At 38.1% G+C, this 72,089-nt stretch overlaps 2 protein-coding genes across 2 annotated transcripts; both read left to right on the plus strand.

Moving 5' to 3' along the window:
* The first annotated feature begins 26,058 nt into the window (after nucleotides 1-26,058).
* LOC104239152 (basic leucine zipper 43-like) lies at nucleotides 26,059-27,388 on the plus strand. Its single transcript, XM_009793700.2, has one exon. It carries the CDS (start codon nucleotides 26,635-26,637, stop codon nucleotides 27,175-27,177), a length of 543 nt encoding a protein of 180 aa, XP_009792002.1. The 5' UTR covers nucleotides 26,059-26,634; the 3' UTR covers nucleotides 27,178-27,388.
* A 13,884-nt stretch (nucleotides 27,389-41,272) lies between these two features.
* On the plus strand, nucleotides 41,273-44,794 carry LOC104239153 (probable galacturonosyltransferase 9). Its single transcript, XM_009793701.2, has 3 exons — nucleotides 41,273-41,708; nucleotides 42,597-43,823; nucleotides 44,001-44,794. Exons 1-3 carry the CDS (start codon nucleotides 41,568-41,570, stop codon nucleotides 44,274-44,276), a joined length of 1,644 nt encoding a protein of 547 aa, XP_009792003.2. The 5' UTR covers nucleotides 41,273-41,567; the 3' UTR covers nucleotides 44,277-44,794.
* The last annotated feature ends 27,295 nt before the right edge of the window (nucleotides 44,795-72,089 follow it).

Genomic DNA, 72,089 nt, shown 5'->3' on the forward strand with positions numbered 1-72,089 from the left:
TATTGAAGTATTTTTTTTCTGATATTAGTATTTTTTACAGTCTCTCTACCCCAGGGTAGGGGTAAGGTCTGCGTACACACTACCCTCCCCAGACCCCACTAAGTGAGATTATATTGGGTATTGTTGTTGTTGTTGTTGGTATCATCTTCCACTGAATCGACACCGAGAAACGTTTTACTTTTACCTGGGAACTTAGTAATCAACGTCTCATTTAGTTGATCAATGTATTCATTTTTGCAAGCTAAGATAGCTCTTTCTGTCATGTATGTTGCATAACTTTCATTTTATTTAATGAGGAAAATATTTTTCTTATTAAGAGATCTTTACCACTACTATTACCATTGGCCTTGATAACTAATTGTTTAGAAGAAGGACCAAATTATCTTTTATTGTATGTCCTTCTCTACTTTCGACATGAAGCAATAAATCACTGGATCCTGGATTTTTTATTGCTCTCGTATTTCTTATTAGCTAATTTTTTATTATTATTTAGCTATAAGTATGATTTTTCCAAGCTGGCATTAATAGTTGCTACTCTCGTCGATTTTGGAGCTATTTGTTGAACTTGACAAAAATCACCTCCAAAAATTATTACTTTTCTACCAAACCATCGTCATCCATTATATCTCTGAAGCTCCTATGAACTGTTTTGACCGTCTAATACTTTGTCATTAGCGTTTCATCCTAAATTATCAATTTTTCCTTCTTTATCAGTTTAGCATCATTGGTCTGCTTTGACATATTTATAATTAGGGGTGTACAAAGAAAACCGACAAACCGCACCAACCCGATAATCCGAATCAAACCGAGAAAAAAAAATCCGACTATAGTTTGGTTTGATTTGGTTTGGTGTTAGAGAAAAAAACCCGATCATAATTGGTTTGGTTTGGTTTTAACTAAAGAAAGTCAAACCGAAACCAAACCAACCTGACATTACATATATAGAAATGTTAGATATATTTAATATATAAATATGATTATTGTGATGTAATTTATAAATATTTCTTTAAAAAATTTCATAATTTTGTCTTTTAAGGTATTATTTCAAGGTTGGACTTAGAACTTTTGAATGTTCCAATAAGTTTTATAGCCATTAATATTAGTAAATTAAATAATGCTAACAAAAGCCCAAACCAAAATTAAATAAATACTAATGCTAACAAAAGACTTTCAATTCAATATTACGAGCGGGAATGTATTAAATATTTATTTTCTGTTTTGCAATAATTTAGAAAAAAATCCATAACCTATTTTTATTTTTTCTTTAGCATTTAGTCATGTAATTAATACTCCTTTATTAGTCTACTTATTCTAGCATGATTTAGTATTTTTATATTATATTTATTTTTATTACGGCTTTTTAATTAGCAATATTTATATTACATAATTTTATTGTCTTTATTGTTGAATATTTTAGGATAATGTCATGCCACATCTCATACTTTGTATTATTTTCTTGGAAAATACTTTATATAGTTGTATCTTACTAGGATTAAAGAAATATTTTGAGCACAAGTTATATGTTTTGTTCTACGAAGATTTTACCGGAAAACCCCGAAAAACCAGAAAACCCAAGAAAAACCGAGATTGAAAAACCCGAGTTTTATTGGTTTGGTTTGGTCTTTAGATTTAATAACCCGACACAATTGGTTTGGTTTGATAATTGTAAAATTCGAACCAACCTGACATATGTACAGTTGTACACCCTAGAGTAAGATGTGCGTACACTTTATCCTTCCCAAACCCCACTTGTAGGATTTTACTGAGTTTTTTATTATTGTTGTTGTTGTTCTTGTTATATTGTGTTTACACTTAGTATAATAGCCCGTTTGGCCAAGCTTCTAAAATCAACTTATTTTGAGAAGTGCTTTTCTCAAAAGTACTTTTAAAAAAAGTGTTTTTGGTGAGAAGTAGTTTGTGTTTGGTTAATTAATTAGAAAAACACTTTTGAGTAGTAATTAGTGTTTGGCCAAGCTTTTGAAAACTGCTTCTAAGTGTATTTTTCTCAAAAGTGCTTCGCAGAAAAGTGAGTTTGGAGAGGAGCTATTTTTTTCTGCTTCTCTAAAACTTCTCCTCAAAAGCACTTTTTTTCCTTTCAAAAGTTTGGCCAAACACCTCAATTTTTGGCCCAAAAAAACACTTTTGGCCCCAAAAAAAGCTTGGCCAAACGTGCTATAAGTCCTACATGTATCTTATTGCACTTTGATTGTTCATATTCATAACCTTTTAGATAATATCCAATCATCTTGAGTTCTTGACCTCGATAAGGAAATTATTATATTCAAGTCTTTTTGTTTTAATAATATTAATATTATTTACATCATATTCGACAAGACTTGGCATACACGTGTAACGCACGTGTCGAGAATCTAGTTAATTAAAAATATTTTTGCCTTTAAATTTCAGAAAATGTTTTTTTTAGCAACTTTCTTTTTAAATTCAAAAAGTTGACTATTGGTTTTAAAAGATGTCTGTTATGAAGAGATGAGGTTGTTAATTCCAACAGGCTCCTAGATGTATTATAAATACTCATAGTGGTATTATTTTCTATACCTCACAAATAGATCTATTCTTGTGGGAAAATCGAGTTAATTGCTGAAACTCGAATTTCAGAGGCTTTGTAAAATCCTAGAGAAATTCTGCTATCATCCCTGCAGCAATTAGTGGGAAGCTTAAGTTTCTTAAGAACAGTGATTACACTGCCGAAGCCAGATTATTTTATCCCATTATTTTTGTAACATTTAATTATATGAGTTCGACATTGCCAAAAGGAAAAAAAAAAGATAAGAAAAAAGAAAAAGATATGTTTAATGAATTAAAAGTTTATAAAAAGGGAAGAAAAAAAGAGTTGAGAAAGCAATATGTTTTTCAAACATACTGTATACTTCTGCTTTAGTGAAGAAAGACACTTTCTAGTATGTGGTTACTTTAATTTGCTTTAAACATTTTTTCTTCACGTCTATATCTTCTTTAATCCGGTCACCATTATCAAAACTGAAAAAGCGAACTTATTTTTGGACTTCTAATTTTAATGCTTTTGATTGAGAAGGACATGGTTTGCCTTCGGCAGTTGACGAACATGTTTGCTGGAGTTTATTTCTTCTCAGATACGACTGTTTCTATATACTATTGAGATTATGCGGGAATTTGCGTAACTTTTTTTTTTTCCTTTTCTTTTTTTTTGGGGATCATAGAGATGTCATATGAGCGGGTTGGGTCAATCAAGTTTCGACATATCAGGAGAAAAACTTATCTGTATTTAGTGTTTGCACCAAGTAATATAAACACAGTTAAATAATAGTATGTTACGTCACTTTAATTTATGACTTCTCAAGTTAAATGGCTTAGTGTGGTGTAACCAGGGGCTGCCCAAGGGTCAAGCCACTAAAGCAAAGCCCTCAAATTTTGAAGGCCCCAAATTTTTCTTTTTATTTTTTACTCGTATTTATATTGAGTCTCCGACTAATTTAGATTCGTATCGCATAAGGCCTAGTAAAAGAGAGAATCTGTTTTAACAGAATTTATTTCAATTACATAACTCGAACCCAATATAAGGTAAGTTGGATCATATACATCTCATAACAATCTTTAGAGGTAAGGTCTAAATATATTGGGTATGTTAAAATTAAAAAAAATAAATTATTTTATAAAAAGTAAATATAACTTTTAATTGAGTATTGATGTAACCATTTAAGCAAAAATTGGAGAAAGAGAATCACTCCCCCTAAACCGTCGTCGCGAATATAAAACTTTTCATTATTTAAATTTGACGATTGACATCAGTAGTGAGGTACCTATATTATTATTCTCCTTTTACATTTCTCACTAAAAACGTGCAATTCAATAGTCCAAGTCTTACTTTTTATCTTTCTCATTAGAAAACGGGTACTACATTCTTATATTCTCTTCTGGATTTCTACAAAAAAGCTTAAGTTCTCGATAAGTTATATTGTTTTCTGTAAAAAAAAAAGAGTTTTATTTTTCTATAAAAAACAAGAGTTGAAGAGTACTGTTGAATAAAATTATATTGCGCATTCTTTTTTCCTTTTTCCCCCCTCAGGTTTCAAGCATTTCAACAAGTATATTAGAACATCAAAGATTATTTTGATATCAAGTTATAAACTTCTTGAATCTAATTCAATTATATATCTAAGATCAATAATATCTTAGGAGAGATTAAATTATTTATAAAAGAAACTATTAACAACTTTACATCTTAAAAAAATAAAAAAAATAGAAAATTAGACTTCCATTAAAAATATAAATAAATTTTTTTTCTTCTGATAGGCCCGAGATTAAAAATTGGCTTTAGGCCACCAATCTTCTCGAGCCTAACACCGTGCAGTTAAAAATTTTCCTGATTAACCCATATTTTTTGTCATTTAACTATCAATATTCCAAGGATGCAACTGCGATCCTTAAAAAACTTTAATTAGCAATCCAACTCAAATTTTTTCTCTGCCAAGCCAACAGAAATTATTGGTTTGCAAGTTCGTTATTGTAAATCTTTTTACATAAAAGAAAGAGATACCTTCAGCAAATTAGAAAAAAAAAAAAAAAAGAGAGAGAGAGGTACGGGGTATACAGTTAAACCACATTGGGTATATTAATATTATTGGCTATACCGTTGCTGCTCCATACTTTTTTCAGCCATGAAGACAACTGAAGACGGAGGTTCACTGAACAAAAGTAATATGTTAAAGGAATTAGTTTAATGGCTGTTTGGTTAATAAAGTAATTTCTTTTTTATGTCAAGATATTTTCGTTGTTTTCTCGTTAAATAAGTTAGTACTATTGTTTTTGCTGTTAGTACTGTATTTATAGTCACGTACCACTTTCTTCAATAAATTTTAGAATAGAAAAGATAAGAAAGAAAAAGTAGCAGTAGAAATGGGGAGAAATTCAAAAATAGTCAGATTTACAACTGGTCGTTCAAAAATAGTTCAGTTTCAAAAGTAATCAAAATTTAACCACTTTTCATGTAAAGATAAATCTGAGCGAAAATACTATTCAAAACCCGAAAAATACGTCAGTATATTATACTGAAATTCCAGGATAAGTATGTTGGAACTCCAGCATAATATGATAGAGTTCCAGCATAAGAACACTAGAACTCCAGCATAATATACTAGAGTTCCAGCAAGTATAATTGTCCAGTATAATATACTGGAGTTTGGAGCACCAGTGCTTCAGTCTCTAGTATATTATATTGGAGTCAGCAAAGTATATCGGTCCAGCATAATATGCTAGAATTCATACACAGATGCACCGAACTCCAGTATATTATGTTGGACCGATCTCTGTTGCAGCAAAATAGTGGCTATTTTTCATTGACTTCGTAAACGCTGGCTATTTTTGAATGACCAATCCGAAAACTGACTATACCGTACTATTTTTACGTAGAAATTATCCCAAGCTGTCATTTTAAATATTAGGGAGGTAAAGTCTGGCTCTTCATATACTCCCAGAGGCAAAACAAACAAAGTAAAACCCTTTGCAAGTGGCCTCTGGCTCAACATTCTACACCCCTATTTTGGCACCGAAGAGTGGGGCACTGAAAATTATGTTTCCAATCACTGTGGGATTGAACATCCCAATGAGTGGGCAGTCAGTAAATGTTAAATCTAACAAAATAAATCACAGTGGGGGGAGAAACCATTACAGAATACAGTCAATCCAGACCCCTTAGCAAAGAATTTATTAGACTAAAAAAATGATCCATTTTGGTGCCTAATATATCTAGAAGATGAAACAAGTAGCTCAGAACACCACTGCATGAATTTGGCATTTTAGTCCTTGTATTCGAGGTATTGTAAATGAGTCCCTAAGTTCACTAAACATGTTCAACTATTAATCAGGGAGCAGCTCGATGACTCTAGTCAGTGGCCAAAGATGTCCCATCGTCTTGAGCTACATATAAGTTGTTATAACTACCTTAAAAGTTATGAATAATAATTGCAAAAGAGAGTGACATATCAGGATCGTTCAAGTGGTGGATCAACAGTAGGTGCAATGGGTTCAATAGAAAATCCTCTACGTCTAGCTCGGACTCTATCTCTGTCTGTGTGAAAAGATTGCACATATATTAAGAACAGAACACACTAATCTAAATCCTTAAATACGCCATTGCTGCGAGTAGAGGCTGACCATGACTCACTCCGAAAACAAAATATATTGGGAGGGATAAGTCTTGTAAAAATAGAAGCCAGCAAATTCAGGAGGAAAAAAAAGATTAAGAAGTGCGTTCAAAAGCAAGAGGTGAGAATTAGCTGCAGATTTCAGGATGGAAAGGATCATAGATGTTAGGCCTCAGCTAAACATAAAAAAGAGAGTGTAGTTTTATTCCTGCACGTCTCTTAGGGTAGTTTAAGAACTGTCCAAAATGAAGATTCATTCGAAGATATGAAAAATTGCAGAATTATTACAAAGATACTTTCATCATTGTCATGTTGAGTATATGATTCTATTCTACTCTTGCCAAAGAAACATCAATAAAGACACCCTAAAATAACCAATCGAGTAGAGTAAGCGGCACAAAAAAACAAGCTACAACCTACACAAGAAGCAGCCACAATATCAACAATGTCTGTGGAATTGGGTGCACATCAATTCCAACTTTGAAGCTACTGCAACTAAATGTTCAGTAGACCACAAATCAGAGGTAATATAATTCTAAGATTTTTCATCAGAATCCTTTTTGGATAAACATGTCAGATATTGATGGAGTTGTTTGTCACTAGACAACTTGACAAATTGGCAATGTATTGACACAAAAATCAATCCTATTTTTGTTGACGTATTTGAAGTGTTCTTTTAACTTCTTTTCTTTATTGCTTTTCATCTCCACCTTAGGGATTAAGTTTTGCTTTCCGTTACCTTAAGGAATAGTAGAGTTTAATATGAGAGTATCATGAAAACAGGGTTACGAAGACCAATAATTGGCACTGATAACTTCATTAATACTAAGACACATAGCAAAGAACAAAGTTATTAGAACAGTTTAAGATGATGAGCTTTACGACAGCAGCAACAGTAATCCAAACCGTAAGGATAATGAATAATTAAAAAGAACATCCATTGCTTTTAATAACAAAACACCTTTATTCTCCACATTCTTAGTGGATCTAGACCTTGTAACTAGTACGTAAGCAGACTTCAATGATATGCCCAAAACTCCAAGTAAATAGTAATGAAATGTAGCACCATCACACAACGTATCAAACTTTATGCTTTGCACCTTGAGGTGTCGATGTTATAAAAAATGTTAAGCAACAAAAGACACAAGCATACAACATCAGGAATAGTTTAATAGTCACTTTAAGCTGAAAAAAGAAAACAAAAGCAAGGAGATGAAGCTGATGAAAAAGGGGTAAGCATATGAGGAACTTATCCTGTCCTGACCAATCTATTTATTGTCAACGACCTCATTAATGATACATCTAACCAAGTATCTATCTGGATCAACATTTTATGGTGTTAAATACAAAAGCTAGAACAGTCAACAATAATGAAATTCTTAGCTTGGTAAACTTTCTTAAGAATTAGATAGATTGATAATGCAGAGAGTAAAATAAAGCCATAACAAAAAGGATAATAACAATTCTTATTAAACAATTCATGAATAGTACAGAGCAGTCTATATAACCAGCAATCATTTGGCATCCATGTAAACCAGAAACAACATTGTTTTAATACTATTAGCAATAAAGAAATTATCTTGTCTTTGTCTCATATTTCAAAGTGGCTCTATATTTAAAGCTAAAAAATTATCAATTGGGTCCATGATAGATAGTAGCTAACAGATGTACTAAGGTAGTCTCATGCGTGACGAAATTAATGGATCATAAAGTTACTTTGCTCTCTACTTTTGTTCAACATAAACCCATTCTTATCCATTCCTTGAATTTTATAACTTGATTTGCATCATTAAAAAGGCCGAAAGGACACAGTTACACTAAACAACCACAACTTTTAAGTTGAGTATATTACAAAAATATCAAGAATTGTCCCTTTCTAAAGTCTCTCTGCTCTTTAGAAGATCTCAGAACTTCCGTCCGGTTTGGATCTTTAGAGCTTGAAGCGTGCCATCATATCTTACCAAAATGTGTTTTGGCACTCACAATCAAAAGAAAGGACAAGGTCAGGGTCCGATCAAACTCCTTCATTTATAAGTGAAAGATATGATTCCCAGAGAATCACCTTGACTAAGAACTCAAATGGAGTAACCGTTTGCAGATTGCCTTATGAGGATCATTGATCAATAATCAAATAACTTATAAAGCTAATACTTGATTAAAAGATTAACCAATTATTGAGGCTGAAGGATGAAGAAAAATGAGCGAAAGGGAAGTAAAACTAGGCCACAATTCCCAGCTAGTCGGGACAAAAACTTGATTGAGTTGAGCACATGATTGTTGTGTAGAAATTAATTATGTGCTCTTCTCACTACCTTCTAAAACAAAAGAAAGAAGAAAGGAAGGGGAAGTTGAATAGGCTACGTAAGTGGGAGAAATTTTATTTTGTGTTTCATACAATTTACACTAGTTGTATGAGGCTCATTTTTGTCTCACAAATTTGTAGACCACAATCTTACACTTCTGGATCCACATAAATCTGGGTCTACAAAACTGAGAGACAAAAAAGTTGCTTCATACAACTAGTGTCAACTGTACGAGACCCAAATTAAAATTTTCTGCGTCAGTGGGGTGCAATAATGGGCATATATCAGGTACAAGTGACAGTACCACAAATTGAGTTCCCCATCATGATGACCACGGCACCTGAAACTTTCAATAAACAATGGCTTTATGTTTGAGAGGTCTTGTGCTTGAGTTGATTGGTAGCCAATTGGCCCTAGGATTGCACACGAAAGCCACGTACATCTGTTAGCAGAATCCCACTCCAGAAACCTACCGTGCATTTGTGTTTTCTTTGTCTTCCATCTTTTGTACTTTCTTACCTTATTTAACAGGCATTTTGTTTTTTGGTATCAAAAGGGGCAGATGTTATATCAAGTATCCCTCCGTGCCAAGACATGGGCCGTTAGTTTAGGGCAGTGTCCCAATTGGGAATTTTTGTATTCCCAAAAACCCTAGATTTCTATGATTTTTTATGCGTAAGATTTGCTATTTGAAGGGCATAAGGGGTAAATATGGGGAGATATGGCCATAATTGCGGAAAGATAGGTAAGATATGCTGACATGCACGGGCTTCTTAAGTGGACAATATCTTTCAGTAGAATCAGTTGTACTATTCATACAGTTCATTCAAATTTCACTATTGCAAGGAATTTCCAACCTACCAAGCTTTTTCTTTTCTAAAGACGACAAGAACACATAAAGTACACTTTTTTCAGGTAGTCTTCTTTTCCATCGTATTTGTTAGAAAGATAGGCAATTCAAAAGTGTACCAAATGAGAGTACATCAAACACATTTTCAATCAACATCTGAGCCATAAATTTTCTACAAGGACATAATTGACGATATGAAGGTATAAGCATTGTATCCCCACCTTGTTTGGATATCAATCCAATATAATATAATACGATGAGTAACAACCATCCAAACAACCTTGTTTGGATCCCCCACCTTATAGCTTGTTTGGATGGTTGTTACTCATTGTATTGTATTGTTATCCCAAAATAATGTTTGTTTTGATTGTTATATTAAAATTGGTTGTATTGTATTGTTAAATTCATTGTTCCGAAATAATGAAAAGTCTCATTTTTTAAAATAATAGATTTGGTGTGGTGGGATTGTTTCCTATTTTCTTTTCAATTATGCTCTAACTTATCTCCATAATTCTATTTTACCCTTTACCTTTTTCTTATTTATTTTAACTCCAAATCTCTACCTATAACCTACTTTGTCTTCGTCCCTTTTTTTTCAGAACCGACTTCCAACTCCAACGTAAAATTGCTAATTTTGTTCAACTAATTTTATTTGAATTTGCATGAATTTAATTGTTTGATCTATTTATAAGACATATTTGGTGATAAATTAGTAGAAAGGGGTTTTCTCAAATTATTTTATACGTAATTCTTGATAAATTTAATATTAAACAATTGGGGGTATTTTAGTAAACTTATCTGTTACAGTACAGTAAGATATAGCCAAACCAAACAGCAAAATATTATTTAACAACAACAAACAATACAATATATCCAAACATTTTATTTATAAAACGATACAATACAATACATTATAAAACGATGGCTAACAACCATTCAAACAAGCTGTTAGTTATATCCAAGGAAGTAGAGAAATTATTGTTGTCCTTGAATATTGGAAAATTTAACCCATTTATTAGAGTGCTATTTTAGTACTATATGACAATGAAAGGAGAGGGGAAACAAGAGTACCAGAGAGTTAAGGGGGGAACTACTAGAACTTGATGGCTAAATAAACAAGTACAAGGTCCGGGTTCAAGCAGAGTTCTAAATACACGGGGAATTCAAATATACCCGTATCAATACAATTACGCTCAACAATGATTTTTATATTGGTCTATATCAATCACTTGAACATAGAAGTGGTCATAGGGAAAAAGGCCTTCGTTTCAAAGCTAAAGTATAAAGTGCAGAGCGCAAAGAAATGCAACAAAGGCAAAACAATTTGAAGACAGGAAAAGAAATAGGAGTCAATATTTGGGTAATTATATTGTTGACCATTGAGTCCACTCAAACAGACCCACCTGAAGGGGGGAGAGCACTATCCCTAAGGACTGAGGAGGTTCTGGTTTTGGATGCATTACAAATCCATTTTTCATAGTGGAAGACTGGATGTCAAAGCCAATCCATATCTTACCACCTCTTCCTTCCACCACCAACCGAAAAGTATGACTTTAACCGCACAAGTAAATCTAAATTGTGGTTACCATGAGACCTAATTTTGGTATATTACACTACAATGTATTCAGCTGGGCAAAAATTTTACCTCTAAGAAACAGAAGCCAGAGGAAAATGCAGTTACCAATTGCTGCAAAATTAGAAAGGCAAGTTCTTGTTGAGATCATAAATAACTCTACAAGAAATTTGGAGCAAAGCATTAGATCACCCTCGAATTTAATAAGCTTTAGTTATGCTTATTTATCTCTTCCGTGAAACTTATTAATCGTACTTTTACTGGTCATTAGATAACTTTTGTCTTGCAAACCTGGGAAGCTCACTCAATGTGTTTCTTCATTCGTCGATCGTGTGATATGGTGTCTATCTCATTCAAATGATTTGGTAGCCAATTTTGTTGACTTGCTTTGGTTTGGTAGTCAACCTTGTTAAATTAGTATAATTTGGTGCCCAACCTTGTTGAAATTATGAAAAGGGTATGTAAATTGTCAAATATTGTAGGCTTTAGAAAGTGAGATTTTTGCTATAAAAAGAGAGCATTAACTCTCATTTCTACACACCAACAAAGAGTGAAAGATAGAGAGCAAGGTATTTCATAAACTATAAGAAAATAGTTTGTGAAGAAAAATAGAGTGTGAGAGATATTGTAGTAAGGTGAAAAAGCAAAAGAGTATTTTTTCTTTTGAGGGTGTAGTGGTCTTAGGAGTATTCGTACTCGTTACTACACAGTATAAAATCCTCGCTATAGTGATATCAGTTGCTCTTCTTGGCCGTGGTTTTTTTCCCCTTATTCAGAAAGGTTTCCACGTAAAATTTTGGTGTCATTATTGTTGCATTTCTATTCTTGTTAATTTAACCATAACTTAGTGTTCCGCGTTTATCACTAATACCGTGAATATTATTTTTACGGAGTTTATTCCCAACAAGTGGTATCAGAGCCAAGGTTTTGTCTGAGTATGCTCTGTGGTTGCAGCACAATCTGAACTTCCACATCAGAAAAGAATTACTTTGGTCTCCTAATAAATAGTATTTGTATTTGTGATAAACGGTGGAAGCCAACATTAATAGAATGGTTACTTTAAATGGCACAAATTATGTCATTTGGAAGGGCAAAATGAAAGATTTGCTCTATGTCAAGAATTTCCATCAACCTGTCTTCACCACTATAAAGCCTGATAATAAATCAGATAAAGAGTGAAATTTATTACATAGGCAGGTTTGCGGCTTTATTAGACAGTGAGTTGACGATAATATTTTGAACCATATTTTTGGGGAGACATATGCTCGGACCCTATGGGAGCACCTTGAAAGTCTGTATGCTCAGAAAACTGGAAACAACAAGATGTTTCTGATAAAGCAGATGTTGGGTTTAAAATACCACGATGGTTTCGCGATGACAAATCATCTGAATAATTTGCAGGGGATCATGAACCAGTTATCTGCTATGGGCATTAAATTTGATGAAGAAATTCAAGGTTTGTTTCTATTTGGTTCCCTACCAGATTCTTGGGAAATTCTTAGAACTTCATTATCAAATTCTGCTTAGGATGGTGTGATCTCTATGGATCTTGCCAAGAGAAGCCTTCTAAATGAAGAGATAAAAAGAAAATCTCAGGGTTCCTCCTCCTCAAATGTCTTGGTGACTAACTCTAGGGGGAGAAGCAAGAATCGGGGTTCTCAAAATAGAGAAGATAATAGAAGCAAATTCAGAAGCAGACTTAAAGATATTGAGTGATATCATTGCGGGAAAAAAGGGCACACAAAGAAGTTCTGCCGAATTTTGAAAAAGGAGAATAGAGACAAGGAAGAAAAGAAAGAAGATGGCAATCGTGTGGCCATCGTCACTACAGAAGATTTTGTTACAGTCCTTGATGTGGATCTGATAAATATTGCTTGTGATAAGTCAAGCTGGGTTATGACAGTGGTGTCGCATCTCGTGTGACATCAAAGAAGGAATTTTTCTCATCTTATACTTAAGGTGACTTTGGAACTTTGAGTATGGGTAATGAGACTGTATCTAAGGTGGATAGTGTGATAATAGGCGAAATCTAAGTGATTTAGCTATTGTTTATGCTTCCGCTTGATTATATTCTGATGTCATATTATGGTCAATTGATGAAAAATAGGCTTTAATTGTGATATGTATACATTGCAGAATGAGGAGCCTAAATGATGCTTTCAAGAGGAGATTGGAATGATTTATGAGCAATAACAACCCCTAGGAGTCGAGTGTGCGCAAGGACGAGACGGAAAAATGGACAAAATCGAGCTACTGAAGCGCGCGAACTACTGCGCTAACTTCCAAACTTCGCGCAATAGTTCGCGAGTTTTTCTGCCTGGAAGCCAAGAGAAGCGCGCGAGCTATCGCGCGAACTCCATACTTCGCGCAATAGTTCGCGCGTGTCCTATCCGGAGAAACTTTATTTAGGGGTAAAATTGGAATTCCTTCTTAATCCCACTCAATTTACATAAAGCAAAAGCTCCATTATTAGGGAGATTAGATTTTAGAGGAAGAAATAATTTTAGAGAGAGAAAGTGAAGAAAAGAAAGGGATTACAATCTTGAAGCAAGAACTTAAAGAGTTTTTCTAAACTTTCTTCTTGTATTTACTTATATTATGTTTAAGACTTTTATTGTTGATATTTGTATAATTATGAGTAGCTAAAAACCCAAGTATTCTGGGGTTATGGGTGTTACATGATTATGTTGTTTGAAGTTTAAATTGATGATCTTGAATTTATCATTATGGGTCGTTTATTTGATTCTGCTGTTAATTATTTTACTGCGTAGCTAACAGTAAAATACTATTTACGAATCTTGAATTAAACTTGAAAAAGGAAATTCTTGATTGCATATAGAATCAAATAGAGCAAGATCCGGATCCTGGGCATCGGGTGAAAGATTCGCAATTAAGATAGAACTATACTTAATTGCCTTGCTTGGTTGAGAAATAGGATTTGTAAATGCATTTGAGTTAATATTAATAGAAATATAGGTATTAATTTAACTTGAATAGGCGCATAAGAAATTGACAGATTCTTATGAGTATTATTAACCCTATAATCAATAACCTAGATAATTCAATAAATTATCGTTAAGCTAAAAGCGTAGCATGATCTCTAGCAAGCCCATGACCCCGGAATATCTCTCTTATTAATTGTTAAAAGAAAATTGTATAAGTGGTGTAGTAATTTTGTGTAGTGTTATTGTTAAATTACCAGTTAAGTTTTAAGTTGGTTATTTATGTATTTTGTAATGAATTAGCTTAAATCGATAATTGTTTGAGTTTGCATCAGTTGATAAGTTAATCACAAGTCATTGTGGGAACGATACTTTATTTGTTACTATATTACTTGTCGATCGCGTACACTTGTGTGAGTGTTTTGCTCGCAACAAGTTTTTGGCGCCGTTGCCGGGGACTTGGAAATTAGCTACTTGACGGAGTTAAGCTTTTATCAGCTATTGGTTTAAGCATTAATTTTCAGTTCACTTTGTTTGTGTCACGCAGGCTCTTCTCTTGAATGCGGAGGAGTAGAAGCACAAGCAATCTCTTCCCTCTTGATCCTGAAATTGAAAGGACACTTCATAAGGCAAGGAAAGAGTTGGAAGCTAAATACAAAACAGAAAGAGCGTTGGACATCTTAGTTCAACCACAGCCAACAGTGATGACAGGTAATGGAGGGCGTCCGGTGATAGAAGCTGCAAGGCCAAATCTTGCTAATATGACTCAGGCTATTGTGAAGCTTGATATCACTGGTCACTTTGAGCTTAAACAGTACATGGTACAGCTGATTCAGTCCACCGGGCAATATGTAGGTCTATCTCATGAAGACCCGCAAAGGCACATTCAGAATTATTTGGAAATCACTGATACTTACAACTATCCAAATATTTCCAAGGACTATGTGAGGCTGACCTTGTTTCCTTTTTCATTGCTGGGGGAAGCTAAAGAATGGTTGCAGAAGGAGCCTGCTAATTCAATCCATACTTGGGATGATTTAGCAAAGAAATTCTTAATCAAGTTTTTCCCCACTAAAAAGACAAAGTCTTTGCGGAGTCAGATTCTTGGGTTTCAACAACGGGATGGTGAAACTCTTCGCCAAGCTTGAGAAAGATACAAGAAATTACTTCGAGACTGCCCACATCATTGTCAAACTGATGAGGTATTGGGCCATACTTTTGTTGATGGATTAGATGAGACTTCAAAAATGAATCTTGATTTAGCTTGTAGAGGTAGTTGCATGGCGAGGACATATAGTGAAATACAACTTTTGCTAAACAACTTCACTGCCAATGATCATAATTGGCAAGGTGAGGGAGAACCAAGGAAAGCAATGAAACAAAAAGCAGCAGGGGTACTTGAACTTGATGACTTTTCCGCCATGAGAGCAGATATAGCAAAATTAGCGAATCAAATGAATAGAATGACAATGAACCAAACATAACAAATGCAATATGTTCAACAAATATCGATTTGTTGTGAAATGTGTGGTGATAATCACACAAGTGACATGTGCCCAACGAATACTGAATTTATTTATTATGTGGGGCAACAAAGCAGAGGTCCGATGAGCCAACAGGCACAATATGGGAACACTTACAATGTAAATTGGAGGAATCATTCTAATTTTTCTTGGGGTGGAAATCAATGAAATCAGAATCAATATAGACCCCAAGGAAATTTTAATCAACCACAAAGGCCACCCCAGCAGGTAGAAGAAAATACAAATGATTTGTTGAAGAAATTGTTGCAAGACAACCAACAACTCAGAACTGATTTTAGAAATCTTGAAAGACATTTGGGACAACTAGCTGCAAATCAAAATACTAGGCCTGCAGGTGCTCTTCCAAGTGATATAGAGAAAAATCCGCAAGTTAGTGCAATTACACTTAGAACTGGAAGGGAATTAGAAGAAGTTCCAAAGAAGAGAAAAGACAAGCCTGTACTTGAGGGTGAATTGATTCCCAAAGCAACACAAGAAGTAAAGAAAGATGATACAATTTCAGCACCTGTGAATGTTCCAAGGCCACCACCACCTTTTCCACAAAGATTGCAGAAAAAGAATGACGATCGCATGTTCAACAAATTTCTCTCTATGTTGAGTCAGATTCAATTGAATATTCCGTTGGTAGATGCGATTCGTGATATTCCAAAATATGCCAAATACATAAAAGACATTGTGGCTAACAAGAGGAGACTGACTGAATTTGAAACAGTAGCACTTACTGAGGAGTGCACTTCAAGGGTCCAAAATAAGCTTCCTCAAAAGCTTAAGGACCCTGGCAGCTTTACTATCCCTGTGAGAATAGGTAATGTTGATGTAAGCTATGCACTTTGTGATTTGGGAGCAAGCATAAATTTGATGTCATTGTCTTTGTACAAACAATTGGGTTTGGGGGCTCCAAAACACACCACGGTGATGTTGCAACTAGCAGACAGGTCCATAGCTTACCCTGAAGGGGTGATTGAAGATGTGCTACTGAAAATTGAGAAATCTATTTTCCCGGCTGATTTCAGTATCTTGGATTTTCAGGCCGATGAAAAAGTTCCTATTATATTGGGAAGACCTTTCTTGGCTATAGGTGATGCTATAATTAAAGTAAGAAAAGGAAAAATGATCATGAGAGTTGACAACGAGGAAGCTGTTTTTAATGTATATAAAGCAATTCAACTTCCTCGCCATTATGAAGAATTGTCTATGATATCTGTCATGGAAATTGATGAACAACTTATTACACCAAGTGTATATTTGAAGGATTCTTTAGAAAAAGCAATTGTGTTGTTTGAGAGTTTGGAGATTAATGATGAGGTTGAGGAGATGAAACATACTTTGAATGCAACATGTGAATATATAAAAGGTTTAAACCCCTTTGAACCTTTGAACATGCCAGATGGTCCTCCTCTGAAGCCCTCAGTTGAAGAAGCTCCCAAATTGGAATTAAAGCCTTTACCTTCTCACCTTCATTATGCTTATTTGGGTAGTTCTGAAACGTTACCTGTTATTATTTCTGCTGACTTGTCTGAATTGCAGGAAGAGAAATTGTTAAGAGTACTACGTGAGCATAAAAGAGCAATTGGGTGGACAATGTCTGACATAAGAGGTATTAGTGCAACTTTTTGCATGCATAAAATTCTCATGGAGGAAGGGCACAAGCCAAGCATAGAACAACAACGCCACCTAAATCCGAACATGAAAGAGGTGGTAAGAAAAGAAGTGATTAAATGGCTTGATGCAGGTATTGTATTTCCAATATCTGATAGCAAATGGGTAAGTCCAGTCCAATGTGTTCCAAAGAAAGGAGGAATGACCGTAGTGACAAATGAAAATAATGATTTGATTCCCATTAGAACTGTTACTGGGTGGAGGATTTGCATAGATTATAGAAAATTGAATAATGCCACCCGAAAAGACCATTTTCCCCTTCCCTTTATTGACCAAATGCTTGATAGATTAGCCGGGCAGGAATACTACTATTTTTTGGATGGCTACTCGGGATATAATCAAATTGTTATAGCCCTAGAAGACCAAGAAAAGACCACATTTACATGTCTGTATGGGACATATGCATTTAAAAGAATGTCATTTGGTCTTTGCAATGCACTTGCGACTTTTCAAAGGTGTTTGATAGTTATTTTCACTGATATGGTTGAAAGATTTGTTGAAGTATTTATGGATGATTTTTCTGTATTTGGATGTTCTTTTGATGAATGTTTAATGAATCTTGATAGAGTCCTTGCTAGGTGTGAAGAAACAAATTTGGTACTAAATTGGGAAAAATGCCATTTCATGGTACGAAAAGGCATAGTCCTAGGGCATAAAGTGTCCAAGAATGGATTGCAGGTGGATAAAGCAAAGGTGGAAGCAATTGAAAAATTACCTCCACCGACATCAGTTAGAGGCATTCGCAGTTTCTTAGGCCATGCGGGTTTTTACCGTCGTTTCATTAAGAATTTTTCAAAAATCTCATCTCCTTTGTGCAGGCTTCTTGAGAAAGATACATCTTTCAAGTTTGATGATGCTTGCCTGAAAGCATTTGATGAGCTGAAACGAAGATTAGTTACTGCACCGATTATCATTGCTCCAGATTGGAAACTTCCATTTGAATTGATGTGTGATGCAAGTGATATAGCCATTGGAGTTGTTTTGGGGCAGCGGAAAGAGAAAATATTTTGTTCCATTCACTATGCAAGTAGAACTCTTAATCCATCTCAAATGAATTACACTATTACTGAAAAAGAATTGCTCGCAGTAGTATGGGCATTTGATAAGTTTAGGTCCTATCTAGTGGGGACCAAAGTCATAGTTTACACAGATCACTCAGCTATAAGGTATTTATTTGCAAAGAAAGATGCCAAGCCAAGGTTAATTCGATGGGTTCTTCTTTTGCAGGAATTTGATTTGGAGATTCGAGATCGAAAGGGAACAGAGAATCAGGTTGCAGATCATTTATCCAGGCTGGAAAATAGAGGCCATGTCACTGAAGGAGAATCAATCAAAGAAACATTCCCTGACGAACATTTGCTAGCCATCACTTCGGATGAAACCCCGTGGTATGCTGATTATGTGAATTTCATTGCAAGTGGGGTGACTCCACCAGAATTCACAGCTGACCATAGAAGAAGGTTCTTACATGATGTGAGATTCTACATGTGGGACGAGCCTTTTCTATACAAGCAATGCGCAGATCAATTGGTAAGAAGGTGTGTCCCTGAGGAGGAGATGAATGCAATATTGCATGACTGTCATTCTTCTCTTTATGGAGGTCATCATGGTGGAGACAGAACTGCACAAAAGGTTTTGCAATCAGGTTTTTACTGGCCAAAATTATTTAAAGATGCACATGCTTTTGTTAAAAATTGTGACAGGTGCCAAAGAACCGGAACGATCACGAAGAAGCACGAGATGCCTTTACAAAATATTTTGGCAGTAGAGCTCTTTGATGTCTGGGGAATAGATTTCATGGGACCATTTCTGTATTCTAATGGGCACAGATATATTTTGGTTGCAGTGGATTATGTGTCTAAGTGGGTTGAGGCCATTGCTCTTCCTACTAATGATGCGAAGGTAGTGGTAAGTTTTGTGAAGAAGCACATTTTCACACGCTTTGGAACTCCAAGGGTGTTGATAAGTGATGGAGGAACACACTTTTGCAACAAATTGTTGAAAAATGTTCTAGCAAAATATGGTGTAAGACACAAGGTTGCTACTGCATATCACCCTCAAACGAGTGGTCAAGTTGAAGTGTCAAACAGGGAGGTAAAACAGATTTTGGAGAAAACTGTGAGCGCAAATAGGAAAGATTGGTCCGGTAAGTTAGAAGATGCATTGTGGGCTTACCGAACTGCATACAAGACTCCAATAGGTACTTCTCCATACAGGTTGGTTTATGGAAAAGCATGTCATTTGCCTGTTGAGATAGAACATAAAGCTTATTGGGCTATCAAAAAGCTAAATATGAATATGGACTTAGCTGGAGAAAAAAGAATGCTACAACTCAATGAACTTGATGAGTTTCGGTTGTATGCTTATGAAAATGCCAAGTTATATAAAGAAAAGACCAAGAAGTAGCACGACAAACACATCCAACATCGTGAGTTTGAGCCGGGTCAAGAAGTTCTCTTGTTCAACTCAAGTCTAAAGCTTTTTCCTAGAAAGCTTAAGTCCCGTTGGGCAGGCCCTTTTGTTGTAGTAAGTGTAACTCCTCATGGAACAGTTGAATTGCGAAACATTAGTTCAACAGGCACGTTCTTGGTAAATGGTCAACGAATTAAACACTATTGGGGTGGTGACATTCAATGTCACAAAACCTCAGTAGATTTAATTGATGTATAATGCAATATGGCATCGTGCCGCGACGTAAAATAAGGCGCTGGTTGGGAGCCAACCCAACGATTGTGGTATTTGTGAATATATAATTTTTTATTTTTGTGTACTAATAAATGCAGGTGAACAAGGGCGGATGCTAAGGTAAGAATATATTAAAAAAAAAAATCTTCGCGACGTATCGCGCGAACTATAAACTTCGCAGTTTTGATCCTTTTACCTCTTAAAGCACTTTAATTGTGACAAATTTTCTAAAAGAAGTAAGAAGGAAATAAGTATGGGGTGACTTTTGAGTGGAACCAATAAAAAGATGAAAGGTGCACTTATGTTGTAAACGAATACACCACTAGAAGAAATTGAGTGGAAAAAAAGAAGAAGAGATGATTACATTGTGTTTTGCTCTAGCTAGTGGGAATGAATTAATAGAGTGCTTAAAGAAGAAGGGCATATTTGTGGGATGATATTGTGTATGAATGAGAAGTGGGTTGAAGAATTTACGCTGAAAATTGCTCGTGTGATGTGTTAAAGTGCTTAGGGGTTGAGTCACTATTGCTAAATACATCCTACCCATCCCTTAGCCCACATTACAACTATGAAAAAGTCCTAATTGATTTTGGATCGAGCTAGCCTACCTTAGTAGAGATTTACATTAAGGGCAAGCTTATGGTACCAATTGCATGCATGTGACCTCTTTTGTGAGAGTGAGTGATTTCCTTGATATATGTGAATATATGAATTGAATGTGGTGGATTGAACTCAGTTTTTGTTGATGTAATTGTGAGGGCATATGAATCGTGACGGAGAAGCAAGTCTTGATTTCTGTGTAGAGTACTTTGAGGAAATGTGAATATTGTATGGCACTTGAGAGTTGACTTTGAGGCTAGGATTGTTCACTACTAGGCGTAATACATGTACATTGTTCTAGGTGTAATGCGTTAAGGGAAATGGTTGAGCGAAGGATTCTCGAGAGAATATAGTTGATTGCTCGAGGACTAGCAATAAATTAAGTGTGAGGTGTTGATAATAGGCGAAATATAGGTGATTTAGCTATTGTTTATGCTTCCGCTTGATTATATTCTGATGTCATATTATGGTCAATTGATGAAAAATAGGCTCTAATTGTGATATGTATACATTGCAGAATGAGGAGCCTAAATGATGCTTTCAAGAGGAGATTGGAATGATTTATGAGCAATAACAACCCCTAGGAGTCGAGTGTGCGCAAGGACGAGATAGAAAAATGGACAAAATCGAGCTACTGAAGCGCGCGAACTACTGCGCTAACTTCCAAACTTCGCGCAATAGTTCGCGAATTTTTCTGTCTGGAAGCCAAGAGAAGCGCGCGAACTATCGCGCGAACTCCATACTTCGCGCAATAGTTCGCGCGTGTCCTATCCGGAGAAACTTTATTTAGGGGTAAAATTGGAATTCCTTCTTAATCCCACTCAATTTACATAAAGCAAAAGCTCCATTATTAGGAAGATCAGATTTTAGAGGAAGAAATAATTTTAGAGAGAGAAAGTGAAGAAAAGACTCAATCTTGAAGTGAAGAAAAGAAGGGGATTACAATTTTGAAGCAAGAACTTAAAGAGTTTTTCTAAACTTTCTTCTTGTATTTACTTATATTATGTTTAAGACTTTTATTGTTGATATTTGTATAATTATGAGTAGCTAAAAACCCAAGTATTCTGGGGTTATGGGTGTTACATGATTATGTTGTTTGAAGTTTAAATTGATGATCTTAAATTTATCATTATGGGTTGTTTATTTGATTCTGCTGTTAATTATTTTACTGCGTAGCTAACAGTAAAATACTATTTACGAATCTTGAGTTAAACTTGAAAAAGGAAATTCTTGATTGCATATAGAATCAAATAGAGCAAGATCCGGATCCTGGGCATCGGGTGAAAGATTCGCAATTAAGATAGAACTATACTTAATTGCCTTGCTTGGTTGAGAAATAGGATTTATAAATACATTTGAGTTAATATTAATACCATAGAAATATAGGTATTAATTTAACTTGAATAGGCGCATAAGAAATTGACAGATTCTTATGAGTATTATTAACCCTATAATCAATAACTTAGATAATTCAATAAATTATCGTTAAGCTAAAAGCGTAGCATGATCTCTAGCAAGCCCATGACCCCAGAATATTTCTCTTATTAATTGTTAAAAGAAAATTGTATAAGTGGTGTAGTAATTTTGTGTAGTGTTATTGTTAAATTACCAGTTAAGTTTTAAGTTGGTTATTTATGTATTTTGTAATGAATTAGCTTAAATCGATAATTGTTTGAGTTTGCATCAGTTGATAAGTTAATCACAAGTCCTCGTGGGAACGATACTTTATTTGTTACTATATTACTTGTCGATCGCGTACACTTGCGTGAGTGTTTTGGCCGCAACAACGATTTTTTTGGAAACTAGTATTGGAACTAAACTAGTTTTAAATAATGTAAAACATGCACCTGATGTTCATTTGCACTTGATATTTGTTGGTGTTTTGGATGATGAGGGATATGTCAGTACCAATGGTGCTAGAAAGTGGAAGCTCACTAAGGGTTCCATGATTGTGGCTCGTGGGGAAAAGCGTCGTGGTCTATACTGGACTACAGCCTCTACCTGTGTTAATATGGTGAATGTCGTTGAGAGCAATAGCTCTTCAACGTTATGGCATAAGAGGCTTAGCCACATTAGCGAGAAAGGACTAAATGTTCTAGCCAAGAAGAAATTGTTGTCAAATTTTGAAAGTGCAAAATTAGAAAAATGTGAGCATTGCTTGGCTGGAAAACAAAAAAGAATTTCTTTCTAGTCTCATCCTCCTTCAAGAAAGACAAAGTTGCTTGAGTTAGTGTTTTCATATTTATGTGGTCCAATGAAGACAAGAGCTTTGAGTGGTACACTTTATTTTGCTACCTTTATTGATGATTGTTCAAGGAAACTTTGTGTCTACATATTGAAGACTAAAGACCAAGTGTTTCAGGCTTCAGTTGAAAGAGAAACTGGAAAGAAGCTGAAGTATATTCGTACTGATAATGGTGGTGAATATTGTGGACCGTTTGACGAATACTGCAAACAACAGGGTATCAGACACCAGAAGACTCCTCCTAAGACTCCTCAGCTTAATGGTTTAGCAGAAAGGATGAATAGGACCTTGATGGAAAGAGTTAGATATTTGCTTTCTAAATCAAAGTTGCTGAATTCCTTTTGGGGTGAGGCTTTGTTGACCGCCGCATATGTTATTATTCTATCCCCTGCGGTTACTTTGCAAAGTGATGTTTCAAACAAAGTTTGGTATGGCAAGGATGTTTCCTATGACCACTTGAAAGTGTTTGGTTGCAAATTTTTTGTACATGTGCCTAAAGATGAGAGGTCAAAATTAACTGCCAAGACAAGGTAGTGCATCTTCATTGGTTATAGCCTTGATGAGTTTGGTTACAGGCTATATGATCCAATTGAGAAGAAGGTCGTGAGAAGCCGTGATGTTATCTTCGTGGAGGATAAAACCATTGAAGATATTAACAAAGCGGAGAAGCTAAAATCTCCAAGTTCTGAAGGTTTGGTTAATCTTGATGAAGTTCCTCATACAAATGCGGAAAGCGTTGGTGGTCTCAATGTTGATGGTGATGCCCAGAACCATATTTCAGGTCAACATAATGATGGTAATGGTGATAACAATGCTAATATTGATAAGGTAGATGCTCATACTCACGAAGCTGTGGACGAGTTAGATATTCCACTCATGAGGTCTTCTAGACCTCGTACTCCTTCCTCCCGTTATTCACCCAATGAGTATGTGTTACTCACTGATGGGGGAGAACCTAAATGTTATGCGGAGGCCATAGAAGTTGAGCACAAGGATCAATGAATTGAAGTCATGCAAGATGAGATGAAATCTCTGCATGAGAACCATACTTATGAGTTGGTGAAATTGCCTAAGGGCATGAGAGCTTTGAAGAACAAGTGAGTGTTCAAAGTTAAAGTTGAAGAATATAGTTTGAAGCCGAGATACAAAGCTAGATTGGTTGTCAAGGGATTTGGTCAATGGAAAGGTATTGACTTTGACGAAATATTTTTTCCTGTCGTGAAAATGTCCTCCATTTGGACAGTTCTTGGTTTGACTGTCAGTCTTGATTTGGAGATTGAGCAGATGGATGTGAAAATTGTTTTTCTTCACGGTGACTTAGAAGAGGAGATTTATATGGAACAACCTGAAAGCTTCAAGGCAAAAGGTAAAGAAAATCTTGTATGCAAACTTAAGAAGAGTCTATATGGATTGAAGCAAGCTCCCAGACAGTGGTACAAGAAGTTTGAGTCTGTTATGGGGGAGCAAGGCTACAAGAAGACTTCTTCAGATCACTGTGTGTTTGTACAAAGATTTTCTGATGATGATTTTATCGTCCTCTTGCTATATGTGGATGATATGTTGATTGTGGGCAGGAATGCTTCCAAGATTGACGAGTTGAAGAAACAGTTGAATAAGTCTTTTGCAATGAAAAACTTGGGTCATGCTAAGCAGATTTTGGGCATGAGAATTACTCGTTCGAGAAATGAAAGGAAGCTTTACTTGTCACAGGAGAAGTACATAGAACGTGTACTAGAGCGCTTCAATATGAAAAGTGCTAAGTTGGTTTGCACACCCCTTCCTGGTCATCTGAAGTTGAGCAAGAAGATGTGTCCAACAACAATTGAGGAGAAAGAGAGAATGGCCAAGATTCCTTATTCCTCTGTCGTCGAAAGTTTGATGCATGCAATGGTATGCACTCGACCAGATATTGCTCATGCAGTCGGTGTTGTTAGCAAATTTCTCGAAAATCCAAGAAAAGAGTATTGGGAAGCTGTAAAGTGGATACTCAGGTATCTAAGAGGAAGCTCGCATGAATGTTTATGTTTTGGAGGATCAAATCCAATTTTGAAGGGCTATACAGATTCTGATATGGCAGGTGACCTTGATCACAGAAAATCCACTACTGGATATTTGTTTACTTTTTCAGGGGGAGCTATATCATGGCAGTCGAAGTTGCAGAAGTGTGTCACACTATCTACAACTGAAGCGAAGTATATTGCGGCTACTGAAACTGGCAAAGAGATATGGCTCAAGAGATTTCTTCAAGAACTTGGATTGCGACAGATGGAGTATGTTGTCTATTGCGATAGTCAGGGTGCAATAAACCTGATCAAAAACTCCATGTACCATGCGAGAACAAAACACATTGACGTCAGATGTCATTGGATTCGTGAGCAAGTGGAGAACAAATCACTTCAAGTCAAAAAGATTCACACGAGTGAAAATCCTGTAGATATGTTGACCAAGGTGGTACCAAGAGACAAGTTCGAGTTATGCAAAGAACTTGTCGGCATGCACTCAAACTAGAAGATAGTGTTACCTCCTCTAGATGAATGAGACTGGATGGGGAGATTAATATGGTGTTCATCTCATTCAAATGATTTGGTAGCCAATTTTGTTGACTTGGTTTGGTTTGGGAGTCAACCTTGTTGAATTAGTATAATTTGGTAGCCAATTTTATTGACTTGGTTTGGTTTGGTAGCCAACCTTGTTGAAATTGTGAAAAGAGTGTGTAAATTGTCAAATATTGTAGACTTTAGAAAGTGAGGTTTTGGCTATAAAAGGAGAGCCTTAACTCTCATTTCTACACATCAACAAAGAGTGAAAGATAAAGAGCAAGGTATTCCATAAACTATAAGAAAAATAGAGTGAGAGATATAGTAGTGAGGTGAAAAAGCAAAAGAGTATTTTTTCTTTTGAGGGTGTAGTGGTCTTAGGAATATTCGTACTCGTTATTACACAGTGTAAAATCCTCGCTATAGTGATATCAATTACTCTTCTTGACCGTGGTTTTTCCCCTTATTCAGAAGGGTTTCCACGTAAAATCTTGGTGTCATTATTGTTGCATTTCTATTCTTACTGATTTAACCATAACTTAGTGTTCCGCGTTTATCACTAATACCGTGAATATTATTTTTACGGGGTTTATTCCTAACATCCTGACCAAGAGTTTCTAAAAGAGTAGAATGAAGCACGAAGCAATAGGAGTCTCAAGTTATTTTAAACGAATCAAGCAGGTAGAATTTGCCAAATCTGATTTCATGAATTCTTTGAACTGTTATATCTTGTTGATAATGAGTTTATTTTCCTGTAGTACAAAACAATGGAAGATTCTCTTTCAATCAGTGAATTTAGATCGACTTGAATTTGTTGTCATACCATTAGGTTGGATATCCAATCACATTTGTTGCACCTCACTCCATCTTTACCACATATAATAAAGAAAGAGGATATAACTAACTCTGCAGAAAATTACCTGTCATTGATGACAATGTAGTGTTTTTTACAACGACTAAGTCAACATATGATGCACCTCATATTCACACATTGTAGGCCTCGGTCCTGTTATGTATAGGAGGAGCTATGCACCATATTATGTTCCATTTTTAAATCATGTTGTGGTTGTTGAGTCATCAACTTATTAAGTGTATGATCTTTCCACTTATAGAATATGGCTTGCTTTCCAAAACCTCATTTTCCTATTATTTAATCATCGGCCATTGTTCTCAAAAACCATCATAGAGTGAAAAAATCATGGATTCCTTTGGCCTTGCAATAATGCTGAGCTGGTTTGCCTGGAGGACCCTTCATGCCAAGTATGTGTCCATGTAGCAGATTTAGTAAAACATATATTCATGGAGAAAATATCCTCTCCGTATGACCATCAGATATTAGCATATGCACATTTTTCAGGATTATATTCTGGTGATTTCATTTTCAAGGAACTTTACTGTACCTAATTGATAGAATATGGGACCATCTAACTTTTCCCCAATCCTATAAGAAGTCCCCCTCCTGCTCGCGTTACCATTCGCCTTCAAACTTCAAAGCCAACTTCTTTTGCTTGACCCTCCATTAAGATCAAATTCCAAATAAACTCATACACTTTTAAGCCATGCAACCCACTGATGTCACAGACTTCTATTGTCTACTTCCTTCAAACTCAACTCAATACCCATCTCAATCCAGCACTAACTACAACGCATCCACATTTCAACTTAACAGGCTCTTGAACCCTTTGTATCATCTTCAGATCACCCCTCAAGTTCAAGAGTTCAATCCACAACTAACATGCTTCAACAGTAACTCTACATCAGACGAAGCTGATGAGCAACAGTTGAATCTAATAAATGAACGGAAACAGAGAAGAATGATATCTAATAGAGAGTCCGCACGGAGATCACGCATGCGCAAGCAGAGGCACCTAGACGAGCTTTGGGCACAGGTTGTCTGGCTCCGAAATGAGAATCACCAGCTCCTGGACAAACTAAATCATGCTTCTGAGCGCCAGGATCATGTACTTGAAGAAAATGCTCAACTCAAGAAAGAAGCTTCAGAACTTCGCCAAATGATCACTGACATGCAGCTTAGCAGTCCTTGTCCTAGCTTAAGAGCTCTTGAGGATGAACCATGCAGTGGTTTATCTCAAAATGAATAAAAATTCAGACTACTCTGGAAGTTATGCTGGTTCAGATAAGGCCATGGTTTTATTTTCCTTGTTGTTAAGATGGTGGCCAGAATTTGAGTTTTCCCTTTATCTCTTTTGTTGACGAGATGAAGGCTATGAGTTTAGTTTTTACTTTATCTCCCTTCTTCTTGTGCTGGTATGCCATTCAATAAAAAATTCCCTTCTTTTGTGCTGTTCGCTATGCTAGTTTCTTTATACATACATTAATAGATAAAGAAGAAAAATGAGAAGCAGTAATGAATCTGCAATGAAAAAAAAATGAGAAGATAAAAACAATAAGACAATTCCTCTAGAGAAGCTTTGTCAATGGAAATTAGCCAACAGCAGCAGAACTTTTTCCAAAAGTTGCATGTCAAAGATAGTTAAACAGGGCGACAGGAGAGAAGGGATTGTGCCTGACAGGTTTTTTTATGGCATGTATAGCCACAACAGGAGAAACATGTCAAAAGCAATCCACTGATTCCAGGACTGTTCCAAGCTTAAATTGTTATCTTCGGAGTGTTAGACTTTATTATGTCATTTTATCACAACCTATTCACATAGAAGCACAACTACAGTAACTGTGACTTAATCCTACTTCCTTCTGCTACAGGCTGGAGAAGAGAAAATTCCGCGTTAGACATCACCACTCACCAGTTACCAGTAACGCTAATCAACAAGCTCCCCCAAGAGTGTGAACTCCTATTTTACTATTCCTTATTCTGTTTTTTTCCTTCTGCTTTTATACTGTAAGTATCACCTTCCTTTTGAGTTGTTTATGCTGGTTCCTCCTCTCAATTATATTGAACCTTAGCTTGGAATAATTCATACTTAACGATACACCTGCTACGTATATCACGATTCAAGTGTCAAAACTTTTTCTAATGCCCTATTTCTTCTCCTGAATTAACCTTCTTGATAATGTTATAACTAAATCACAGGTAGACCAGCTATATCATTAAGTAGCAGCTGAATTCTTAGGCAACTCCATCTCTTTCTCTTGAGGTTGTCTTGCTAATAAACCATATTAACGTCTTAGTGATTCAGCACCACCATTGCAGAAAGCCAAAGTTTCCTAATTTTCTCCAATAATATGTTTCCAACAATCCAAAGTTTGTCTATGCATGAGGACAGCAAATAAATAACTACGTCCAATCTTCCCCCAGTAAATGCTCTTCTTTATAGTCTCACCGTTCTTGTGAAGAATATTCACAGTTCAATCTTGCCTAGAATTTAAATAGTGTTTCAATAGGAATGCCATACGTGAGAAGGTATAACCGGGTTCCCCCCTCTAACTTGCTGTTAGATCCTAGGGAGCTCAACTTAATTAGTTTAATCTCAATTGTCACTGTTCTTTGAAAGAAAGAAAAATCAGAGGATCAGGAAGGTAGGATCTGTTTTAATTACAGAATCATGTTGTTTCTCTGCTGGAAGGGTCATCTTCTATAAGCAAGGTCACAGCCATAACGACCTATAAAAATCCGTTTGCAATTCTCAATAGGCTTGCAGGGCAACGGAATTATGTGTTGTAGATATTTAAAAAAAAAAAAAAAAAGCAAAATAAGTATCCTTGTCTAATATAGGCATGATCTATAACCAATATTGGAAGTTTGAACTTAGTAGCATTCATGTAAACGATCAACTTCATAACGCAATAAGTTACAAAATGCAAATTACTAAGTAATTCAGTCTGGATCAAATCATCAAATCTAAACTACTAGTCTTTCACGCGGATACTACTGCAAGTACTCCCATTTAGCTTTATCACTTCATGAAACACAGACCAAATGTAAATAATTACTGCAAGTTATAATACAGTTAGAGGATAAATCAGCATAGCTAGCACGTAAGAACAGTTGGAAAATATGTTCAATAATCAATACCAATCGCCTTAGGTTTTCATGTTCATAAGTTTCAATGAAAATATCATAAGATAGCTGCGCATTTGAAACTTCAGAAGATGTATCTATAGCAATGTAAAGATAATCGGGAATTACCTGTGTTCCGAGAATCAGAATCTGGTTTTGATCATACTGCAGTGGAACCGAAAGTGAAATGTTGATCAGAAAAAAATTGTTTTCGTGCGAAGTTCATACCAGCTTGAGATTATGTAATCTCCCGGCTGAATAGTGGATCCAGAAAAGCGGGGGCAGAAAATCCCGCCCTGCGGATTTGAACTTCCCCAGTTTCCCGGGCTTAATCAACCAAAACTCAAACTTTTTACAAAACAGAAAACACTCAAGAATTTTTGTCTTAATTAGCGTAAAATCCCCGTAAAATCTACTCCAATTATAGCCAAACACCTCAATTTTTGGCCAAAAGGGTTCTTTTTTTTGCCAAAAGCACTTTTGGCCAAAAATTGAGGTGTTTGGCCAAACTTTTGTAAGGAAAAAAGTGTTTTTGAGGGGAAACAGAAGCACTTTTTTGAGAATCACTTTTGAGAAAAATACACTTAGAAGCAGTTTTTTAAAGTTTGGCCAAACACTAATTGCTGCTCTGAAGTGTTTTTCAAACTAATTAGCCAAATACGAACTGTTTCTCACCAAAGGTACTTTTGAGAAAAGCACTTTTAAAAAAAACACTTCTCAAAATAAACTGATTTTTGCAGCTTGGCCAAACGGGCTATTAGACTCGATCCCATTAAGACTTTTTTCTTTTCCATTTTTTCCTCTCCCCCAACCCCAATCAGGAGGACCAACAGTTTTGTCACTTAAAATAAAACATAAAAAAAAGAATGTATACAGTCGAAACCGGAGAGCTCGATTTCGAGGACTTAACGATACCCCGGGCTCGAGTTCGGCCAGCACGAAGTAAAGACAAATCTGACTGGAAAATGCATACCTCGAGGGAGCAAATCGGAGACCCGTTATGATCTACCTCGAGGGCAGTACAATTTCGATGACACTCAAGAAAGAGTGGGAATTTCTCAAGGACCTGTGGATCAGAGCATAAATTAAGGGATAAGATTTGTTCGAAATAGTACGAGCCTGTACTAGGTTGTTATACAGTTGTATCAATAGAATTCTTTACCATAATTGGAAATGTACCATATTAGGGTTTTCCCCTTCTATATAAAGGGGACTTCAATCATTTGTAAGCATCATCTCATTCACTGTAATAGAACATACTTTATTGTTCAGCTTTATTGTTTTCACTTTATTGCTTATACTTTATTTGCTCTTAACTCACCTCGAGGCCCCCAAGATAATCGGGCTCGAGGTCCACGTTGCTCTAACAACACTGGTTTGGTTCATCAATTCTTCTTACTTAAACCTAATATTACTTGTATATTCACTAGTATTAAAATAAATCACATATCTTTAAAACCACAAATCACCTTTAATTGTTACTCACATTTTTCGAGGTAAAGACTTTGGCATCCACCGTGGGGCTAAAAATAATAGTGATTATTTTAGTGCTAGTTTTCTGATAACACACGTTATTCTTCACGCTTTTTCTTGTCAAAGATTCTTTGATTTCAGGCTAAGATATATCTAGCGCAGCAAACACACCCGTGCATGGAAACGACGGTCTCGGATCCCATGGAGAAAATGATGCAACAACTGCAGGGACCGGTGTGCCACTGCTAAACCCTGGGGTGACACCAGAGCCAAACCCTTCGATGTTGGTTCACACATTGCCGTGAACGTCGATTTGGACACTGATGTCAAAGGAAGTGTACGCGAAGGGGGTCAACCTGACGCTCAAAGGACACAAGCTCAAGGAGAAAGAGAAGTTAGTCTACAAGTGATTTTTGAGATGTTGCAAGCACAATAAGTTTCTATCACCCAGTTGCAAAGTCAGCAAAGGACTCCGAGCGTGGTTGGGCCAGAAATCGCTGATCGTGTTGAGCCAACCCCGGAGAGATCAAGCAAAAACGGCTCGGGAACTGACCCCACCATCATGAGAATGCTTGAGGAACTCATGAAGAGGATCAAGTCAGGAGAAAAAAGGATTGAGGACAACGACAAAAAGGTGGAAATATACAACTCGAGGGTCGACCAAACACCGGGAGTACCTCCAATTTTGAAAGGACTGGACTCGAAGAAGTTTGTGCAAAACTATTCCCCAGAGTGCGGCTCTGAAGCCCATCCTGAAGAAGTTTCGGATGCTAGACATCCCAAAATACAACGGGACCACTGATCCCAACGAGCACATCACCACATATACTTGTGGTATAAAAGGAAATAATTTGGAAGACGATGAGATTGAGTCTGTTTTGCTAAAAAGTTTGGAGAAACTCTATCTAAGGGTGCCATGATTTGGTACCATAACTTATCCCCGAATTCTATTGATTCGTTTGCCATGTTGGCAGACTCATTTGTAAAGGCACATGCCGGTGCCATAAAAGTCGCAACAAAGAAGTCTGATGTATTTAAAATAAAGCAAAGGTAGAACGAGATACTAAGGGAATTTATCTCCCGCTTCCAGTTAGAAAGAATGGAGTTACCACCGGTCTCCGATGACTGGGTTGTACAAGCCTTCACTCAGGGGCTAAATGCATGAAGTTCGATAGCTTCGAAGTAGTTGAAGCAGAACTTGATCAAGTATCCCGTCGTGACTTGGGTAGATGTGCATAACAGGTACCAATCAAAAATTAGGGTCGAGGATGACCAGTTGGGAGACCTCTCGGGCTCAGTTTATCCAAGCAGCAAATGAGTCAGGAAATGCAAACAGAGGGTCAAGGTCGAATAAGGAAAGATATCAGCCATATATCGAGGACCGAAGGAACATTTCAAGGCATAACATACCTCAGAATGATCGAAGAGCAAATCGAGGTCAAAGTTCCCGGAGACTCATGAGCAAAACCGGGTTTGATAGGCAATTGGGACCGGTAGAGGCACCCCAATTATCAAAGTACAACATAATTGCCAATACCTCGGGTATCGTCTTAGCCATTGGCAAAATTAGAGATACTAGATGGCCCAAGCCTATACAGACCGATACTTCTCAGAGGAACCCCAACTTGATGTGCAAGTATCATGGTACTCATAGGCATAGGACCGAGGATTGCAGGAAACTTTGAGAGAAGGTAGCCCGGTTGTTCAACGAGGGGCATCTTCATGAATTTCTCAATGACCGGGCCAAGAACCATTTCCGGGAAAGAGATGCAAACAGGAAGAATGAACCTAAAGAACCTCAACATGTCATTCACATGATCAGCGGTGGAGTCGACGTCCTACAAGGACCTATATTCAAATGTACCAAAGTATCCATCACAAGGGATAAACGAACTCGGGACTACATACCCGAGGACACCCCTCACATTCAGCGAAGAAGACATCGAGGCCTTATCTCAGCCTCACAATGATGCACTAGTAATTTCTATCCTTTTAAATAAAGTTCAGGTTAAACGTGTTCACGCGCTGAAGATTTGGAGGAATTATTTATATGGCGTGTCGTGTGAGGTGTTCATGGATCACAAGAGTTTGTAGTATTTGTTCAAGCAAAAGGAGCTCAATTTGAGGCAGAGAAGGTTGTTGGAGCTATTGAAAGACTATGATATCACCATCTTGTATCATTCGGGGAAGGTCAATATAGTGGTCGATGCTTTGAGTAGGAAGTTAGCAAGTATGGGCAACCTTGCGTATATTTCAGTCGGTGAGAGACCGCTTGCTTTAGATGTTCAGGCTTTAGCCAATCATTTAGTGAGGTTGGATGTTTCTAAACTTAGTCGTGTTTTAGCTTGCACAGTCGCTTGGTCTTCATTATCTGAGCGTATCAGAGATTGGCAGTATGATGATCCTCATTTGCTTGTCCTTAGGGACACAGTGCGGCACAGTGGTGCCAAGCAGGTCACAGTTGGAGATGATGGAGTTTTGAGGATGCAGGGTCGTATTTGTGTGCCTAATGTGGATGGACTTCATGAGTTGATTCTAGAGGAGGCCCATAGTTCCCGATATTCCATTCATCCGGGTACCGCTAAGATATATTAGGACTTGCGGCAACATTATTGGTGGAGGAGGATAAAGAAGGATATTGTTGCGTATGTAGCTCGGTGTTTCAATTGTCAGCAAGTAAAGTGCGAGCATCAGAGACCGGTGGGTTGTTTCAGAATATTGAGATTCCTAAGTGGAAGTGGGAGTGTATCACTATGAATTTCGTTGTTGGACTCCCACGGACTCAGAGAAAGTTCAACGCAGTGTGGGTTATTGTGGATAGGCTGACTAAGTCAGCGCATTTCATTTATGTGGCAATTTCCTATTCTTCTAAGCGGTTGGTAGAGATTTATATCCGGGAGATTGTTCGTCTTCATGGTATGCCCGTATCTATTATTTCTGACCGAGGTACATAATTAACCTCGCATTTCTGGAGGGTAGTTCAGCGTGATTTGGGTACTCGGGTCGAGTTGAGCACAACTTTTCATCCTCAGACGGACAGATAGTCCGAGCGTACTATTCAGATTTTGGAGGATATGCTCCGAGCATGTGTTATTAACTTTGGAGATTCGTGGGATCAATTTTTGCCATTAACAGAGTTTGCCTACAATAATAGTTACCAGTCGAGCATCCAGATGGCTTCCTACGAGGTATTATATGGTAGGTGGTGTCGGTCGTCGGTTGGATAGTTTGAGCCGGGAGAGGCTCGGTTGTTGGGAACAGATCTAGTATAGGATGCCTTGGATAAGGTTAAGATCATTCAGGATAGGCTTCGTACAACTCAGTCCAGGCAAAAGAGTTACGCCGACCGTAAGGTTCGCAATGTGGCATTCATGGTCGGGGAACGAGTATTGCTCCGCATGTCGCCCATGAAGGGCGTGATGAGATTTGGGAAGAAGGGCAAGTTAAGCGCTAGATTGATCGGTCCTTTTGAGATTCTTGATCGAGTAGGAGAGGTAGCTTACAGACTTGCGTTGTCGCGGAATTTATCAGCTGTGCATCCAGTATTTCATGTGTCCATGCTTCGGAAGTATCACGATGATCCATCCCACGTGTTAGATTTCAGCACTGTCTAGTTGGATAAGGACTTGACCTATGAGGAGGAGCCAGTAGTTATTCTAGACCGGCAGGTTCGTCAGTTGAGATCAAAAAGTTTCCCTTCAGTTTGTGTGGAGTGGAGAGGTCAGCTTGTTGATGCAGCGAACTGGGAGTCCAAGTCCGATATGCGGAGCTGATATCGCCATCTTTTCACCGACTCAGGTACTTTTCTATGTCTGTTCGAGGACGAACGATCGTTTTAGAGGTGGAGAATGTGATTACCCAAAAGGTCATATCTTATTTTAGAAGTCAAATCTGTATTTCGATGCCTTAAAAACCTCCTTTTATTTTACCTCAATTTGCGTGCACATGTCGAGCATATTTTCGGAAAGCTTTTATATGAAATTTAAGAAAAATAATGAATTTGGCCTTTAAAATTAATTAAAGTTGACTTCGGTCAATATTTTTGATAAACGGACCCGGACCCGTGATTTGACGGTCCTGTAGTGTCCGTAATAAAATATGGGACTTGGGCGTATGCCCGGAATCGAATTCCGAGATCCCTAGCCCGAGAAAAGAATTTTTTTAAAAAATATTTGTTGGAAAATATAAAGGCTTTTGAAAATAAAATGGTGTGTGTTCTTGATGGTATCAGGGCCTTTGGAGCCCGGTACAGGTTTAAAATAATAATTAAGTCGAATCTGTGAAACATGGTAAGAATCAGAGTTGATTTGGTATGAATCGTACCTTTAGTTGAGAAAATGGAAACTTCAATGTTCTTAAAGAATTTCATGAATTTGAGGTTTAATTCATAGTTGTTGATGTTATTGTGATGATTTGATTGCATGATCAAGTCCATATGATGTTTTTAGACTTGCGTGCAAGTTTGGTTTGGAGCCCCGAGGGCTCGGTGAGTTTTGGATAGGCCGCGGGGTGAGTTTGGACTTAGATAAAATTATTGTTGCAGCTGGTATGTGTTGCAGGCTCTGATCTCGCAATTGCGAGCACAACAAGCTTGGCAATTGCGAGCACAACAGACTTAGCAATTGCGAAGGCTTGATCGCATTTGCGAGGAAACCCCATGCCTGCATTGTTCGCAATTGTGAAGCCATCAGGGAAGGGAAGTCATCGCAATTGCGACCAGTAGCTTGCAATTGCAAAGGAAGCAGGCATGCAGCAGGTTCGCAATTGCGAAGCCTGTCTCGCATTTGCGAGCTTCGCAATTACGACATTTGCGACCTGTGAAGTGGGATTTTGACGGGATTTCAATTCACTCTTTCAATTTTTCAAATCCTAAGCTCCCATAGGCGATTTTCCAAAGAAAAGTTCTTCCCCAAATCGTAGGTAAACAACTTCTAACTCCTTTCTTTCAATATACTTCATCTTTTTAGATGATTTCATCTCAAAATCTAAGGTTTTTCATGGGGAATTGGGTGTTTTTGGGTAGAAATTAAGATTTTCAAATTTTGGGGATTTGAACTTTGAGGTCGAATTTCAAACCTAATTGCATATTTGGGTTCGTGGGTGAATGAGCAGTCGAATTTTGGTTTGAACTTCGAGTTTTGACCAAGCGGGTCGGGGTCGATTTTTGACTTTTTGGGAAAATATTTGGGAATTCATATTCATGCATTAGAACTAGTTTATTTAGCATTTGTTGATGTTATTGAATTAATTATGGCTAGATATGAGTGAATCAGTGGCGAAATCGAGAGGTAAAGCGGTGGTTGAGCTTTGAATTACCCGTTGGTTTGAGGTTTTAACCTTGACTTGAGGGAATAAGAATCCCCGACTTGTGTGCTATGTGAAATGTCATGTGTGTGGCGTATAGGTATGGTGACGAGTACCTATATGCCACCAAAATTCTATTTTTAATTCGTTCCCTTCTCCGTTTCCTATTATATCATTCCTTGTCTTAATTGCTACCTACTTAAACTGTTTCCATTGTTAGTTTGTATTGATTTGTTGGTACCTTATGGTTCACTTTGGTTGGTCTTGCTGATTAACCCTCATGGGTGAAGTTCGTAATCGTAGTGATATCCCATTATGCGAGCTGACGTGTAGAAATGTGGAATATTTGGCATTTTCTCTTTGATTGGTGTTGATATATACATATGTTGGGATCGGGTTACACGCCGCGACAGGAGGAATAAGGGAGGAAAGTGATTGTCTGGTGGGATCGGGTTTCACGCCGCAACAAGGAGTAATAAGGAAGGACAAGTGGGATCGGGTTGCGTGCCGCAACAAGGAGGAATAAGGGAGAATGTTGATACTGTTATTGTTGGATTATTGATACTGATGTTGTTTATATAACGGGATCGGGATGCACGCCGCATCAGTTATATTTCTTGCCATTTATTTCTGTTAAAAGTCTATTACTGAGATATTGAAAAGCCCCCTAAGGATTGGTTATAGCTGAAAAGTAGTAGTAGTACAGTTGGATTCCAGATTTATTTAATGTCAGTTATTGTTTATGTACATTCTACATTTCCTTTCCGTTTAGTATAAACCGTTGCAGGTTGTATATGTTGTATGCCCCACCGTAGCCTCGTCACTATTTCGTCGAGGTTAGGCTCGGCACTTACCAGTACATGGGGTCGGTTGTATTGATACTGCACTCTGCACTTCCTGTGCAGATTTCGGAGCTAGTGGCTGATCAGAGTTCGAGGGTGCCGCCTTCAGTTCAGGAAACCCAAGGTAGTCCTGCAGGCGTCTGCAGGCCCTGGCGTCCTTTTCTACCTTTACTATATTCTGTTTTTACTTTTCTCCGAAACAAATGTATATTTTCTTTCAGACCATTACTTATAGTAATCATAGACAGTTCGTGAGTTGTGACTCCAGTTCTGAGTAGATGTTATTTTGGATTTCGTGATTGCTCAAATTTAAACTTTTTAATTGTTTCTTCCGCATTTATTTCTGTTGGTTCATTTCGTTAAGTCTTAAATATTCGAAAGATAAAGGAAAAAAGTATAATAAACTGAGACGTTGGCTTGCCTAGCGAGTTCAAATAAAATTTTATAAGTCTCATTTGCCTTGTGAACATTAATTAAATATAGCCAAGATCTACTTTTTCCATTTATTCTTTTGTTGATCCACAAATTTTAATTTTATTTGTTCTACAGTCAGACCTATCTATAACAATATTCTTATATAACAACACTTCATTATAAAAATTAAGCTTTTTCAGAACTAATTTTCATGTTATGTTATAATATATGTCCTCTATAATAGCACTTCGCTATAACATCTAAGAATATTCGGAACAAACGAAATTGTTATAGAGAGGTTTGACCGTAACATGAGTGACATTATTCTAATAATATTACTGACTAGAGATCAAAGTTTTCAAATGATGTACCTGGTGACCATTTGATTTGTTATTTTTTCATTGTTAGCACTTACTAATGTTCTTGATCTTATAGTGAGAATTTCACAATTTTTGGTGTTATGTTATATTTATTATTATTTTTATATGAACGAAAAATAAAACATACTAGTACCTTTTTATATTCTTATATTTTTCTTCTTCTAATATAACCTTTTGAAAAGAAAGCGCATAAATATGTGTTATGGGTGGATATTAGATAGGTAAATATTCTGTTTTAAATTGACAGAATTGGGACTCGTCCGGGGCTCGCCCTAGGGCATAATACTCGTAAAATGCCCATGGATTTATGTGTGAGACTTAGTTCCGTGAGACTTACGTCTCGGCCGTCAGGGCTTACGCCCCAAACACGCCCGATGCCCAGCGTACTGGGTTCGCCTAATAGAACCTTATTCAATTGTGTGTAACTAACCTTATAAATCCTCAAATTTTCAAAATAAATCATTGATTATTCAAATTACTTTTTTTCTTAATCATAAATCATTAAGTTAGAGTATTTTATTTCATAATTAAAATAAAAAATATTACATGTTATCCACTAAAACTATTAGGATAGTAAATTTAAATTAAATCTTTCATTTAAAAAGCATTTATTTATTAGCTTTTATTATGTCTTTATTATGTAATAGTCCATAATTTTTTTTATAATTATTTTCCTAAATATTATTTTTTTCACATTTACGAGATACAATAATTTAATAGCTCAGTATTAGCTAGCACAACTATTTACAAACAACTAGATATCACGGTATGGTATGGTGAATTATGTGTCACTTTATTAACTTGTTGAAGCATAAAAATAAATGATTCTAGAGAATCATATTTAAATTGTGAATTATGTTTTTATATAAATTCTCTTTCAAATAGAAAGCATATTAAATAAAAGGAGTATTTAAAAATAAATAAATTATAATATTAAAATTCTTTCAAGATTCATTACCCATTAAGAGATACATATAAGATTTCGTATCGAATACATTACTTTTGATGTTTGAGTTGTAACGACGTTGCAACTAATTTGCATATTATGATATATGTCATACCTTTTGTATTATTCATAGTCGAATTATAATTTATAAGTATTTTAAACATATTAGTTGTTATAATTTTGTGATTTTAATGTAATTTTTTTAACTATTTTTTATTTATTTTATGCTATCTTAAAATTCTTGAAATTAATAAAATTTAAAGATCTGTGGGACTTTCACTCCATATCTCAGGGTTTAAGCCTCGTCTCGTCAGAGGTAAAATGCTTCGCCTCACGCCCCCGCCTTTTAAAACATACATAATTGCATTCAACGTCCATATCAAACCAAGTAATCTAAAATTAGCAATTGAAAATTAAAGTAAAAATATATATCACATAGCGGTTAATTGATAAATGTGTGTATCAAAAACACGGATCTAACATTTATAGTCTTGCTAAACAAACCTATTAATTAGATGGGTCTCAATTTCCACTTCTTTAATCATGAATGGACAACAAAATTGCAATAGGCTAATAAGTAATAACACGGTCATTGTGGTCAGAGTAGCAGAATAACACAAAAACATATGCTCCTTATTTATTTTTTTCAAATGAAACATCCACCATGATGGTGGGGGTTAAGCTATACCCAATACATTTCCAAAATATAGTAGTACACGGAGGAGGGTGTAAACCATTGCCTCCTATATAAAAATAAGACCGGAATATCCCATGGGGTCTTGACATTATTGTTAATAATATTGACAAGAAGCCGGGAGGCAGTTTTCACAATGATGTGTCTTCTGATCCTATCCTTGCACATAATATTGCCCTGCAACATTGCTTTAGCTTGAGTCATATTATTGCTACAGTCACCATAGAATTCAGAGAAGGGCCAGAAGGCACGTACCATATTACCAGCATCATTTCTAATCACAGACTATACTCCTTGTTTTCGTTTTTGATTTCTTAAGTTATCCAATGGCAAAGATGGGTAACCTCCATAGACCATAACTCAAGCAGCATTAAGGGAAAAAGGATAAAAATAGAAATGAGACAATAAGGAAGTGTCAAATATTATTTACTACATATCGTGAGTATTTTCAATGCAATTTAAGAAAGGTGGAAGGCTTCTGAGTATTTCCACAACCACAAGTACAACAACAACAATAACAACAAACCCAGTATGATCCTAAAATGTGGGGTCTGGGGAGGGTAGTCTGTACGCAGACCTTACCCCTACCTAATACAGGTAAAGAGGTTGTTTCCAATAGACCCTCGACTCAGGAAGGCTAAGAAGAAGAGGAAAGCAAGCAAGGAAGAAAGAAGGAAGCGAAAAGAAAAAGGGAGAGATAAATAATAAGTAGTACCAAATAATAGCATCAGGGAATACAATACCTGATACGAACAAAACAACATAACGTAAAAATCTAAAATTATGAAGGGACATGCATGCTACTAAGACAATCGATGAACAACTAAAAACTACCCACTAACCTTAATTCTCGACCTCCACACCTTCCTCTCAATGGCCATGTCCTCAATGAGCTGAAGCAGCATCATGTCCTGTCTAATCACCTCTCCCCAGTATTTCTTAGGCCTACCTCGACCTCTTCTCAAACTCTCCATGGCCAACCTCTCATACCTCCTAACAGGAGCATCAATGCTTCTCCTCTTAACATGTCCGAACCATCTCAGCCTCGACTCCCGCATCTTGTCCTCCACGGGGGCTACTCCCACTCTTTCCCGGATAGCTTCATTCTTAATCATATCTCTCATGGTACACCCACACATCCATCTCAACATTTTCATCTCTGCGATCTTCTGCACGTGGGAGTTCTTGACTGGCCAACACTCAGCCTCATACAACATAGCCGGTCAAGCCATCACTCTATAAAACTTACTCTTAAGTCTTGGCGGCACATTCCACAACCACAAGTAAACACAAAAAAAGATGTAAGGTGTATACTTAAAGTAAAAATGTAAACGGGTAATCTTGAGCAGTTGAACATTACAATAACCATTTTCGTAAAGACAACTAAAATTTATATCAGACCCATAAAAAAAATACTGATAGAAAATACAAGATAAAGGGAGTACATTTTTCGGAATATGAGGAGAATACATAAGAGTTTTTAACACATTTAGCGGACCGATAAAATATAATTATAATCGCTAGTTAAATATATAAAAATATATACCATTTATGTATATAAAATATACTAGATATTAATATATAAGAATATACATTTAATAACTATTAATTTAAAAAATTGCTATACAACATAGATTTTCCTATATAAAGGGCGTAACTCGGTTTTAGTTTTAGGGGTATTATAACTTTTAACCAGCGCCATAAGCTATTTACATTTGGTAACTGAAAAAGCGTATAAAATTTATATAATTTTTGTATATAAATATACAATGTATATATATATTTTCGACTATTATTTTGAGAGCGACTATACAATATTGTTTCACTTAGTTTTACTGCTCTATTAGCCTGTCATTGGTTCACAAGCAAAAAATGCTCCAGTTTTAGGCATGTGTTGCTAGTCATGAGAGTAGTAACGGATTTGATCTCCCCACAAAGTTCCAATACGCAACCAAACATGACGACAAAACACATGGACGGGAAATGCAGAAAAAGTAGATTGGGGGCAAAACACACACAAAAAAATCAATTAAAAAGCGCGAATATATCATAAAAGAAAGTTTAGGGGTTGTTTTTGAAGAACTAAATTCAAGGAGGCCTTTATTTTCAATTTTGTATTTGTTTTTGTGTTTTCACTGAACAGGCCTTTTCATCTTTACTACGAGAGTAATCGCGTTAGATCCCGAGTTGATTGAATTTCTAAAAATAGGAAAGAAAAACCACCGACGCGGGGGAAGAGATTATTATTAGTCTCCATCTTCAGCTCCCAGCTTCAGATCTCATTAAATCAACTCCACTCTCACAATTCTACACAACACAAAATCCACATTCCCAATTATTCCACACGCTTAATTGAACTCAATCCACATTTTCAATTGCATATGTAGTTATACAGATTCAGAGCAGAACAGTTTTGTGCGTTCACATTAGCAATCAGATCCGTGGTAGAGATCCGAAAAAATGGCGGTAGCAGTCCGGGGAGGCCGTGGCGGCGGATCGGCCCTTCGGAATTTCTTCTCATACCGAATCTTCGTGTCCGCTATGTTTACTTTACTGTTTCTCGCCACTCTCTCTGTCCTCTTCTCCTCTCACCATGATTCTGTACGTTTTCTATCTCCTCCTCACTCTCCGCTTTATTACTTCAAAAATTTCAAACTTTACCTTATTTGCTTATTGCATATTGTTTACGAATGTACTAAATGCTTCTCTCTACGAGCTTGAAGATTAAATCTTTTTCCTTGGCATTGAGATGCTCCGAGTATTGTATGTTTCTATGTGCTTGCCCCTGCATGGTAATAAAAGGCAGCTAAGTATCTTCTATCTATGTACTATTTAGCGAAAGTAATTGTAGATTACTGACCGAAAAAGAAAGTAATTATAGATCACTGATTGAAAAAAGAAAGCAATTGCAGATTACTGATTGAAAAAGAAAGTAACTGTAGATTACTGATCGAAAAGAAAGTAATTGTAGGTACTGATAGAAAAAGAAAGTAATTGCACTTCAAGATTGGAGTGGAAACAGCTGATTTTTTGTGTCTTAAAGCAAAATATCTATATAGCAAGAGCAACTTGTTGGATAAATGTATAATTATTGCTGGTACACTTGCATTAGGTTCAATATTTGACAGGAGCCCTTTTCCATTTGGTTGAGGATTGAATGTCATCGGAAGAATAAGTTGTAAGGTTTAGAAAATTCCTAGTCTTAGGAACCCCTAATCTGTCTGAAAAGACAGTATTGGAATTGAGGTGTAGTTTCCATTATTGTAAAACTGGATTTTAGTTTTTTAATGTGGTCTCACTTCTTTCTCATAATTGTTCATTCTCCATGGATATAGCATGCTTTATATCTTCCGTGCATAATGTGTTACCTCAGTTTCGATTTAGGAAAGATTAAGCTAAACTGAAGTAAGTAGATGGAGAAGTATCCATTTTTTTATTTTTGGTCAAGGTTACATTGAAAGTGACTTAACATTTGATCATGTGAAACAGACTACTGGGAATGCATACATGCATCGGTCATTTGTGGCGTTGAGTTCAGATCCATTGAAGACTAGGTTAGATTTAATACATAAACAAGCAAATGATCATATAGCACTTGTGAATGCCTATGCTGCTTATGCAAGGAAGCTGAAGCTGGACATTTCTAAGCAGCTTAAGATGTTTGAAGATTTGGCCCAGAATTTTTCAGATCTTCAATCAAAGCCAAATTACCGTGCTAATCTTTTTGATACTGACGGACCCCTGGATGATGACTCTTTGAAACAGTTTGAGAAGGAAGTTAAGGATAAGGTCAAGTTTGCCAGGTTATTGATTGCTGACTCAAAAGAGTCTTATGATAATCAATTGAAAATACAGAAGCTGAAGGACACAATATTTGCTGTTAATGAGTTGTTTGTGAAGGCAAAGAAGAATGGAGCTTTTGCCAGCTTAATTGCTGCTAAATCAACTCCAAAGAGTTTACATTGTCTTGCTATGCGGCTTATGGAGGAGAGAATCTCACATCCTGAAAAATATAGGGATGAGGATCCGGAGCCTGAATTTGAGGATCCTACTCTGTATCACTATGCCATATTTTCAGATAATGTAATTGCAGTATCCGTAGTTGTTAATTCAGTGATAAAGAATGCGGAGGAGCCATGGAAACATGTTTTCCATGTTGTTACTGACAAGATGAATCTAGCTGCAATGAAGGTGTGGTTTAAGATGAGGCCTATTCGGCAAGCTCACATAGAAATCAAATCTGTGGAGGATTTTACATTCTTAACTTCGTCCTATGTTCCAGTGCTCAAGCAACTTGAATCTGCAAAGCTTCAGAACTTTTACTTCCAAAACAGTGCAGAGAATGCTACGAAGGACGTGAACAACATGAAATTTAAGAATCCAAAGTACTTGTCGATGTTAAATCACTTAAGATTTTATTTGCCGGAGATGTATCCAAAACTTCACCGTATTTTGTTTCTGGATGATGATGTTGTGGTTCAGAAGGATTTGACTGCATTGTGGACAATTGATTTGGATGGCAAGGTCAATGGGGCAGTTGAGACCTGCTTTGGATCTTTTCATCGCTATGCTCAGTATTTGAATTTTTCTCACCCTCTTGTTAGGGAAAAGTTCACCCCTAAGGCATGTGCCTGGGCATTTGGGATGAATATATTTGATCTTGATGCCTGGAGGCGTGAACAATGCACTGAGCAGTATCACTACTGGCAGAACTTGGTGAGTTGTTTTGTGCTGTACTTTTTATCTTTTTTATGTTGATTTTCTTGGTCCAATTAATTATAGCTTAGAAAACAATAGGCGGAATTAGAGAATCTGATTCAACCTAGACTTCTTTTCTTTTTCCATGTATTCCTATTATGATATTCGTTCTTATCATTTATTTCTTTTAATTAGAATGAGGATCGGACGTTGTGGAAATTGGGAACTCTTCCAGCTGGGCTGATGACCTTCTACTCGAAAACCAAATCATTGGATAAATCGTGGCATGTACTTGGCCTTGGGTACAATCCAAGTGTAAGCATGGATGAAATCCACAAGGCTGCTGTGATTCACTATAATGGAGATATGAAGCCTTGGCTGGACATAGCCTTGAACCAGTACAAGGAGCTATGGACTAAATATATTGATTCTGAAATGGAATTTGTGCAGATGTGCAATTTTGGCGTGTAGAGAAGCACACTGTTACGCCTCAGCAACAATGAGGTAACAGCAACTAAATCACACTCATTGTTCATCTGAATACTTGAAAAAATATTTTCTTCCAGAGCGAAGCTCACGCTGTTGATCCTGTCTACAGTGTTTCCCAAATTTGTTGTCTTGTTAGTTATTGTAACTTTAAAAAGTTGAAATTAAACGCTCTGCCTGTGTAGACAGTGAAGTAATTCTTTTGTAATGGATTTTTAGCACGGACGATGGGTTTAGCGACTAATTAAGAGATTCCTGATACCATTGCACTTGTATAAAACTGTTACTAGTTTCCTTTTATTGGCTCAAGTATGCTATGAAGACAGCAATAAATGAGTTGCTTTTGACAAGTGGATTGCAAATGGGAAGCTGGGATAGGATTGCAGCTCTTATTTCTTGGACTCAACGACCAAAATGTTCTTAATTTCTCAAGTACTTCGAAACAGTGTATATTTACGAGTTATGCAGGTTGGGCAATAGATAAATGAGCTAGGTTTACGTTACCTTTTTATCCTTTTTCTTTTTTCTATAATGCATCACTAATAAGAGAGTAAAGGCACTATTAGCTCTCTTGGCATTTTGCACCTCCCTATATCATTCCTTTTCGCATTTATCAAAAAAGAATGTTCCATCTGCTGCTTACAAGGGTTCCTCTTACTGTATGCCTTCATCTTCCCAAATGTTTGCAGTCACTATAGGTTTGTAATTCCCGCTTCTTTCTTGTTCATCTCCTTCTCTGCTCAACTGTGTGTTTCCTTCAAACTGATCTCAATCTATTTCTCCTGGAGTTGGGTCGTCATGTCATAATAAGCATATAGTTATAAGATTGTAGTTTAAAATGTTGAGGAGTGTTAATTATAACGTTTAATGAGATTTTTGAAAGTTTTAATTCTAATCTCAATTAATGGCAGGAAAAAACTAATTGATTTGTTATGAGTGCTTTGGAGTTCTTATTCATATGCAATAGTACTTCTATTTTCACAATTATACCTTTGCCGATAAAAAAATACATCTATTTTCATAATTCATATGATTGATAACAAAATGCATAATCTTAGTAATTTTATCCCTTCCCATTACTCAATTCTCGTAATAGGCAATACGAGCATTCTCTTATTCAGCAGTGTTATTTCTATTTCATGTATATGCTTTTTCTAATGGATTTCTATCTCATGTATATATGAAGGTTAATCTGTATTGGCAGACTATTAACCATAATGTTGCATATATTTCTTCTTTCAAATAGTAAAAAAGGTAAGAGGAATTGTTTGTCAGAAATGAATCATGCAAGACACTATTAGATGCCATGACATCTTTATTTTAACTAATGTCTCTTGGCTACTTAGCATGATGCAAATCTGTAGCAAGTACGAGGAGAAAATGGTTTGTCTAAACTACTGAGCATAAAGGCTCCAAAATTATGGTGGGAAGTCTACCACTGCAATGCGGCTGTAGGGAAGCAGAAAAATCTTTATGTTGCAGTTATCAAGTTTGCCCTTGCTAAATGGGTGTGTGTTTGCTCAATGACCGAAGATAAACATTTTTTAAGTTCAGCAAAGGTAGTATAGATCAGGCGTTGAAAAGCAGAACAAAGGACACGGTACAAATTGCTAAGGAAAATTTGAACTGTTTACTAATTGTATAGTGCCATATGTCAGCCATTCTTTTAGGTATGCAACAATGGGGATGTCAATCTTAAAGGATCATATCAGAAAATTTTCAAGGTGTAAAGATGTAATTGAGGATCATATCAGCTAAGATCAGTTCATACTACTAGGTGAACAACCCCCTTTGAACACCTCATATCCCAACAAAAGGGCGAATATAAATTGATATTGTAGTACTTTATTGGAAAATATATAATTATCTATTCAAATATATGAGTCTTATATCTTGTTATTGCTAGTGTTAGTAAAGCACCCATAGTCGGTGTACTATACAAACATATAGTAGTAATTAGAATATCCCGAGAACATTAGAGCACCTTAGGAAACATGAAAGAGTAGGCTATAGGAAAGAGTAGTGTCGGGGAATGAGGAACGTCAAATGTGTGCCACTATTGTACATTCGCAGTGTGCCTTTCTTTTTCAAAAGTATTCAGAACCTATTTTCTTCGATAAGGTAAGTAAATGACAAGTATTCAGGACTCATTCCTTAAACTAGTAAAGTGGGATCCATCTGAGTCACTTAACATGATTGATAATAAGCTTCGAGCCGCTGCGTCCAAATACTTTAGGGTAAAGCATATTCTTGACACTTTTCAAGCACTAGTTTGACATCTCTTAATTAACTTCTTCTTTAGACATGGCATCTGCAGGAAAGGCATCTACCCCAACTTTCCACGGCCATTTGCATTTCGCATTTACCGGGCAACTTTTTCTCATATTATCATTTGTCGTTTCTCTTGACCAGTTAATGACTAAGTAACAAAATAACACCTGAAAACATAGTAGGAATAGTTTCTTTTCTTTAAAAATGACACTCATTCTAATACAATTTCAATAGTGAACTCATGAGGCACAAATTGTCCAAGACTATATAAGAAGTAGTCCACTCCCGATAATCAACGTGAGACATTCTAACATCCTCTTTGCTTTTCCTATACACCAAAGATTGGACATTTTGTGCATGAAAACATAACATGGGGTTCGACATTGCAAACATAACAACGTGGATGAGTCTTACTCTAATATTAGTTTACGCGTAAAGAAAATATACTTTGGGCCTACTTCAACCCCAAAAGCTTGTTCATAAGGTGATAATTGTTCAAGATCATGTAAGAAAACAAATGCTCTCAACCAATTTAGAACACTCAAACTGACGTTCCTTCAACCAAATTAGGATACTTTAGTCGTTCTCTTTATTTGTTGCTTTTGTTACATCTACAACTTCATTACAGTAGTATTTTTTGGCCCCCGTTTAGAGTACACCATGAGGGATCTATGGAAAGAAAATCGGAGAGGGGAGGCTGGAGTCTCATCCGAGTATGCGTCCTGCTAGTATAAACGGCATGTAACATAAACTACAAGGCTCTCTAGCCATATTTCACAGTATTTTGGAATTGTATGCAATGGTAGTGCAAATCTATCTACCATAATCTAATAATAGCTTAATATAGAACTATTGGAAAAGCAAGAACTACAGTTAAATTTATCATCGAAGTTCAAGCAAGAGATGGAGTGGCCAAGTAGCTAGGCTTGTCATTACCAGCCATGATGACAACAATCTTTGGTTTCATTACAATGATGTCAATCTGGTTATTAACATTTCCGGGCATTAACGTTCCATTGTTTCCATGGTTTTCCTCTCCCCTTGTCATCGGCGATGAGATACGCCATTTCTTCTTGCAATGTGCACAGGCAAGGATGACAAGTGCTATAGAAATGAGTAGAAATATAAAGGCTAAGCCTCCAAAAAGATAAGGGACTGTAGAATTCCATCTCCAGACTGAGCAAGAATATGGGCTATTACAATTTGAAAGCCTCATTTTTATGATCTCTGTGTGTTTTAATTATAAGGTGTGGAATTATGGTGTAGCGTCATGGTGTTGGGAATTTACCCAGCTCCTTTTAAAGGTGAGAATTGTGAGTGCTAAGAAGGAAGATTCTAAAATGTGCTCTTTAGATTCTTCTGAAAAGTTGTGAGAAAATCAAAGTGATACTATAATTTAAGAGTCCACTGAAAATAGTAAAAGGTGAATTAAGGCACTTGTAGTTCCGATGTGTGCTTTGTCTCTGTCACAATTCATAAAGTTTCTGATTATGTGTTAAATTACTAGGGCGCCGTGAGGTTTATGTTAAATGTATGATATAGCACGAGTTGCATGGTATATAGTTTTACCAGATATAATTGTGTTATTGACGGATTCAAGATTTAAAGATCATGTATTGTTGGAAATATATTGGATTATGGAGAATAATATTTAGCTTGAGGCGTGTCAAGGATACTGTCCTTAAGGATATTTCGTCCATACCGAGATAAATAATATTAGGCGTATCTCCCAGAATTCAATAAGCTCTTCTAGTATAACTGTGAGCACGTGATTTTTGTTCTACGCAACAATCACTCCAAAAGAAATAAAAATAATAGCAAATGGTCTTACTGTACAATTTTTTGGATTTTTTTACGCGGCATTTCGTTAGTTATTGGTAATTTTGTCCATTTTTTTTTATTTTTTTTATCAAACAAAATACAAAAAATGTGTGTCATGTGTAGTTGAATCATAGTCCGGTTATGAAAAGGAAAATCACGAAATATGCGTGTTTTGTCCTATTTGTCGCCTTGGTGATTTTACCTATTTTTTTATAGCTTTGATATGTGTGTAATAATTGTATTAAGTGTTTAATTAATGGGGTTTAATTTTGTTTAATTAGGTTTTTGTTTTAAAATTAAAAATAAAAGAAAAAGAGTGCAAAATTGGCCTAAAATCAAGTTTGGGCCTGTTTCCCATTTAAAATCTGAGGCTCAAATCGAGCCCAAAACGTGTGTTTGGCCCGGTCCAGACCAGCTGACCTCAGGGGCGTCCAAACGACGTAGTTTTGATCTGGTCTGATCTGGGCCGTTGATCTCAGAATGATCAACGGCCAAGATCACATCCCCGTACCCACGTATAGATCCGACCCGTTCAACCTTGGTCCAACCCAGCCCCGTGCACTTGAAACGACACTGTTTCCCTTTAGTAGATAGATCACAGCCATTGATCATCAGCAATCCAACGACCAACATCCAATTACTCACCCCGTATATAAACCCTTCCCCCTTCACCCCGCGCCTAAGCCAAACCCCCCTGCCTTAGGTCGTCCTCACCACAGACCCAAACCCACGGAACCCTAGCCGCCCCCTTTCCCTTCACCATTAATCCCGGCGGCATGGACGCCGGTAACCCCCACTTTAACACCATAGATGCACCTCACCACCCTGAACCCAAATCCACCAACCGCTTAGCTCGAATCCCCTCCCACCTCCTCGAATCTTCATTTGAAGATTCGAGTCGGACCTCGACTTACACCGATCTACCCCAGCTTCACACCAGGCAGTCCCCGGACCTCCCTCGTGACCAAACCATGCTTGGTTTGGTCCGAATCTAACCGTGGAAACCCAAATTCCAAATCTGCCATCTAGGAACCCTAGAAACCCCGGGCCTGGTCTGTATCCGTTTGAGCTAAGTGATTAGGGTCTAATGGACCTTAATCGAAGTGTTCTCAGTTGAGAACACTTCGATTAAAGTCCGTTCAACCCCAAGAAGGGTCTTTTCAAATACGAGTTGGCTTTCTGATTTTTCAAGGACTTTAAGGTAAGTTTGTTTTTCTTTTCTTTATTCAGTTCATGTGTTTGTTAAAGGTCTATTCGTATGGCCAAACGTCTTGTTTAATTTGTGTTTTTGAATTTTTATCAACTGTTGTTGCCCACCTTGCCCGGACCTCTGTATTCGATCAAATTTTCCTTCCATTTACTGATCATGTGTATGTGTGTAAGCTGTACAATCATTTGAACTTAAAATTGATTGATTAATTAATTCCCCAGTACAACTTTTGCTTAGTCAGTGCAATTTGAATCACATGTTTGATACTGTTAGATTTCTGATCATGGTTTTTGATTGTATATGTTATAATTAGTATAGTCGATTCGATACGTGTCGTCGAATAGTTTCAGTTGTTTGAATGATAACAATTTGATCTGTTCTTGCTGAACATTTGTTTGAATCAAATTGGGAATCGAGTATAGCTACTTATAGTTGTTAATTTGAATCAGAAATCTAAGGATTTGGTTTGTAGTTGCAGTCTGAACTGGTGGCATGTGCACTTGTGCACAACATGTGCATAAAGGCCCTTTTTAGAGATTAAAATGACTTGACAACATATGCTGTCAAGTTATATTCTTGTTGCCCATGTCTGCTTTTAGTTTAATAAGCTGATTAAAAGGGCTGTTAGGAATCTCATGGGAGGGTTTCATATTTTAAAATATTGAGTGGAAAAACAACAAGAAAGGAGGGGGGTTCTGATGTGTTTAACAGACTAAAAGGGGCTGATGCGAGGCTATAAAGGGGGGGGGGGCATAACTTCCATTTTGAGGGGACTGAAATTGGGAACTAAAATTTAGATTGATTTTGGAAACTGATTTGGTTTTAGAAAGCACAAATACAGAGAGAGATACCACAGAATAGGCATATACAGACACATACACAAGAGAGAAAAACATACAGAAAAATCAGAAACTGTTTCTTCCTACTGTTGTTTGGGTTTCATTTGTTCAACCTGTTCAATCAATTCTGATTTCTTCCAAGTCTCAACTAAGTCTATTGGTTGGTTTGCATTGGTTGTTCTCCTGGACTTGGTTTGTTTTGGAGCATTGTTTCTACTGCACTGTTTGCTGCTGTTATTTTGTTACTGCTTGTTCCATCGGCTATCGTTGCATCTTGCACTGGGATTTGTCCTGTTGTTATCTGCTGTTACTGCTGCTGCTTCTGTTGCCATTGTTACTCTACTGACTTCTCTCCTTCTTCAATTGTAAGCATTTCTAGGTACACACTTCTGAAACCATGTTTGCTGAAAGCTTGAAGTTTGAAGTAGAAATAAAGAAATGAATGTTGTTTACTTTACAATACTTGTATTAAAAACATAGCAAAAAGTTGAGTGTTAGTTAGCTTGTATTTGTTTAAGTTCATTTTATCTACAATTACTCTGTATGAATTAAAATACATCCTAACCGAGGTGGATTACTAGATAGTATTATTGTTAGATCAGATGTGCCGGGAGATGATATATTTGTTAGATCAGTTTATAGCTCATTAAAATATACCTTTGTGCAATATGTACTTAATAGAAGTTTTAGTCTATTTAACACTACGTGGTTATAGTTGTTAAGAGGTCTGTATGACGAGGAGTGCGTGTGTGTTTAGTATATCGGCAGTCAAATCTCAGTTTCTATTCTTGTTTCCCTAACATGTAAGGCAGGATGCTTTAATTCAACAGAAAGACTCATCATAATTCTGAATCGTTTAAACTAACTCTATCAAATTGGGTCGCGTTAGGCAGTTTATAGGATCACGTCTGAATCTCATTGGTATTAGTTTATAGTAGTCAATGCTGTTTAATCTGTTCAAAAGGTCAGTTCGAATAAAATGAGACAGACACCTAGGGTGAGTTTAGCATGATATTTGTCTTGTATGCAATTTCTTTTGTCAAATTGAAAGCATGTCCAATAAAGCACAAAAATGCTTTCACCTCGCAATAATCAATCAGATAATTAATAAGAGGTCGGGATTAGCTAAGCCTGCAATTCAATTAGCATACATTTTCTTTCTTCTATTTTTAGAGACAAACATAATAGAAATGTAGTCACTTTAGGATATCCTTTCTAAAATAATGAGACGAGCCTCGTAAAATAAAAATGCAAATTGCGGGGCCCTCAATAATTAACCATAATAAATACTTAGAATTTGGGATGGACTGTTTAGTGAATTTCGCTGCCTTCCCCAAAGATAATAACGCGTTAGACTCTTTAGGCGCGACTTAATTAAATTACATTCTTAAATTCGGGTGCGCATTTATGTGACCCAAATTCAAATCTCAACGGAGTCGAAATGTGTTAACAACTACGGGTGCATTGATTGTGACGTGGTTCGAGATGCATTTTCACGACGTTGCAATTCTATAAAAATAAATGATAATAATAAAAGCGGTTTAAACTTAATAAAAGCACATAAGTCACAACATGTATTTAAATCAGATATTTAGCCATTGTAACAATTTAAGCGACCGTGCTAGAACCACGGGATTCGAGGGTGCCTAACACCTTCCCTCGGGTCAACAGAATTCCTTACTTAGAATTTCTGGTTTGCAGACTTCATTTGGAAAAGTCAAAAATTTCCTCGATTTGGGATTCAATATAAACCGGTGACTTGGGACACCAAAAGCCAAACCTTTCCCAAGTGGCGACTCTGAATTAAAATAAATAATCCCATTTCGAATATTGTCACTTAAATTGGAAAAACTCCCTCGCGCATTTAACCCTTCGGGGCGGGCGCGCAAAAAGGAGGTGTGACAGCTTTGGCGACTCTGCTGGGGATTTTAGTTCACCCAGAACCACTGGTTCAGGGTTCAAGAATTCGAGTTTAGAATAATTGTTATATTTGGCTTTATTATCTGATATTTATTACGTGTTTTGACATAACGTGTTAAACGTTGTCTTTTACCGCTTTGATATTATCTGAAATGTATATAAACTGTGCCGAACCCTTCTCTCTTCACCTCCGGGGAGAAGCTCGCTGGTCGAGGCTCCCTATTCTGTTAGTGTCAATACCTGAAATAATAAAGAGGACGGATAAGTTACGAAGCCGGACGGCCTTTTGGTTCCCGGTAAGTTGCCCCTCCTCGACTCGAGTTGTCCGCTCGGGTACACAGTCTAGAACATCTACCCAGGTTATAAACCTAGTATAACGAAACCTCATGCCGGATCCCTAGTAGGAACGCTTATCTGCATCATGTTGCATTTGACATAGGGGACTCAACACAAGGGTTGGGTCCGTCTAGGACAGGCAACCTGGAATGAAAAGACCATCCTGCTGCATCCCGTTTGTTTTGCGCATCTATTTGCTTCAGATCTGCATGTTGACCGGTTTCCGAAAAATTTAAAAAAAAAAAAAGAATAGCAGGGTAGGGAGATAATTACTTATTCTTTTGAAAAAAAAAACCAATGTCCAAGTAATGTCAAAACCTCACCGGAATTTTCTTAAAAAAAATATATATATAAAAAAAAATGAAAACAAAGCTTGTCTTTCAGTTTGACTATTCCTTTTAATCACTTTCAAAATCCAAAATATATATAAATAAATAAAAAATCAAAAAATTTATTGTTTCATTTGTAGTACCTCTTTAAAAGATTTTCGAAATTTCAAAAAAAAATGAAAAAAGGGAAGTTTAAAATGTATAAGTATTTCCTTGGTCTCTTTTTTAAAAAATAAATAATAAAATAAAATAAAAAAAACATATAACAAAATTCCAGAAAAAATAGTTATTCTTCTTTTCTTTAAAAGATTTTATTTTTGTTTCCCTTATTTTGATCCGACCGAACTACGCCGGTTTGATTCTCACACGGTGTGAGATACGTAGGCAACTCTCATCGGGTCCAACCTCCCATTTTGCAAAAAAAAAAAATCTTTTTTTTAAAAAAATGATCTAGATAATTTTAATTTTTGAGTCTAATAAAGGTTTTTTTTATAATCACCCTAAATAAATGTGCAGGATGAGCACGATACAAAACGAACCTTTTTCAATAATGACCAAGATCCCTTTTGAGTTGCGATTATGGTGGAACGACTTAGGCAAGGAGGGGCAAGGCAAAGTGAGGAAATATCTGAAAAATCTCCCGGATTTACTAGACATTCAGCCTCGGGGCGATATTATCAGATCATTGGTCACTTACTGGGATTCGGCGCACAATGTATTTCATTTCTCAGACTTCGAGCTCACCCCGACTTTGGAAGAAATAGCGGGATACATTGGGGGTGATGAAGCTCCGTTAAGGTTCAAATACTTGATTGCACCTAGGGCCGTCACGGTACACCGGTTTCTGGATTTTCTGAAAATACCCCGAACATTTCACCATCCAGATCTTGCCAAAGGTTTCTGCAGTCTCCACCTCATGTATGCTAGATACGGTCACGAGGGCGGGTTCAATAAGCCGGATTTCAAACTGTGTAGTAAAGGCAACCGACAAAAGTGGGACGAACACAGGCTGTTAGCTTTTATGACAGCCTTCTTGGGTCTTATAGTGTTCCCAAGGAAGGACGGAAACATCGATCTAAAAATAACTGGGGTCGTCAGTACTTTGCTTACCCAAGATAAAAGTACTCTGGCGCCTATGATTATGCCTGACATTTTCCGGGCTCTCACTGCTTGTCGAGCCAGGGGCGACTTTTTCGAAGGATGTAACCTACTGTTGCAAATGTGGGTGACCGATCATTTATGCCACCGCTCCCCGCTCTTGGGTTACGGTTCGCCCGAAAAAACTTGTATTGGAGAATTCTACACAAGAATCAAAGGGTTCAATTTACCTGAGGGAGTCACATCATGGACCTCATTTCTCCGAACTCTCACTGCTAGCCAAATCCAGTGGACGCTCGGATGGTCGCCTATTGAGGAAATCATATACATGCCGGCAACCAGGCCCCACTTTCTGTTGATGGGACTTAAAAGCATCCAACCCTATGCACCATATCGGGTTTTGAGGCAACTTGGGAGATATCAAGTGGTGCCGAAAGATGAAGATCTGAGTACCCTAATGATTGAAATCAGTCCGGACGGTCGTTTCCCCGAAGAAGAAGTTCGCCAAATCTGGAGTGAGTGCCAACATTTGACAGCAAGCACTTGTGTGATGGATATAGCAAAAGGGGAAGTTGCCCCAGGATATCACGCTTGGTTCAGAGGCGACCTGTCTTGCGAAAGACCAGCTAAGAGACCGCATCTCAAAGATTTTGTAGAATCATCCCAAGGGCAATGGAACTGGTTAGCAAAAGAAAAGGGGTATCGGGCAGAGATCGGTGATTTGAAGCTACAAATTGACAGTCTGAAATTCAATAACAGCATACAAATCGTGGCGGATCGAAGCGAAAAGAATAAATTGATCCAAGAGAATGAAGAACTTAAGGCCCTAATCCAAAAATTGAGATTGTCTCTTGATGAACAGCCCAGAAGTCGATCAGACAAGCAGTTGATTAAGGGCTTAAAAAGAGAAGTCACGGAATGGCAAGATGGTTTAGAAGAATCTGAAAAGGTCATGGTAAAGCTCAAGGCACAGTGGGGAACAAGAGTAGAGAAGCATCGCCGATACTTGAACCAATTGAAACGCGACCACGAGAAAACTGTTGCCAAAATGAAGAGAGAGATGGCTATACTTGAGATCAAAGCAGTTAATCAGGCCAAGGATTTCCAAATTGAGAGCAGATACTGGTACGACTTGTTAGCCCAGATGAAGTTAGAAGTACGGCGACTGAAGAATCAGCATATACAGGATTCTCAGGTATTCAAGATGTGTAGCGACCAGATAAAACGCCTACTCATAGAGAAGAAGCAAACCAGAGATAGGATCAAGGCCATTGCCCATGCCATCACCAGACGATGTCTACGATGTGAGAACATGACCAGCATTACCGTCCTCTCGGCAGTGATGGGTTATGTCAAGCAGACCATGCATGAGCTGGAGCAGCTTGAGAGGGATCTCACACCTAGGACCGCGGCGAGGCCGAATGATGCCCCGCGGACACCAATTTTCAAAACCATAATGTACTCACAAGTCGAGTCTGTATCTTAGCATCTTCTGCCTGTTTTTCCCATCAGTTTGTTTTAGTCTATTTGAGTCTAGGTTTATTTTCAAAGTTTGCTCTTTCTTTTGCAAAATGTAGTTTGTAATAGACCGTTTCAACAATAAAAGGTGTGCTTCTTTTACGCTCATTTGTGTTTTTGAACTACGTAATGATCTGATTCACGTGGCATCGTGATACGTAGGCAATCCTCATCGGATCCGGTTGCGGTTTAACCAAAGAGAAAAATTGAAAAAAAAGGGAAAGCCTAAAAGAATGCCGGAATGACACATGCTTTCGTCGCAAACATGTAGGAATCCATTTAACTGTATAGGTGCATCATGCCCCAATGTGAGATTGCCTATCCGTTATTTGATTCGAATTAACCGTGTTCCTTCCAGGTTTTTGGAAAGGTGGTTGGTTTGGTGAAAGTTTGGCCTCGCACTCATATTTCACTAGATCGAAAGGGAGTGTTTAATTACCTATTGTTAAGACAGGAGGCAGTGCTCACACTTACTTCACAAGGTCAAAAGGAAGTGTAGAAATGTCTTCAGAGATTCCGTTGCCAACAATACCTGTTTCCGAGGAAAGTTCTATCTCGGCCGTCCTCACGCCCGAATTCGCAACTGCGGTGGAAAATAGAATCTTGCGGCTCCGCATGCTGGAAATGCTTGATGACTGGAATAATGGAAAAGAGCCACCAAGCATCGTCCCTGGATTCCCTGAGTTATTCTCCAGGACAAGCGGGACTTCTAATGTCCCCATAAGCTATCCTGCTACCCTGTTCGGATACCCAGCCATTTCAGCCTTCTCTGCTGGATCACCCTCTAAGTCTCATCCCCGAGTGTCAACGACGGATGTAAACACAAATATCTTTACTGCACCACCTTGCCCGATCACGGCACAACCTGCTGCATACAAGCCGACTTTTGACTTGTCCTCGTTTACATTCCAAGCCCCATCTTTCTCAATGGAACCAACTAGGTTCGCCACTAGCACTAATCCTCCACAGCCTCAGTGCGAGCTTGCACCTGGGCAAGATCAGAACCCCAGAATTGCTGAACAAAATGAGATGGCCAAAAGAATGAGAAGCCTTGAACAGAGTTTGAAGAACATTCAAGGTTTGAGCGGACAGAAAAGCGTCTCTTACGCCGACCTATGCATGTTCCCTTACGTGCACCTACCAGTGGGTTTCAAGACCCCAAAGTTTGAGAAGTACGACGGGCACGGTGACCCCATTGCTCACCTCAAGAAATATTGCAACCAATTAAGGGGAGCCGGCGGAAAAGAGGAATTGCTAATGGCATATTTCGGGGAAAGTCTGGTAGGAATAGCCTCAGAATGGTACATGGACCAGGACATGTCCCGATGGCATGTCTGGGATGATCTCGCTAGAGATTTTGTGAGACAATTCCAGTATAACATCGACATCGCACCAGACCGAAATTCTCTGTCGAACTTGAAGAAGAAACCTTCAGAAAGCTTCAGAAGAGTATGCTATTAAGTGGCGCGAGCAGGCGTCGAGGGTGAAGCCTCCCATGGATGAGGTGGAAATGGTCACTACTTTTCTCCAGGCTCAAGAGTCTGACTATTTCCAAAACATGATGTCAGCCATGGGAAAGTCGTTTGCAGAAGCGATTAAGATTGGAGAGATGATGGAAAATGGGCTGAAAACGGGTAGGATTTTGAGTCAAGCAGCCATAAGGGCAACCTCCCAAACCGTCCAAAGCGGGTCTGGAGGAATGGCAAGAGGGAAGAAAAAGGAGGAAACGGCTATGGCAGCATCAGAAGCAAGGGAATATCATAATCCCAGGCCCCGTTTTCCGGAAAGGACCTCGCAACACTACTACCCCCACTCAAACGCGGCATATCCTCCTCAACCCTACATGGTCATGAACACCCAGCCTTATGTTCTTCCGCCGCACCAAGCCAACCGAGGCCAAGCTCCACCTCCTAGAAATCAGCCTCCATACCGCAACCACTATAACCCACAGCCTCCGCAAAATAACTTCCGTCCTCAGGAACCACCTAGAAGGTGGACTTTCACGCCTATCAGTGAGCCATACTCTACTTTGTTCCCGAAGCTAGTCCAGTTGGGTTTCCTGCAGCCAGTCCCTCAGACAAGGCACAACCCGGCGTCACCTTCTTACAAAGACGGTGTCAGATGCGCCTATCATTCAGGGGCCGAGGGGCACAATACAAATGACTGCTGGTCATTGAGAAGAGTGGTCGAGAATTTAATAGAGCAAGGGAAAATAGTGCTAAGGGACGAGGAGGTCCCAAATGTGACTAACAATCTATTACCTGCTCACAATAATGGGCCACTGATCGGAATGATTTACGAAGATAAAGAATTTGACCCTGCTTTGAAAGCTATAATTGCCATTGTTGACGCAGGGAAAAGGCCTGAAACAGCCCAGAAACCAGAAAAGGGGAAAAGGCCAATACTGTAAAGTGCGAGCCCGAAGAGAAGGTGGAGAAGAAGGCGGTGCCTGTGAAGAATGGAGTTCTTTACATCCCACGAGGTCGAGCAGAGAAGCCGCAGAGCTTCGATGTCAAACGGGCAAAACCTATGTACGTGCCAAAGGGGGCCTGTGTGGTCCGGGGGACAATTCAACCACCTCGGCTGAATGAGCCAGTGGTTATCGGACGCGTGCCACAAAAGCCGATGACAAACCTGTCCACAGTACCGTGGAACTATCAGAGGACGTTGGTAACGTACAAAGGTAAAGATGTCACGGGAGAACTTCCGGAAAATACTTTCATTGGAAGGTATTCAAATACCCAAGAGCTGAACAACGCCACACGGAGACGCTTCCCACCAAAGAAGAATGTAAGCGTTGAAGAAGCGGAATTTTTCTTCCAACAAATGAAAATGCCGGACTACGAAGTAGTAGATCAACTGCGCAAGTGCCCTGAACAAGTGTCCATGCTATCTCTGCTAATGAGGTCAACCGAGCACCAAAAGATCTTACTCAAGACTTTGAATGAAGCATACGTACCAGTAGAAACCTCAGTTGAACAATTGGAACGGATGACGGAGAGGTTCTTTGCCATCAACCAAGTCTCTTTCAGCAAGAACGATCTACCCCCAGAGGGAGCGGCACACAACAAAGCCCTGCATCTAACAGTTAAATGCGAAGGCTACTACGTCAAGCGGGTAATGTTGGATGGGGGTTCAGGTGTTGACATTTGTCCGCTCTCCACACTACAGAGAATGGAAATTGGGACCGGAAGAATCCGCCCCAATAGTGTCTGCGTGAGGGCTTTTGACGGCATCAAGAGAGACACCCTTGGGGAAGTAGATTTGATATTGACCATATGGCCAGTGGAGTTTGAGGTAACTTTCCAAGTGCTTGACATGGATACGTCCTACAATTTCCTCCTCGGCAGGCCTTGGATTCATGCGGCGGGAGCTGTGCCTTCCACTCTTCACCAGATGGTGAAGTTTGAGTACGAAGACCGAGAGATTGTGGTCCATGGAGAAGACGAGCATGCTATTTATCGGGACCCATCCATCCCATATCTTGAACCCAGAGAAGGGAGCGAACACACGGTCTATCAAGCTTTCGAGATTGTGTTAGCATAGCAGCATGAAGAGGGAAAACCTTGCCCCCAACCTTTCTTGTCTAACGCCTCGGTTATGGTGGCTAAAGAGATGATCCGGCACGGATTCAGGCCAGGGAAAGGGCTCGGACGGACATTACAGGGAATAACGGAACCCATCACCCTGCCTTCCGCCAAAAAACTTTTTGGGATAGGTTTCCAACCCACCCCGGAAGATGAAGAATGGGCAAAGAAGAGGAAGAATGGGGGGTGGAAACTGCCTCGCCCCCTGCCGGATTTATATGAAACCTTCGTCAGACCGAGATATATCGAAGTAGAAGACAATGAGGTCTTCACGACAGAGGAAATCGAGGAGATATATGGGGCAATGAGAGAAATGCTCTACGAGGCTCACATGGTTCAACCAGGAGAAGGCACCAGCACCGCCGAAATACTATATATGGGGCAAAACGCCAAACTCCGAAACTGGGAGGCCACGCCATTCCCGACTAGGCGGAAGTCCGGGTAGACCTGTCCTGCCACCTTTCCTGCATCCCAAGTTATCTCCAGGATATAACTTGGATGTTTTCTTCTTTTAATTGTTGTTTCGAATTCCTGAGTTTGTAAACATTGTTGTCTTCCAAATTTCAAGAAGAAAAATGAAAAAAAATCATCGTTGTTTTTCCATTTTTCCTTTGTTCTGATTTTGTTATTTTTTCCTTTATCTTTTTCTTTCAGTTATAATAATGCGGCTTTAAAGATGACATGCTTGCGGACTTCACGCCCAGATCACAATGAGCTATTTAACTGTGAAATAATGAACCCAGAACCAGAATATGATGAAGAAGAGGCTTTTAGGGAAATAAACCGAGAGTTGGAACATTTTGAGAACAAACCTAAGCCAAATCTGAATGACACCGAACCGGTTAATTTAGGAACTCCTGAAGAAATCCGGGAGACCAAAATAAGCATTCACACGGACAAGAAAACGCGAGAGGCGATAATTCAACTTCTTTTTGAATTTAAAGACGTGTTTGCTTGGTCATATGATGACATGCCGGGTCTAGGTGTTGATCTAGTGGTTCATAAATTGCCGATTCATCCTGATTGTCCTCCAGTTCAACAAAAGCAACGAAAGTTCAAAACTGAGGTCAGTGACAAGATTAAAGAGGAGATCACCAAACAACTGAAAACGGGAGTGATTCGGGTAGTCCAATATACAACATGGTTGGCAAATGTGGTTCCAGTACCGAAAAAGGACGGGAAAACTCGGGTATGTGTAGATTACCGAGATTTGAATAGAGCAAGTCCCAAAGATAATTTCCCACTGCCCAACATCCACATCCTCGTTGATAATTGCGCCAAACACGAGATACAGTCTTTCGTAGATTGTTACGCTGGATATCATCAGGTATTGATGGATGAAGAAGACGCCGAGAAAACTACCTTCACCATGCCTTGGGGCACCTACTGTTATCGGGTCATGCCATTTGGTCTAAAGAATGCTGGGGCTACTTACATGAGGGCCATGACTGCCATTTTTCATGACATGATGCATCAAGAAATAGAGGTGTACGTGGACGATGTGATAATCAAATCCAGGACGCAGGATAATCACATCCAAGACTTGAGGAAGTTCTTCGAGAGACTGAGGAAGTACGACTTGAAGCTGAACCCAGCCAAATGTGCTTTCGGAGTCCCATCGGGCAAGCTTTTGGGCTTCATAGTAAGCAGGAGAGGTATCGAATTAGATCCAACAAAGATAAAATCTATCAGAGATCTACCTCCCCCAAGAACAAAGAAAGACGTGATGAGTTTGTTGGGCAGGTTAAACTATATCAGTCGATTCATTTCCCAGCTGACAAGCACGTGTGAGCCCATATTCAAGCTTTTGAGGAAAGACGCGGCGATCAAATGGACGGCCGAATGTCAAGAAGCTTTTGACAAAATTAAAGAATATCTTTCAAATCCCCCGATTTTGGTCCCACCAGAGCCAGAGAGACCACTGTTCTTGTACCTAACAGTCTTGGAAAATTCTTTCGGTTGCGTCCTCGGGCAACATGACATAACCGGAAAGAAGGAGCAAACAATCTACTACTTGAGCAAGAAATTCACCGGCTATGAGGCCAAGTACACTCTGCTGGAAAGAACATGTTGCGCTCTGACATGGGTTGCTCAAAAGCTGAGACATTATCTTCAAGCTCACACTACTTTCCTCATAAGCAGGCTGGATCCTTTGAAGTATATATTTCAGAAACCAATGCCTATTGGAAGACTGGCCAAGTGGCAAATCTTGCTTACTGAATTCGACATAGTCTATGTTACTCGCACGGTAATGATAGCCCAGGCGCTAGCAGATCATTTGGCCGAAAATCCAGTCGATGAGGAATACCAGCCATTGAGTACCTACTTTCCGGATGAAGAAGTAAACATTGTAGAAGTGGTCTCGGAGAACGCTCATGTTTGGAAGATGTTCTTTGATGGAGCCGTAAACACCAAAGGTGTAGGGATTGGGGCAATTTTGATCTCTCCCTCCGGTCAGCATTATCCAGCCACAACTAGACTGCGTTTCTTTTGCACAAACAATACAACTGAGTATGAAGCCTGCATCATGGGCATGCATATGGCGATCGGTTAGGATGTTGAAGACTTACTGATCATGGGAGATTCTGACCTGATTATCCGGCAAGCCCAAGGTGAATGGGAAACTCGGGATGTCAAGCTTATTCCTTACCGATAGCACGTGGAGGACCTCAGCAAGCGTTTTAAATCAATAGAGTTCAGGTATATCCCGAGGTGTTACAATGAACTAGCGGATGCGCTTGCTACTCTGGCTTCAATGCTACCCTACCCGAGCAACGCCCACGTCGATCCTTTGGTAATCCAAATCAGGGAAAGACACGGTTACTGTAACGTAATCGAGGCAGGATCAAGTATACAACCATGGTACCATGATATCAAGAGGTTCTTGAAGACACAAGAATACCCCGAGCATGCTACTGGAGATCAAAAGAGAACCATTAGGCGGCATGCAAGTGGTTTCTTTCTGAGCGGTGAATTGTTGTACAAGAGGACCCCGGACCTCAACCTACTAAGATGTGTCGACGCCAAGGAGGCAAGAAAGATCATGCACGAAGTACACGCAGGTGTGTGCGGACCTCACATGAACGGGTATGTCTTAGCGAAGAAAATCCTTCGAGCAGGTTATTACTGGATGACCATGGAAAAGGATTGCTTCAGCTTCGTTCGGAAGTGTCATCAGTGTCAGGTGCACGGTGATTTGATTCATGCACCTCCCACGGAATTGCATCCCATGTCTGCACCTTGGCCATTTGTTGCTTGGGGCATGGACGTCATTGGTCCGATCGAGCTGAAGGCCTCAAATGGACATAGATTTATATTAGTTGCCATCGACTACTTCACAAAATGGGTGAAGCTGTCACTCTCAAGTCGGTCACCAAAAAAGCTGTAGTGGATTTTGTACATTCAAATCTTATTTGTCGTTTCGGTATTCCTGCAACTATCATCACAGATAACGCAGCAAACCTGAATAGTCACTTGATGGGAGATGTATGCGAGCAATTCAAAATAACGCATAGGAATTCTACTCCTTATCGGCCAAAGGCCAATGGCGCTGTAGAAGCGGCAAACAAAAACATCAAGAAGATTTTGAGGAAAACGATCCAGAGTTCCCGACAGTGGCATGAGCAGTTACCATTTGCATTATTGGGGTATCGCACTACGGTACGCACGTCAGTAGGAGCAACTCCTTATCTTTTGGTTTATGGGACCGAGGCTGTGATACCAGCGGAAGTAGAAATCCCTTCGCTTCGAACCATTGTTGAAGCAGAAATCGAGGACAACGAATGGGTTAAGACTCGATTGGAGCAGTTGACTTTGATTGATGAGAAACGAATGGCCGCGGTTTGTCACGAACAGTTGTACCAACGAAGAATGGCCCGCGCTTACAACAAGAAAGTCTGACCCAGGAATTTTGAAGTAGGTCAACTGGTACTGAGGCGTATTCTGCCACATCACCAGGAAGCAAAAGGGAAATTTGCCCCAAACTGGAAAGGCCCATACATCATCAGGAAGATATTGCCGAGAGGAGCATTGTACCTAGGTGACATTGAAGGAAATGATCCCGAAACAGCAGTGAATGCGGACGCAGTCAAAAGATACTATGTTTGAGTGACGCCCCAGCGGTCCTGACACATTTGAAATGCTGAAGGTTTTATTCCCACTATCAACTCTCTCTACAAGCCTTTGAGCCGGTTACAAAAAAAAAGGAAAAAAACAAACAAAACAAAACATTGATCGAGGCCTGAACTACGTCTGACTTGATTCCGAAAGGATACGTAGGCAGCCTCTCCCTGAGGTTCAGTCACACTATCAATAAAATCCCATTTACCCTGAAATTGGAACCGGGGCACGTCAAGCGGTTTAGAAGTCGTAGTATTATCTACTTTTCTTTGCTAAGCACAAGCCTTTCAGATCAATTACCAAAGGTAGCGGGAAGCCAAGAAGCGTCACGAATGTTAGGCTGGCACATTCTAAATTGAGAGAAATAAAATGAGAGAGTCTCATCGGTGAAAACCTTCGGGCACCGCGAGGTGACGGGAGTAGAGAAACCAAAATGAGAGAGCTTGTGTAGTAAAAACTCGTAAAGAGAGCTATCAAGCGACAACAAGGAGGGAAATGAGAGAGGTCAGCTAGCGAAAACCCGCAAAGGGCGCTGTTGGCCGAAAGAACTACTCTACCCAAGGAGGTCTCGGCAAAGTTCCACCAGTTTTGAAACACAGACCCATTTTGGTTCGGGAAGAAATGCAAGTTCATTGAAGGTCAGGCGTCCAGTCGAAAGAGCATGTCATGTCCATTTAAAGTTAGCATTGTCTTCCTCAAATAAGTCTTTTTCGTCCCGAAAGGGGCACTTATTTTCTGAAGTTTACTTTCTCCTTCTTTGTTTTTCTTCGAATCCCTTTCATTTTTAACCCTAAGTTCCAGATATACCGGAAAGGACAGGTGGCAGGTTTGGTTTCACGGAATTCCGTTTTGCAAGGGAAATGCCCCGTTTCGTTGGCACGTTTGTCCAAACCTAATGAATCATGATGTTCGACTACATTTAAAGTAAAAAAAAGGAGAGAAATTTCCCCAGCAAGTCCGCCTTATACAAATCCCCACAGAACTTCCCTTGTACAAATCCCCACAGAACTTCCCTTGTACAAATCCCCACAGAACTTCCCTTGTACAAATCCCCACAGAACTTCCCTTTGTACAAATCCCCACAGAGCCTCCCTTTGTAAAAATTCCCCAGCGAGCTTTTCCAACAAATCCCGGCAAGTCCGCTTTGCAACAAATCCCCGGCAAGACCGCCTTGTACAAATCCCCACAGAGTATCCCCAATAAAATCCCCGTTGAGAATCTCCAAGCAAAACGGGACACAAAAAAGGGTGCCTTACAAGGCAAATCATCACAGAATTTGAAAGTACAAGCCTGAGCAGTCCAAAAGGGTTTCGCCATTTGAATCCAATCAATGGCAGGACTTCTCAACAGAAATAAGGACACAACAAAGCAACTGGAACAATAAAGGTCACCGAACCAACCGCCATTTCCGAACTAACAATTGTTCTTTGTTTGAGAAGTTGAAACAGGTATAATCCAAGACAACCGTGCAAGAGGCAAGTGTCACCCAAAGAAGAAGGTACATGAGTACAAGAAACAGTTCGGCAACAAGGAATCCACTCGAAAGGTAATTTTCCACGAAATTCTCTTTTTCCTTTTACTAAAACAAGAAAATTCAAAAAAAAGGGTGTCGGTTAGTATCCTCGAACTTTTTCCTTTAATCAGGATTAGGGTTTTAAACCCTAAACTGAACTCTTTTCCTTTAGTCAGCATTAGGTCTTTAAACCCTAAACTGAACTTTTCCCTTTAATCAGGATTAGGGCTTTAAACCCTAAACTGAACTCTTTCCTTCAGTCAGCATTAGGGTTTTAAACCCTAAACTGAACTCTTTCCTTCAGTCAGCATTAGGGTTTTAAACCCTAAACTGAACTCTTTTCCTTTAGTCAGCATTAGGGTTTTAAACCCTAAACTGAACTTTTTCCTTTAGTCACCATTAGAGTTTTAAACCCTAAACTGAACTTTTCCCTTTAATCAGGATTAGGGTTTTAAACCCTAAACTGAACTTTTCCCTTTAATCAGGATTAGGGTTTTAAACCCTAAACTGAACTCTTTCCTTCAGTCAGCATTAGGGTTTTAAACCCTAAACTGAACTCGTTCCTTCAGTCAACATTAGGGTTTTAAACCCTAAACTGAACTCGTTTCCTTCAGTCAGCATTAGGGTTTTAAACCCTAAACTGAACTTTTCCTGTAGTCAGCATTAGGGTTTTAAACCCTAAACTGAACTCTTTCCTTCAGTCAGCATTAGGGTTTTAAACCCTAAACTGAACTCTTTTCCTTTAGTCAGCATTAGAGTTTTAAACCCTAAACTGAACTTTTTCCTTTAGTCAGCATTAGGGTTTTAAACCCTAAACTGAACTCTTTTCCTTTAGTCAGCATTAGGGTTTTAAACCCTAAACTGAACTTTTCCCTTTAATCAGGATTAGGGTTTTAAACCCTAAACTGAACTCTTTACTTCAGTCAGCATTAGGGTTTTAAACCCTAAACTGAACTCTTTCCTTCAGTCAGCATTAGGGTTTTAAACCCTAAACTGAACTCTTTTCCTTCAGTCAGCATTAGGGTTTTAAACCCTAAACTGAACTTTTCCTGTAGTCAGCATTAGGGTTTTAAACCCTAAACTGAACTTTTCCCTGTAGTCAGTATTAGGGTTTTAAACCCTAAACTGAACTCTTTTCTTTCAGTCAGCATTATGGTTTTAAACCCTAAACTGAACTCTTTCCTTCAGTCAGCATTAGGGTTTTAAACCCTAAACTGAACTCTTTTCCTTCAGTCAGCATTAGGGTTTTAAACCCTAAACTGAACTTTTCCTTCAGTCAGCATTAGGGTTTTAAACCCTAAACTGAACTTTTCCCTGTAGTCAGCATTAGGGTTTTAAACCCTAAACTGAACTTTTCCTTTTAATCAGGATTAGGGTTTTAAACCCTAAACTGAACTCTTTCCTTCAGTCAGCATTAGGGTTTTAAACCCTAAACTGAACTCTTTCCTTCAGTCAGCATTAGGGTTTTAAACCCTAAACTGAACTCTTTTCCTTCAGTTAGCATTAGGGTTTTAAACCCTAAACTGAACTTTTCCTATAGTCAGCATTAGGGTTTTAAACCCTAAACTGAACTTTTCCCTGTAGTTAGCATTAGGGTTTTAAACCCTAAACTGAACTCTTTTCCTTCAGTCAGCATTAGGGTTTTAAACCCTAAATTGAACTTTTCCCTGTAGTCAGCATTAGGGTTTTAAACCCTAAACTGAACTCTTTTCCTTCAGTCGGCATTAGGGTTTTAAACCCTAAACTGAACTTTTCCTTCAGTCAGCATTAGGGTTTTAAACCCTAAACTGAACTTTTCCCTGTAGTCAGCATTAGGGTTTTAAACCCTAAACTGAACTCTTTTCCTTCAGTCAGCATTAGGGTTTTAAACCCTAAACTGAACTTTTCCTTCAGTCAACATTAGAGTTTTAAACCCTAAACTGAACTTTTCCTTCAGTCAGCACTAGGGTTTTAAACCCTAAACTGAACTTTTCCTTCAGTCAGCATTAGGGTTTTAAACCCTAAACTGAACTTTTCCTTTAGTCAGCATTAAGGTTTTAAACCCTAAACTGAACTTTTACTTTAGTCAGCATTAGGGTTTTAAACCCTAAACTAAACTCTTTCCTTTAGTCAGCATTAGGGTTTTAAACTCTAAACTGAACTTTTTCCTTTAGTCAGCATTAGGGTTTTAAACCCTAAACTGAACTCTTTCCATTCAGTCAACATTAGGGTTTTAAAACCCTAAACTAAACTTTTCTTTTAATCAGGATTAGGGTTTCAAACCCTAAACCGAACTTTTTCCCTTTGTCAGATTAGGGCCCCAACCCTAAACTGAACTTTTCCCTAGTTGGTCGGCATTAGGGTTTCAACTCTAAACTGAACTCCTCCCCAGCTAGTCAGCATTAGGGCTCCAACCTTGAACTGAATTATTTCCATTCCACCAGCATTAGGGCTTCAACCCTAAACTGAGCATTCTTACCTTGTGGCAATATTAGTGATCCAATCCCGGAGTTGACATTTTATAGACTGAAATCTTCCAATTCCTTCATCAATTCTACAAAACTTCCTGGCAAATAACTCACGAAATCTTCCTAGTGAAACTGGGGCAGAAAATTTCGTTCGTTTGTTTTTCCCCGCAGGTCTGACCTCGAGGTGCATGGATCGAAACGACCCACGAGATGAGCCTCAACCCAGAATAAAAAAAAGAGAAGATGCTCCGAGATGCTTGAAAAAATGAAGGGCGGATCGCTCCAAGTTTCGATCAAGGTCCCGAGTTCTACCTCTCTCGTCTCACTCGGCGTCGCAAAAGATAAACAAGCACATACAACTTGCAAGCATCAAGATTCGGATCGAAGACTACAAGCAAAATCAGCTAAGACCCGAGATCAAGTTGCAAAAGAATCATAGATAGGAATCTTGTAACTAGCAAGTGACAAGCATAAGTATTTAGTTCAGTTTCAATTTTTTTTCTTTGGTTTGTATTAAGGCGGTCAGTAAAGCAACAGTGACAATAGCAACAGCAGTAACAACAAGCATTGCAGTCCCATGGTAGTCCCAGCTACCAAAGTTTCCCGAACTACATTGACTTGATTCCTGTTTAGCCCAGGATATGTAGGAAATCTTTGAAGCGAAGATTCGGTCAAATCTTTCAAAAAAAAGTGCTTCACACGGAGTATTCCAATAGGCAAAAATCGCTCATATCCGCTCACTTTATCTTTGCACGAAAACTCTTCGTGTTTCCGAACAAAGAGGGGCAGCTGTGAGCACGTGATTTTTGTTCTACGCAACAATCACTCCAAAAGAAATAAAAATAATAGTAAATGATCTTGCTGTACAATTTTTTGGATTTTTTTACGCGGCATTTCGTTAGTTATTGGTAATTTTGACCATTTTTTTTTAATTTTTTTTATCAAACAAAATACAAAAAATGTGTGTCATGTGTAGTTGAATCATAGTCCGGTTATTAAAAGGAAAATCACGAAATATGCGTGTTTTGTCCTATTTGTCGCCTTGGTGATTTTACCTATTTTTTATAGCTTTGATATGTGTGTAATAATTGTATTAAGTGTTTAATTAATGGGGTTTAATTTTGTTTAATTAGGTTTTTGTTTTAAAATTAAAAATAAAAGAAAAAGAGTGCAAAATTGGCCTGAAATCAAGTTTGGGCCTGTTTCCCATTGAAAATCTGAGGCCCAAATCGAGCCCAAAACGTGTGTTTGGCCCGGTCCAGACTAGCTGACCTCAGGGGCGTCCAAACGACGTAGTTTTTATCTGGTCTGATCTGGGCCGCTGATCTCAGAATGATCAACGGCCAAGATCACATCCCCCGTACCCACGTATAGATCCGACCCGTTCAACCTTGGTCCAACCCAGCCCCGTGCACTTGAAACGACACCGTTTCCCTTTAGTAGATAGATCACATCCATTGATCATCAGCAATCCAACGGCCAACATCCAATTACTCACCCCGTATATAAACCCTTCCCCCTTCACCCCGCGCCTAAGCCAAACCCCCCTGCCTTAGGTCGTCCTCACCACAGACCCAAACCCACGGAACCCTAGCCGCCCCCTTTCCCTTCACCATTAATCCCGGCGGCATGGACGCCGGTGACCCCCACTTTAACACCATAGATTCACCTCACCACCCTGAACCCAAATCCACCAACCGCTTAGCTCGAATCCCCTCCCACCTCCTCGAATCTTCATTTGAAGATTCGAGTCGGACCTCGACTTACACCGATCTACCCCAGCTTCACACCAGGCAGTCCCCGGACCTCCCTCGTGACCAAACCATGCTTGGTTTGGTCCGAATCTAACCGTGGAAATCCAAATTCCAAATCTGCCATCTAGGAACCCTAGAAACCCCGGGCCTGGTCTGTGTCCGTTTGAGCCAAGTGATTAGGGTCTAATGGACCTTAATAGAAGTGTTCTCAGTTGAGAACACTTCGATTAAAGTCCGTTCAACCCCAAGAAGGATCTTTTCAAATACGAGCTGGCTTTCTGATTTTTCAAGGACTTTAAGGTAAGTTTGTTTTTCTTTTCTTTATTCAGTTCATGTGTTTGTTAAAGGTCTGTTCGTATGGCCAAACGTCTTGTTTAATTTGTGTTTTTGAATTTTTATCAACTGTTGTTTCCCACCTTGCCCGGATCTCTGTATTCGATCAAATTTTCCTTCCATTTACTGATCATGTGTATGTGTGTAAGCTGTACAATCATTTGAACTTAAAATTGATTGATTAATTAATTCCCCAGTACAACTTTTGCTTAGTCAGTGCAATTTGAATCGCATGTTTGATACTGTTAGATTTCTGATCATGGTTTTTGATTGTATATGTTATAATTAGTATAGTCGATTCGATACGTGTCGTCGAATAGTTTCAGCTGTTTGAATGATAACAATTTGATCTGTTCTTGCTGAACATTTGTTTGAATCAAATTGGGAATTGAGTATAGCTACTTATAGTTGTTAATTTGAATCAGAAATCTAAGGATTTGGTTTGTAGTTGCAGTCTGAATTGGTGGCATGTGCACTTGTGCACAACATGTGCATAAAGGCCCTTTTTAGAGATTAAAATGACTTGACAACATATGTTGTCAGGTTATATTCTTGCTGCCCATGTCTGCTTTTAGTTTAATAAGCTGATTAAAAGGGATGTCAGGAATCTCGTGGGAGGGTTTCATATTTTAAAATGTTGAGTGGAAAAACAACAAGAAAGGAGGAGGGTTCTAATGTGTTTAACAGACTAAAAGGGGCTGATGCGAGGCTATAAAGGGGGGGGGCATAACTTCTATTTTGAGGGGACTGAAATTGGGAACTAAAATTTAGATTGATTTTGGAAACTGATTTGGTTTTAGAAAGCACAAATACAGAGAGAGATACCACAGAATAGGCATATACAGACACATACACAAGAGAGAAAAACATACAGAAAAATCAGAAACTGTTTCTTCCTACTGTTGTTTGGGTTTCATTTGTTCAACATGTTCAATCAATTCTGATTTCTTCCAAGTCTCAACTAAGTCTATTGGTTGGTTTGCATTGGTTGTTCTCCTGGACTTGGTTTGTTTTGGAGCATTGTTTCTACTGCACTGTTTGCTGCTGTTATTTTGTTACTGCTTGTTCCATCGGCTATCGTTGCATCTTGCACTGGGATTTGTCCTGTTGTTATCTGCTGTTACTGCTGCTGCTTCTGTTGCCATTGTTACTCTACTGACTTCTCTCCTTCTTCAATTGTAAGCATTTCCAGGTACACACTTCTGAAACCATGTTTGCTGAAAGCTTGAAGTTTGAAGTAGAAATAAAGAAATGAATGTTGTTTACTTTACAATACTTGTATTAAAAACATAGCAAAAAGTTGAGTGTTAGTTAGCTTGTATTTGTTTAAGTTCATTTTATCTACAATTACTCTGTATGAATTAATATACATCCTAACCGAGGTGGATTACTAGATAGTATTATTATTAGATCAGATGTGCCGGGAGATGATATATTTGTTAGATCAGTTTATAGCTCATTAAAATATACCTTTGTGCAATATGTACTTAATAGAAGTTTTAGTCTATTTAACACTACGTGGTTATAGTTGTTAAGAGGTCTGTATGACGAGGAGTGCGTGTGTGTTTAGTATATCGGCAGTCAAATCTCAGTTTCTATTCTTGTTTCCCTAACATGTAAGGCAGGATGCTTTAATTCAACAGAAAGACTCATCATAATTCTGAATCGTTTAAACTAACTCTATCAAATTGGGTCGCGTTAGGCAGTTTATAGGATCACGTCTGAATCTCATTGGTATTAGTTTATAATAGTCAATGCTGTTTAATCTGTTCAAAAGGTCAGTTCGAATAAAATGAGACAAACGCCTAGGGTGAGTTTAGCATGATATTTGTCTTGTATGCAATTTCTTTTGTCAAATTGAAAGCATGTCCAATAAAGCACAAAATTTTTTCCACCTCGCAATAATCAATCAGATAATTAATAAGAGGTTGGGATTAGCTAAGCCTGTAATTCAATTAGCATACATTTTCTTTCTTCTATTTTTAGAGACAAACATAATAGAAATATAGTCACTTTAGGATATTCTTTCTAAAATAATGAGACGAACCTCGTAAAATAAAAATGCAAATTGCGGGGCCCTCAATAATTAACCATAATAAATACTTAGAATTTGGGCTGGACTGTTTAGTGAATTTCGCTGCCTTCCCCAAAGATAATAACGCGTTAGACTCTTTAGGCGCGACTCAATTAAATTACATTCTTAAATTCGGGTGCGCATTTATGTGACCCAAATTCAAATCTCAACGGAGTCGAAATGTGTTAACAACTACGGGTGCATTGATTGTGACGTGATTCGAGATGCATTTTCACGACGTTGCAATTCTATAAAAATAAATGATAATAATAAAATCGGTTTAAATTTAATAAATCACATAAGTCACAACATGTATTCAAATAAGATATTTAGCCATTGTAACAATTTAAGCGACCGTGCTAGAACCACGGGATTCGAGGGTGCCTAACACCTTTCCTCGGGTCAACAGAATTCCTTACTTAAAATTTCTGGTTCGCAGACTTCATTTGGAAAAGTCGAAAATTTCCTCGATTTGGGATTCAATATAAACCGGTGACTTGGGACACCAAAAGCCAAACTTTTCCCAAGTGGCGACTCTGAATTAAAATAAATAATCTCATTTCGAATATTGTCACTTAAATTGGAAAAACTCTCACGCGCATTTAACCCTTTGGGGCGGGCGCGCAAAA

Source organism: Nicotiana sylvestris, chromosome 2 (assembly GCF_000393655.2).
Source record: "Nicotiana sylvestris chromosome 2, ASM39365v2, whole genome shotgun sequence".
Classification (NCBI taxonomy): domain Eukaryota; kingdom Viridiplantae; phylum Streptophyta; class Magnoliopsida; order Solanales; family Solanaceae; genus Nicotiana; species Nicotiana sylvestris.

What these genes read in the sequence shown, in the direction of transcription:
- LOC104239152 (XM_009793700.2), top strand. Translation starts at nt 26,635, where the DNA reads ATGCAACCCACTGATGTCACAGACTTCTATTGTCTACTTCCTTCAAAC.
- LOC104239153 (XM_009793701.2), top strand. Translation starts at nt 41,568, where the DNA reads ATGGCGGTAGCAGTCCGGGGAGGCCGTGGCGGCGGATCGGCCCTTCGG. An exon ending in TCTCCTCTCACCATGATTCT is followed by an intron (nt 41,709 to 42,596) that starts GTACGTTTTCTA and finishes CATGTGAAACAG; the next exon opens with ACTACTGGGAATGCATACAT. An exon ending in ATCACTACTGGCAGAACTTG is followed by an intron (nt 43,824 to 44,000) that starts GTGAGTTGTTTT and finishes TCTTTTAATTAG; the next exon opens with AATGAGGATCGGACGTTGTG.